Raw genomic sequence first — 58,898 nt, forward strand, 5'->3', positions numbered from 1 at the left:
CAAATTTTACCACACTTACAAAGAAGAACTAGTATCTATCTTGCAGAAACTATTCCACAACATCGAGAAGAACGGAAACCTCCCCGACACCTTTTATGAAGCGAATATTACTCTGATACCAAAACCAGGAAAGGATGCAACAAAAAAAGAAAACTACAGACCAATATCCCTAATGAATATAGATGCAAAAATTTTCAACAAAATCTTAGCTAACCAAATCCAGACACTTATCAAAAAAATAATCCATCACGACCAAGTGGGCTTCATCCCAGGGATGCAGGGATGGTTCAACATACGCAAATCTATAAATGCAATTCACCACATAAACAGAAGCAAAAACAAAGACCACATGATTCTTTCAATAGATGCAGAAAAAGATTTTGACAAAATTCAACACCCTTTCATGATACGAACACTTTATAAAATAGGCATAGAAGGGACATACCTAAAAAATGATACAAGCCATATATGATAGACCCATAGCCAACAGCATACTGAATGGGGAAAAATTGAAAGCATTCCCACTTAGAACTGGAACCAGACAAGGCTGCCCACTATCTCCACTTCTGTTCAACATAGTGCTGGAAGTCCTGGATACAGCAATCAGACAGGAAAGTGGAATTAAAGGTATCCAAATAGGGGCAGAAGAGATCAAACATTCACTGTTTGCTGATGATATGTTATTATATTTAGAAAACCCCAAAGATTCAACCAAGAAACTCCTGGAACTGATCAATGAATTTGGTAAAGTCTCAGGATACAAAATCAATACACAGAAATCAGAGGCATTCATATACGCCAACAACAATCAAATTAAGAACCAAATCAAAGACTCAATTCCCTTCACAATAACAACAAAGAAATTAAAGTACCTAGGAATATACTTAACCAAGGAGGTAAAAGACCTCTACTAGGAGAACTATGAAACACTGAGGAAGGAAATAGCAGAGGATGTAAACAGATGGAAATCCATACCATGCTCATAGATTGGCAGACTCAACATCATTAAAAAGTCTATACTACCCAAACTGATCTACAGATTCAATGCAATACCTATTAAAATCCCATCAGCATTCTTCACAGATATAGAAAAAATAATTGTACGCTTCGTATGGAACCAAAGAAGACCCTGAATATCAAGAGCAATTCTAGGCAACAAAAACAAAATGGGAGGTATTAATATGCCAGATATCAAACTATATTACAAAGCTGTAGTAATTTAATCAATCTTGGATAGGCACAAAAATAGGAGTATTGACCAGTGGAACAGATCTGAAAATCCTGATATAAAACCATCCTCATATAGCCATCTAATCTTTGACAAAGTAGACAAAAACATACGCTGGGAAAAAGAATCCCTTTTCAATAAATGGTGCTGGGAAAACTGGATAGCCACTTGTAGAAGGCTAAAGCAGGACCCACACCTTTCACCTCTCACAAATATCAACTCACGCTGGATAACAGACTTAAACCTAAGGTATGAAACTATTAGAATTCTAGAGGAAAATGTTGGAAACACTCTCCTAGATATCGGCCTAGGCAAAGAGTTTATGAAGAAGTCCCCAAAGGCAATCACAGCAGCAACAAAAATAAATAAATGGGACATGATCAAACTAAAAAGCTTCTGCACAGCCAAAGAAATAGTCATGAAAGTAAACAGACAACCTACAGAATGGGAGAAAATGTTTGCATCCTATACATCCGATAAGGGACTGATAACTAGAATATACTTAGAACTCACGAAAATCAGCAAGAAAAAATCAAATAACCCTACTAAAAAGTGGGCAAAGGACTTGAACACAAACTTTTATAAAGAAGATAGGAGAATGGCCAACAAACATATGAAAAAATGCTCAACATCTCTAATCATCAGGGAAATGCAAATCAAAACCACAATGAGATATCACTTAACTCCAGTGAGAATGGCCTTTATCAAAGTCTCCAAACAATAAATGTTGGCGTGGATGTGGAGAGAGAGGAACACTCCTACACTGCTGGTGGGACTGCAAACTAGTTCAACCTCTGTGGAAAGCAATATGGAGATACCTTAAAGAGATATAAGTGGATCTACCATTTGATCCAGCAATCCCATTACTGGGCATCTACCCAAAAGATCCAATGACACTCTACAAAAAAGGCACCTGCACTCGAATGTTTATAGCAGCACAATTCATAATTACAAGGCTGTGGAAACAGCCCATGTGCCCATCAATCCAAGAATGGATTAATAAAATGTGGCATATGTATACCATGGAGTACTATTCAGCTCTAAGAAATAACAGTGATATAGCACATCTTATATTTTCCTGGTTAGAGCTGGAACCCTAACTACTAAGTGAAGTATCCCAAGAATGGAAAAACAAGCACCACATAGACTCACCAGCAAACTGGTATTAACTGAGCATCACCTAAGTGGACACATAGGAACTACAGTAATAGGGTATTGGGCAGGTGGGAGGCGGGAGGGGGACGGGTATATACATACATAATGAGTGAGACGTGCACCATCTGGGGGATGGTCATGCTGGAAACTCAGACTTTTGGGGGTAGGGGGGAAAGGGCATTTATTGAAACCTTAAAATCTGTACCCCCATAATATGCCGAAATAAAAAAAAAATCTTAGCAAACCAAATCCAGTGGTGTATAAAGGAAAATAACCAATTATGACCAAGTTCAGCAAATGTCAGTAATGCAAGGATGATTTATTATTAGAATGTATATAAATGTCTTTCAACACAGTAACTGATTAAAGGAGAAACACAATGGTCATCTCATTTGGTGCAAAAAAAGCATTTGATAAAATTCAATGCTTATTCATAACAAAGACTCTTAATAAGCTGGGATTAAAAGAGAACTTCCTAGACTTGATAAAATACATACATAATTGTATTAACAGGGAAATGTTAGAAGCATCTTCTTGGACATCAAGAACAAAGCACTCATCATCAGGGAAATGCAAATCAAAACCACAATGAGATATCACTTAACCCCAGTGAGAATGGCCTTTATCAAAAAATCTCCAAACAATAAATGCTGGCGTGGTTGCGGAGAGAGAGGAACACTCCTACACTGCTGGTGGGACTGCAAACTAGTTCAACCTCTGTGGAAAGCAATATGGAGATACCTTAAAGCGATACAAGTGAATCTACCATTTGATCCAGCAATCCCATTGCTGGGCATCTACCCAAATGATCCAGTGACACTCTACAAAAAAGACACCTGCACTCGAATGTTTATAGCAGCACAATTCATAATTGCAAGGCTGTGGAAACAGCCCAAGTGCCCATCAATCCAAGAATGGATTAATAAAATGTGGTATATGTACACCATGGAGTACTATTCAGCTCTAAGAAACAATGGTGATATAGCACACCTTATATTTTCCTGGTTAGAGCTGGAACCCATACTACTAAGTGAAGTATCCCAAGAATGGAAAAACAAGCACCAGATATATTCTCCAGCAAACTGGTATTAACTGAGTAGCACCTAAGTGGACACATAGGTGCTACAGTAATAGGGTATTGGGCAGGTGGGAGGGGGGAGGGGGGCGGGTATATACATACATAGTGAGTGAGATGTGCACCATCTGGGGGATGGTCATGATGGAGACTCAGACTTTTGGGGGGAGGGGGGGATATGGGCATTTATTGAAACCTTAAAATCTGTACCCCCATAATATGCCAAAATAAAAAAAAAAAAAAAAAAAAGAACAAAGCACTCTTCTGGGGCTTGGACCCTGGCTAGCCAGAAAATAAACCTCCCCTTGAGTGATTGCAAAAAAAAGAAAAAGAAAAAAAAAGAACAAAGCACTCAAGCCCATTTGCACCACCTCAATTGCCCTGGCAGCTCTAGCCAGGGCAGTATGGCAAGAAAAGAAATTGAAGCCACAAAGATTAGAAAGGTGGAAATAAATTTGTCATTATTTCAGATGAAGTGATCTGCGAAAAAAAATCCAAAAGGGATATAAAGACAAATTTATTAGAATAAGAGAGTTTAGCAAGGTTATTAGACATAATCACGAACACAAGAAAACCATTTGTATGCCTATATATGCCACCCGCAAAAATTTAGGAAATGTACTTTTATAAAAAGACCTCATTTTCAATAGCAACAAAAAGTTTAAAATACTCAAAAATAAGTAAAATGAAAGGTGTGCAGAAAATCATAAATATATTTTTAAAGACCTAAATAGATGAAGAGATATCCTATAGTAGTTGATAGGACAGTGTTGATTGTCCCCAGATTGAGCTACAGACTCAACGCTATTCCAGTCAAAATCCCACAAGACTTATTTGAAATTGAAAAGTTAATTCTAAAATGTACGTGGCAGAGCAGAGGTCAAGACTTAGTCATGCACCCAGGAAGAAAATTCGTGAGGGGCTTGCCCAGCAAATAAGGCGAATCACGGAAGTAACAAAGCCTGCCAGTGGACAAGATAGAGAGCTCGAAGAAGAGACCCCAGAGAGATGGACCTTGAATATGTGACAAGGTGGCAGTGCAGATTAGTGAGGAAAGGAATTACTAAATGAATGGAGAAGGAAATGGAGGTGATTCATAAGGAGGAAAATGAAACCCAGCCCTCCATCACATCTTACACAAAAATAATTTCCAGACAGATTAAGGATTTAAATGTCAAAAAGGAAACTTAAAATTCTTAAAAGAAAATGTACAGGAGTAGCTTTTTGACCTTGGAGTAGGAAAGGATTTTTTTAAACCAGATATAAAAAGCATTAATCCTTTAAAAAAAAAGAGGTGAATTTAACACTAGAATTAGGACCTTCTTTTTACCAAAGACTCCTTAAAGAAAGTAAAAAGGCAAGCTACAAATGAGAGAGACAAAAAAACCATTTTGATACACATAACTGGCAAAGGATTAGCACCCAGAATATGTAAAGAATTCCTACAAATCAACAATCAAAAGGAGAAAGAAAATAATATAAAAATGGGCAAAAGACAATGTCAGGCAAAACATAGAAGAGAAAACACATACGGTCAAGAAAACACTGAAGAAAAGATCAGGCTTGGTAGTACTCAGGGAGATGCGAGACCACATCGGGATACCACTTCACACCCGTCACTCGGCCAGAAATGAAGAAGTCTGAAAACACCAAGGGTTGAAGAAGATGTAGATCAAAAGGACCTTTCATACACTGATCGTGGGAGTGTAATTGGTAGAACCACTTTGGAAAACAATTAGGCCTTTCTTGTAGAGTTGAACACTTGCTGTTCTTATGCCCAGAAGTCCTACTTTTGGGCATATACACAAGACAGACTTGTATATGTTGCGCTAGCAGACATGGACACAAATGTTCACAGCAATGCTATTTAGTAACGGCAACAACAAAAACCTGGACACAACCCAAGTACCCTTCAACAAGAAAATGGGTAAATGGGCTGGGTGCGGTGGCTCACGCCTGTAATCCTAGCACTCTGGGAGGCCGAGGCGGGAGGATTGTTTGAGCTCAGGAGTTTGAGACCAGCCTGAGCAAGAGTGAGACCCCGTCTACTAAAAATAGAAAGAAATTAATTGCCCAACTGAAAATATATATAGGAAAAATTAGCTGGGCATGGTGGCGCATGCCTGTAGTCCCAGCTACTTGGGAGGCTGAGGCAGTAGGATTGCTTGAGCCCAGGAGTTTGAGGTTGCTGTGAGCTAGGCTGACAGCATGGCACTCTAGCCTGGGTAACAGAGTGAGACTCTGACTCAAAAATAAATAAAAAATAAAAACCAGTACAGTATGACAACATAGCATTTCCATTGCATTAGACATGATGAGTAATCTAGAGTGATTTAAAGTATACAGGAGGATGTGTGCAGGTTATACGTAATACCACACCATTTTATAGGAGGGACTGGAGCATCGCAGGATTCTGGTATCTGTGGTGGGTGGGGGATGATCCTGGAACTAATCCCTGGGGACACAGAGGGACGCCTGTAGTCAGAAGAGTGGACTCTTATGTGTGCCCTGCTTGTAAGCATACTATGGCCTCTTTGCAGCTCTCCAGGGTGGGTTAGAGGGGAACCCTTCCATGTGGTATCATGGTGTCCTCAGCAGTCCAAGCTTCAGGGCCTGCAGGGACTTCATCAATATAGACTCAAGATAGGACCCTTCCAGATAAGAATATGGGCCAGACTCACCTGGGTATGCTTTCTTCGGGTTAAAGAATGCTACGATGGCTCTGGGGATCATGGTGGTGACAGCCTTTGCCATGTCTGTTTCATGAGCACAATGTTCTGCTTCAGCCTGGCTGCACCATCCTCTCCTCATTGCCAAGTTCAGATCAAAGTAACTGCCCTTGGATCAGCTGACTGTCTCTGATGTCCTTCTTCTCCCACACCCTCCCACGGCTTTGTAATTGTCAGGATTTTCTGATTGCAAGAAGAAACTTACTCTGACTTTAGCAAGAAAAGGGACTTATTTGACGTAATGCTGGGTAGGTCACCAAATTGGTAGAGTGTCTAATCAAGCAGGCCTTGGGATGCACAGGCAAGATCAGTCTTGAGCAGAAGGGCCAGGCTGCGGTGCAAGCTGCTCTGCTACTAGAGCCATAAGAGCCAGCCAACCTCATGGCGCTGGAGGGACCTGTCTGTGGTAAGTCAGGATGCTATGTGGAGCCATTGGGAAACCCCGGCAGAAAGGTCCCAGCACAGGGCCATCAAGGGCTGGAGCAAGGCTGTACTTTCTGAGGCAGAGCCACTCACCACTCAAAGAACATCTGCTGCCATGCTGCTGGACCTTGGCAGGGCCTTAAAACCTGACCATAGGACATGAAGCGCCTGTGTGACCAGAGCTGCCTATCATGAGCTGAGTATTGTCAGACCCACCAAGTCATGAGGCCAGGTAGGCACAGCAGCAATTCCATGCAATGATGCATTCAGGACCTGGTGGGCAGTGGGGCTCCCTGTGACTGACTGACAGAGGACAACACTCAGACCCAATTCCTCCATGGGTCATCTCATTAAGTTGGTGCTAGGAAAAATGCAGCCTCACTCAGGATGGCCCTAGGGACAGTGATGAGGGGAAATCCTCCCAGTGAGCAGTATGCTAGGTTGTCTACTTTGCAGAGGGAGAAATAGCCTGAGATACAGGTGTTCAAGGAGTCCTGGGCAGTGGTAAATGGCTTGGCTAATTGGTCAGGGACTCTGGCAGAGTATGATTGGAAAGTGAGACACGAAGTATGGAGAAGAGGTACCTAAGGGAGTGCCTGGGAAGTGTGTGGAGCCCTGTGCCTCATGTCCACACCACCAGGGCACTGCACAGGGGGAGTGCAACCACGTGGCAGAGGTCAGCCAACTTCTCTCCATGGTGCAATGGACCCATGATGGCACCAGCCACTGCGGAAGGGCTGGAGTTTCTCTGTAAGCCCAACAGCAGGGCTGCCTCTCACAACGGCTGATCTAGAGAGTGCCCCTAATCATTGTCCCACAACCAGCAGCAGAGACCGAGACTGAGCCCTCAATGTGCCGCCATTCCTTAAGGAGACCAGCCGGCCATTTGGTGGCAGGTTGCAACTCGCTTTCTGGGTGAAACTCGGGATAAGAAACTCACATTCCTTCTCCAGATTCTAGGCAGGTGCACCGTTCCTGATTTCTGTCCTCTACACCAGGAGCCAGGGAGGAAAGGAAGGGCTTTGGAGGAGCCTTCCCCAACCGCCGCTGTCTAATTAAACAGCCCTGTGTGGTTAAGGATCCCCTCACTTGCCAGAGCCTGGACATGAAGAGCGCTGCAATTTAATCAAGTGATCTTCTGCATCCAGGGTCAGGGGCTCAGCAGCTCTCCCAGGCACCCCTGGAAGACCAACTCTTAATCTGCTGCTGCTTTCCAGGCAAAGGCCTTCTCCCTCCAGGCTTGCCCAGGACAAGAGGACAGGTTGTGGGAGAGGAGAGGAAGGGATGGAGAGACTGTTAAAGCGCTGGGCCCAGGCGGGAGCTGGGGCTGAGGGGCAGGTAAGAGGCACACCCAGGCTGGTCGTCCTGCGTGAGTGCCCCAAGGCAAACGAAGCCGCTTGGACAACTCTTCCCATGACCCACCCACCCGTGCTTTGCTTTTCCTTTTCTCGTTTTCATTCTCTTTTCCTCTTTTAAACAAAGGTGTCCATTGCAAAGGTAGCAAGGGAATGGCTGGGTTGAAGGAGGGAAGTACTTATTGAAGAGAAGCCAGAGTGAGGTATTAGGGCTGCTGCGTCCACGACCTAGGAAAGGGGCTGAAACCGCGTCCCTTCCCAAGGCGCCAACTCTCTCTGGGGAATGCAGACAGGCGGCTGCTCCTCACAGGACACTCTCTCCCGCAGGGGCACCACGCAGACAACACGCCCGGTGCCAAGCGCCTCGGGACGGGAGACCAGGGTCGCTGGGTGCCGTCCTCCCCTTCCGTCCAGCCCCCGCCCCAGCTTCCCGCGTCAGCTCTAGCCGCCACACACCCCCGCTCCCCTCCTCGCCCCCGCGCGCGTGCGCCCCGTCCCCGTGTCCCTCCCCCGTTGCCGCGGGCGCGCGCGCGTGCCCGTCGTCCCAGGCGGGAGCTGCAGACTGCTGGCCGGCTGCGGGCCAGAGAGCAGGCGCCGGGAACGCCGAGAGCGCGGCCCGGGCGAGGCGGGAGCCACCGCCGCCCTGTTGGTGGGCCGGGCCGCGGCCCCGAGCGCGAGGGCCAGGCTCTCGGGCCGGCGGCCATGGGCGGGAGCCAGAGGCGGCAGCGGCGGCGGCAGCGGCGGTGGCAGGGGCGGACCCCGCGGGCGGGGATGCGCGCGGTCCAAGGCCCTTGACTGCCCCTGGCTGCCCGGGCGACCCCGCGCCTCTTGGGGGGCCGTAGCCAGGCAACGCCCGGCGCGCCCGCCCATACCCCGCTGCCCTTTTTTTCCTGGCCGGGTGCGAGGGAGCATGCCCGTGCCTGGCCGCGGCCAGCCAAGAGTTAACCCGAGGGGCGTGGAGCTGCCTCCCCTTCGGAGGCGTGCCCCCCTACCCTGCTAGGCGGCCAGCAACCCCCCCCCCGCCCCCGCGCTGAGGTATGGCCCCCGGCCCAGGCCGGGGACCTGAGGTCCCGCATTCCGGCTAGTGAAAGGCGTCTTCCCGTTCCCGCCCTCCTCCTCCCCTCGCAGGCCAGCACCATGGGATGTAATATGTGCGTGGTCCAGAAACCGGAGGAGCAGTACAAAGTGATGCTTCAGGTAGGGCGGCCGTGCTGCTGGGGCGGGGACGCGGCCCTCTGTGGGACGGAGAAGGCCCCGCGGGGAGGGCCGGTGGAGTCGGGGCAGCAGGCGTAGGAGAGCAGGAGGGCTCAAGGAGGAAAAGGTAGGAAGCCATCCTCACTCTCATTCTGAGATTGCTGGGTGTTGGCTCTCCGTGGGAACCAGCTACGAACAGAGAGAACTGGGTGGGGGCGGGGAGCGGAGCGCATGACTTGGGCGCCCGGAGTACATTGGGACATGAGCCCTGGGTCTAGATTAGCCTGGGGTGAGAAGTTGGAGTTGGCCAGGGTGGGGTGCGCTTCGGTCCCAGGCGCGGGAGCCGGGAGGCGCGGTGCGGCCAGCGCGGGATGGAGGTTGCATAGCATCGGGCTCAGTTCCCCGCACACGGTGTCCCCACAGGACCCAGGGCTGGAGAGAGAGCCAGGCACCCACGCTGCGGGGGGCGGCTGTATCCCAGTCCCAGCGGGCCTTGGGCGCTGGAGCGCGCGGGTATCCCGGGGCGCTGTCGAAGACAGGTTGAGGGCTGGATGCCCACTTTGGCACTCACTCCCGGGTCTGGCCCTACCCGAACGGTGGGCTCCCAGGCCTTGGGCATCTCGGGTGAGTGGGCGCCGCCAGGATCAGCGAGGAGGGCCGTCTGCGGGTGGCGGTGCCTGGCCCACGCTCTGCCTGGCGGCTGGCTGTCTCGGCCTGTCCCTGCCTGTCTCGGCCTGTCCCAGGCCTGGGGGGTGTGGGCCTGTGGTGAGCTGCTGGGAGGCGGGAGACGCCGGGCAGTGCGCTCTGACGGGAGCCCAGCCCCATGGCCCGGAGAGGGACTTCTTGCCTGTGCGTGGCGTGACTACGTGAGTGCGTGCCTGTGCACCGTCTGCCTGTGCGCGGAGGCTCCTTCGGCCCCGCACGTGTGTAGTTTCTGTGTGCACCCTGTGAGGCGTCCAGAGAAATGTCCTGAGGGTGTGGCCTGAGACCTGGGGCTAAGTGGAGGGAGGTGAAGATCAGAGAACTCTGGAGCAGACTGGCGCAGACAGGTATGCGTTTAGTGGGTCGGGCTTGAACTTCCCGGTTTACTGGCCACGATTGGGAGCGGAGCAAGTGCTTGCAGGAAGGATGTAGGCTGGGGAGAAGTTGGGGAGGGGGCTCCTAGACGAATGAGAGGAAACCCCTGAGACGCGGCAGGGGGGGGCAAAGAATTCGAGTGCATCTCCAGGTAGACATTCCTGCTGTGAGCCAAGTTTCTTTGGTCACAGTGGGTGGGAGGTGAGGGACGGGACAGAGGGGTAGCACATCTTTCCCCAGACTGGCGGCGCTCCTGGCCCCCTCTCTCTGGCCCTTCTGGGGGGGGGCCTCCGCTTCTTCCTCTCACTACCCTCTGCCTTCTTCCCTCTCAATTCTCACCTCCCAGCTGCTGCTTCTCATCTCTTCCCGCTGTTTGGAAACCTTGCCTAGCTATTGCCATTGCCCTAGTGGGATAGGGATCTGAAATAACCCAGGCTGTGACCAAGAGGACGTCCTGTGCGATCTCGGTGTTGGATTCCCGGGCAGCGGGAGATAGGTGGACTGCTATGGTTGCTGCTTGATGGGGACTGTGGAATCATTCCATCAAGTGGTCAGGCGATTCCAACAGGGCTGTCTTGACTTTCTCTAAGAAGGATTCGTTTAAGGGGATGTCTGGCTGGGGCTGCCAGGAGGTTCCCTGTGGGAAGAAGGCCTCAGGCAAGCTTTGGTGAGAGTGGCTGAGCTGCGCCTTCCTCCTTAAAAGAGTCCAAAGCTCTCCCTCACAGAAGGGACTTGCCCTTGGCAAGGCGGCCTGCCAGGAGGAGGGCCACTGTAGGGCAGCTGCCCTCTGCTCTTTTCCCTAGTGGGCTGCAGCCATCACCTATCAGCTCCCAGGAGATGCTGTTCCCATGGAAAGCTCCAGTGGAAGTTTGGACACAAACTTTTACTATCTACATTCATGAAGCTTCAAAAGCAGAACCAGCCTTTAAAATTAAGGAAAAACATAGGAGTTTGAGGTTGTAGTAAGCTGTGATTGAGCCACTGCACTCCAGCATGGGTGACAGAGCAAGATCCTATCTCTAAAAAACAAATTAATTAATTAATTAAGGGAAAACAAAAGGGAATTGAAAATGTATAGAAAGCAGTGAAAACCATTAGATATCTCAGGTGACTGCACAGCTGGGGAATGGATGCCCAGGACAGCAGGAAGAACTTCACCAGGCACCAGCCTCTTCTCAGAGAAGGAAGCTTTTGTCTCAAAAGACCAGTCAGCTTCCAAGACCCCTGGCTTGGCTTCCCAAAGCTCCCTTAACATGGGTGCTGCCCCATCTTCAGAGGGCACTTCTTCCTGTCTCTCCCTGGGCAACCTCATCCGCACCCACTGGAGGCCTCTGCACCTTGTCCGAGTGAGGGACCTCCCTGAGACACAATGTAATGTGATTTTCAGAAAAATGGACGTGTCCACCTGCAGCACTTTCTTTTCTTTTCTTTTCTTTTCTTTTTTTTTTTTTTTTTTTGAGACAGAGTCTCACTTTGTTGCCCAGACTAGAGTGAGTGCCGTGGCATCAGCCTAGCTCACAGCAACCTCACACTCCTGGGCTCAAGCGATCCTGCTGCCTCAGCCTCCCAAGTAGCTGGGACTACAGGCATGGGCCACCATGCCCGGCTAATTTTTTCTATACATATTAGTTGGCCAATTAATTTCTTTCTATTTATAGTAGAGACGGGGGTCTCACTCTTGCTCAGGTTGGTTTCGAACTCCTGAACTCAAACTATTCGCCCACCTCAGCCTCCCAGAGAGCTAGGATTACAGGCGTGAGCTACCATGCCCAGTCAGCACTTTCCATATAACTTCCTTGTACCAGAGTTCCCAGGAGCCTGTTCCTAGATCCACAGAGGGCTGTGACCCCCAGGTTAAGAACTCCCAGAGTATCTATCCTAGCCTTGCATTCAAGGCCATTTTCTCCCAATGACTCACACACATTTAACAAAATTATAGCTTTATTGAGACATAATTCAAATACCATATAATTTCCCTTCCAAAATGTACAATTCAGCGGGTTTCAGTATATTTGTAAAATTGTGCAGCCATAACCACTAATTCCAGAACATTTTCCTCATCTTAAAAAGAAAACCCATACTCATGAGCAGTCACTTCCCCATTTCTCCCCAACACCTGCAGCCCCTGGCAAGCACTAAGCTACTGTCTGTCTCTATGGATTTGCCTGTTCTGGACATGTCATATAAATGGAACCATATAATCTATGACCTGCTGTGTCTGACTTCTTGCATTTATCATGTTTTCAAGGTTCATCCATGTTGTAGCATGTATCAGTACTAAATTTCTTTTTATCACCAAATAATATTTCATTGTATGATAAACAACATGATATTTATCTGCTTATCAGTTGATGAGCATTTGGGTCACTTCCACCCTTGGACTATTGTGAATAACGCTGCCATGAACATTGGTGTATGATACAAGTATCTGTTTGAGTCCCTGCTTTCAATTGTTTTGAGTGTATACCTAGATATGGAATTGCAGAATCATATGTTAAATTCTGTTTAACTTTTTGAGGCGCCATCGAACTGTTTCCCACAGTTAAACTGTTTTCCACAGTGGATATACCATTTAAAATTCCCACCAGCAATGTATAAGGGTTTCAGTTTCTCTACATCCTTGCAGATATTCTTATTTTCTGTTTTGTCATTAGAGCTAGCCCATTAGGTGTGAAGTGGTATCTCACTGTGGTTTTGATTTGCATTTCCTGTTGGCTAAATGATAAGCATTTTTTCATGTGCTTATTGGCCATTTTTGTGTCTTTGGAGAAATGTCTGTCCTTTTGCCAGTACCACACTGCTTTGATTAATGCAGCTTTATAATAAGTTTTGAAATCAGGAAGTGTGAGTCCTCCAACTTTGTACTTTTTTTTCAAAATTATTTTGTCTATTCTGGGACCCTTGAGTTTCCACATGCAATTTAAGATCAGCTTGTTAGTATCTGAAAAGAAGCCAGCTGGGATTTTGATAGAGGTTGCATTGAATCTGTGGGTCAGTTTGGGGAGTATTGCCCTTGAGCATGGGGTGTCTTTTTCCACTTATTTTAAGTTTTCTTTAATTTGTTTCAACAATGTCTTGCACTTCCTAGGTTGAGTTTATTTCTGAATATTTTATTCTTTATGATGCTATTATAAATGGAATTGTTTTCTTAATTTCATTTTTGGCTTTATCATTGCCACTGTATAGAAATATAATTGATTTTTGTACATCGATCCTGTATCCTGCAAGCTTACTGAACTTGTTTATTAGCTCTAATTGTTTTTTAGTGGGTTCCTCAGGATTTTCCATATGTTAAGATCATGTCAATCAATAGTTTTTTTCTTCTTCCTTTCCAATCTGGATGCCTTTTATTTCTTTTTCTTGACAGTTTGCTCTGGCTAGAACCTCCAAGTACAATGTTGAATAGAAGTGGTGAGAGCAGGAATCCTTCCCTTGTTCCTGATCTAAGAGGGGGGGAAAGCTTCTAGTCTTTCACCAGTATGGAGTTACCTGTGGGTTTTTCATAGATGCCCTTTATCAGGTTGAGGAAGTTCCATTCTATTCCTAGTTTGAGTGTTTTTATCATGGAGGGTAGTTGGATTTTGTCAAATGCTTTCTCTGTGGCTACTGAGAGGATCACGTGATTTAGTTACTTTATTCTACAGATGGGGCCTATTGCATGTGGCATGGCAGGACTTCAACCCATTTCCATTATTCCAGGCATGTCCTCCTAGCATACTTAACCAAGCAAGGGAGGGGTGAACTCGGAAAATCCGGGACTGTCCCCAAAAAGGGTGGATGACTGTGTGTTAAGCAAGGAAGAGGAAGTAGTTGGGTGACCGAGAGTGGAAAGGCAGGAAGGAGCATATACCTAGCACTGAGCCTGTGTCCCTCTTGTCTGCCACCTGACCCCCATGTCCTATATTTAATCATGTTTCATACGCTACTGAGCTGTCTCTTTGGCTCGTTGTGGCTACCCTGTCGTACCAGTCTTCCTAGTACGTAGGAGATGCTCAGTAAATAAGTCCATTTATGCTTTATGCTGCCTGGCAGGGCCTCGAGGAGGAGTGATTCAGGACCACCTGTCCTCTTCCCTCTGGCCACATCAGGGGAGGCCAAAGGACACCTTTCCAGCCCTTCTGGTTGGCTCCCAGGCATTCTTTCCTTCAGCATGGACTTGCTGAGCCTCTACTGTGCCAGCCACCATCCTTCCTGGCTGCTGGGGATCCAGCAGGGAGATGCTGCTGACATGGCCTTCCCCTTCCCCAGGATCTGCTTTTCATTACGGAGGAGACCACCATGTGTTCAAGTGGGGGCTTCCTGTTAGCAGGTATTTGGGTCTGTCATATGCACTGCTGCATCCCACAGTACGCCTGGGTGAGTCATTGTGAAGTGGATGAACAGAGGGAGGGGCACTCAATTCCAACAGCCATCATCTGGATGGGGTCATCCTGCTTTGTATCACTGTCCCAACATTTTAAAATGCCCTTCCCTTCCTTACCTCAGAGTCCCTGAGGACTGGCTGGTCCACTGAAATAAATTCTATAGTGCCAGAAAGCAGATCAGTGGTTGCAGGGGCGGGCAGAAGGGGCATGAGGACCCTTTTGGAAATGGTAGAAAGAGCTACTGTCTTTCCCAGGCAAGGTGGCTCATGCCTGTAATCCCAGCACTTTAGGAAGGTGAAGCGAGAGGATCCCTTGAGGCCAGGAGTTTGAGACCAGCCTGGGCAACATAGCAAGACCCGTCTCTACAAAAATAAAAAAAAAAAATTAGCCGGGCATGGTGGTGTGTGCCTGTAGTCCCAGCTACTCAGGAGGCTGAGGCAGAAGGATCGCTTGAGCCCAGGAATTCAAGGCTGCAGTGAACTATAATTGCACCACTGCACTCCAGCCTGGGTGAAAGAATGAGACCCTGTCTCTAAAAGGAAAAAAAAAGGGGGTCACTCTCTTGTCGGTGGTGATGGTGTCACAGGTGTACATATATAAGACATGGAAACCTTCACACTATGAGTATGTGCAGTTTATCATATGGCAGTTATACTGCAGTAAAGCTTTGAAAACAACAACTACATGTTCAGTTCACACGCACACCCCAAGGGGAACAAGGTGTGCAAGTGCCAGCTCTGTACGGGGACCTGGTGTGGCCGAGCTGGTGTTCTTTCCTTCCTTCTACTTCAAGGTCCCTGCTAGGTAAGGCAGTGTGTTGTGGTGCTAGGAATAGAGGCAGCCTGGGTTCAAACTGCCCCTCTGCCACCAACTGACAGCTGGTGACTAGGGGCAAGTCACTTAGTGCCTCAGTTTCCTCACCTGTTAAATGGGCATGAAAAGAGTTTTGCCACCCAGGGCCATCATGATGGCAAAAGTAGACTGCATGTGCCTTGGGATCCCATGGGGTGGAGGGTGGAGTTACAGGCCATTCTGTTGGTCATTAAGGGGTGGAATTTGGAAGGAGAAGGCCTTAGATATGGACATGGCACAGTTAATGCCCAATGACGGAGAATGTCCAGTATTATTCTGAGAATGTCTTTAACATTAAAGAAGAGGGAGGAGAAAAGAACAGGATTAGGACCCCTGAGTGGTGAAGAAGTGTGACACAGCGTCGGATGGGGCAGGAGTAGAGGCCAGCAGGAGCAAGACCTAGTGGTCTGGCACTTAGAGGCTGGCTTTGGGGCTAAAGATATCTTCTTTTTCGTAGTTCCTTCTGCCTCTTCCTCCTGTCTGCTTGGAGCCTTGGGAGTGAAAAGCACTCCACAGAGTGGCCTGTGCCCTTGGCCGGCTGATTAGCCTGGGGCCGGTGGGAGAATGTGTTTTTGGTTGCTGGGCCATGTGCCTGGGAAGCTGTGAACGTATACCCAGAGGTTGATCTTGACGGTGACTTCAGAAATCTATTGGCTTTGTCATGTGTGAGTTGTGGGTCATCCTCTTTACTGTGTGCTTCAGAGGCAGGACTATAGAAGTTCTGAGAATCCAGGTTTCTTCTGGCAAGGCAGGGCCAGGATGGATTTGTCAGATTTCAGCAGATCCTGAGCCAGTACCACCCACCCAGCAGCTTTGGGGTAGGAAGGGGAAGTAGGGGGAGGAGAGATGCTTTTGCCTGGTGGACGTCCTCCTTTTTGGAAGTCCTCCCTGGTTCCTCTAGGGGGCACTCTAGACCAGAGCAACCCACCCTCCACCCTGAGGCCCTTGTTAAAATGCATATTGTGACTGAGCAGTCTGGGGAGGGGCCTGGTTGTCAGCATTTTCTCACAAGCTCCCAGGTGATGTTGATGCTGCTGATCCAAGGACCACACTCTGAGTAGGAGGGACCTCAGGTAGTAACATGGGGTACATTGATAGAAGCCCCAAATCACATCAACATCAATAGAGAAGCAAGATTTTTACAAACAAGGGGTAAGTCATCATCCCATCAGACCTTCCAGGGGTCATTGCCTAAGTGGGGCTTCAAGGGATATAGCTGTTCTTTCACACCATGTACAGCTAACTGACCCTTCTTTCCCACCACCTACACCCCATCAAGATACACCTGGCTCTCCTGGGCACCCAGACACCTCTTCCCCCACCAAACTACTGAAAAGGCCTTTGAGATGAAGCCCTCCCATGCTTCTTTCTCTCTTCTGTCCCTAGGCAGAAAGGGTGGAGGGTGGACACAGAATTAAGGAGGTGGGGTGGGGTGGCTTGTCCAGGTAGCCACAGTTGGGGACAGTGAGCAGCCAGGCCATTTGCTGGACCACTCAGGTGTTGGTGGAGGATACTGCTATGTCCCTGCTAGAATTCTTACACATTAATTAAGACATGTGCAGCCGCTAATGCAGTAATGCAGGCAAGGATCATTACTGGATGGCAAAACTATCAGATGAAAGATTGTTGGGGGACAGGATAGTCACAAAGTCTGCAAGTACTATCTGGAATTACTCATGAATAAGGAGGGGGAAATGCATCTGTACAAGCGAGAGATCTGGCAACCACTACCTTGACCAGTTGAACACCCCCACTGGTAGGACAGCCTGACCCTGCCTGCTTCCTCATGCAGTTTCGGGGACAGGTGGGGTGTACAGCATCACCCAGGTGGTGCTCTTGTCAAAACGCTTACCCTGAATCTCAGCACAGGAAATGAACTGGGCAAATTCAGACTCTTAGACATTCTACAAGGACTGAACTCTTCCAAGAGGTTAATGTCATGAAAGTTTTTTTTGAAAAAAAGGATTAATCATTCTAGATTAAAGAAGCCATATTAACTAGGGAGATAACAACCAAACGTAATATGTGTGCCTCTTGATTGCATCCTGGATTAAAAAAAAAAAGCTATAAGGGTGTTAGTGTACAACTGGAGTTATCTGAGGGTGACTAGGCTCTGTGATGGTGTGGTAGTTTCATGGAGAATGGGAGTAATGGCATCTTGCTTTCAAATGCCTCTGCAAATTGCATGTGTGTGGAAAGCCAGAGAGCAGGTGCTCAAGATGTACACTCTGGGGAGATCTGGGGGAAAGGAATATACAGATGTTGACAATTTTCAAGATCCAGAGTTGGGAACACATGAATGGGGACTTCTGCCAGCCCATTGAAAATACACTAGTGTGGAGAGCCTGCAGCTTCGGCTTCGCTGGGGTTCTCCTCTCTCCTCCGATGCTCCACCCATTGAGAGGTCCCCATGACATCTGTCTGGGCCTGGGAAGCTAGAGTCACAGCTGCTTCCAAGGTGTCCCTTGGATAGTGGAGACAGCAGAGTTGAGGGCCAGCAGGTGGATCAGAACTCAGGGCCCCGGGGCAGAGGGTAACTTCCGGTTTCTGTTTCTCAGCCTCACTCAGTTTCCTAATCTGCAGAGGTGTGGGGTAACGAGATTCCAGATGTGGTGCAGCCATGGAGGTACCTAGCTTCACCCCCAGCCCCTTGCGTTGCCAGTGAGAATGAAAGGGGTCTCAGGCCCCCTGGGACAGGGACTCAGAGATTCCGGATCTGTAAGAGGGCAGCCTGTCCCACCAGTTGGCTGCAGGGAGGGTCCCTGGGGAGGCAGAGCCCAGCCCAGGGCGGAGGTGGGCTGGGAAGCAGGACTCATGCCTGCCCAGCAGGTCACCAGCACAGCAGCTCAGGGACAGAGGAGTGCAGCACTAGCCCAGCTCTTGCTGCCACCACCATCACCCCCACAGCCACCACGCTCTTTGTCTGCGGCTTGGCTTGGGGGCTCAAGGCAGGGCAAGTGCACTTCGGGCTCCACCCTCCGCCGCCAGCAGCGCCTTGTTGGGCCCCAGCCCTGGCCTGACAGTCCCCCGCCCTGTCGCCCTGTAGGATCCTGGCCCCACAGCGACTGCTGGTCTGCCTGTGAGGCCTGTCCCAGTGTCCCCCTCCGCTGTCCCTGGTGTCCCCTTCACCTTCTCAAGGCGGGGCATTGGTGCCCACACTTTCTCTGACCATAGGGATTTGTTCCTTTACTGAACCTCTTCCATCAGCATTCAGACACGCCCTGATGTCTCTGCAGGTCGACACAAACAGAGACCTCCCATCGAGCTGCGTCTACATAAGCTGAGCTTCCCCACCCGCCTTCTCCCCATCCTAGACAGCTGGGGGTGCCCCCTCCAACCCTTGACAAACCCGGAGGTCCATTTCCCAGACCCGCCCTCGCCTCTCCTTGATGCTGTCTCCGTGCTCTTCACTTTCCTTCCCTCTGGATGTCTGACTGCAAGCTCTCAGCCTCTCCCCAGGTGGTCTCCGGTTTTTAAATCAAGAACAATCCTAGTTGAATTCAACAATGGTCACATGACACCTGGTTTGGTGGCTTGGGTTTTGGGACTAGGTAGGTGGAGTGGAACATGGGGAGATGTCTACAGGTCTGGGGAAGTTTAAGCTGGAGGTAAAACGTGACCATTTCCCATCCCCACAACACCCCCTGAGTCCTCCCTCCATCAGTCTTCTTCACCTCTGTAAGGACACCTGGTCCCCAGGTCTCAGTTGGCAGTTTGGGTTTTCTTATTGTAGTAACATATGAATAACATAAAATTTACCATTAGTGACTTTTAGTCCATCCTTAGTGTTGTGCAACCATCACCATTCCTAGTTCCAGAATATGTTCGTCACCCCAAAAGGGCACCCATACTCACTAAGCAGTCACTCCCCAGTCCCTCCTTCCTGCAGCCCCTGGAAACCATTACTCTGTTGTCTGTGTGCTTGGATTCGCCTCTTGTGGACATTTCATACATGGAATCACACAGCATGTGGCCTTTAGTGTCTGGCTTCGTTTGTGTCTGTGTTCTTTCACTAGAGTAGACTGTTCCATGTGCTGCTTCATTCCTTTTTATGGTTGAATAATATTCCTCTGTCGGGACAGACCACGTTACATCTATCCATTCATCTGTCGCTGGGCATTTGGCTTGCTTCCAAGTCTTGCTTGCGGTGAACAGTGTTGCCATGCACGTCTGTGTGTAAGCATGTCTCAGTGCCTATTTTTGGTTCTTTGGAGCTGTTTTCCACAGCGGCTGCATTAGTTTCCATTCCCGACAGCACATCCTCTCCAACGCTTTCGTCGTCCATCCTTTTGGTACTAGCCATCCTGGCAGGTGTAAAGTGGTGTCTCCCTGTGGGTTGGACTTACATGTCCTTAATGATTAGTGCTATTGAGCTGCTTTTCATGTGCTTATTGGATGTCATTTTTTAGCCCACCCTGTCCCTTGTCCCCAACCCAGCAGCAGGTCCTGGTAGCCTACCTCTGACACACAAGCTGACTCTGACCCTATCCTGCCATCTCCACTGCCACCCCAGGGGCCAAGCGACTATCATCTGGGGCCTGTTCTCTGCAGTCTGTCCCCCTCATGGAGGCCTGTGCTGTGGCCTGCCCTGCATAGGTGCTCACCGGGGGCCTTAGCTCTGCCTGCTCCCCCTGCTGGGTATGTTCTTCTCCTTGTCACCATTTAGGTCTCAGTTCAAGTGTCACTTCCCCAGAGAGGCTGCCCTTAATCACTCTTTCTGCCCCGACGTTTGTGGTTCCATTACTGTGCACTGAATGCTACTGGAGATGGTCCGGTTGGCTTGTTTCCAGTTAGGGTTCTGCTCCCAAACACTAGCTTCCCCCAGCATAGGGATCATATCTATCTTGTCCAAGGCTGCACCCCTAATTTGGCTAGTATTCAGATGAGCTTCCACTCTGAGAGGACAGCAGCCTTGCCACATTTTGGGGGGGGGCATGTGCCCTCTTCTTTCTGGTGATTCCTGGTTGACTGGGAACTTGAAGGGTCACTGTGAACCTCATCTCCTGGGCTTTTTGCCATGGACTGTCTGAAATGACAGCTTTGTTTCTGACCCCTCTAACCTTCCAACCAAGCCTCTTGCTGTGGGCAGAGGGCTTGAGTGTCAGAAGCAGTCTCCCATCTCCTTTCTTCAGACTCTTTCAACTCCTTTCCTAAAGGGCAACCAGTGCAGGGTGGGTGAGGACTGGACTTAGCCCCCCTCTCCAGTCTCCACTGCTTCCTGGGCCCACCCCCCACTGTCCCTTTTCTACCCCTTGGAGATAGCATAGCACGGGCCTGTTCCAGGAGTCACTTGTCCATGGCTGCACAAGATTCTACACAGGATTGGTTACCCCAGAGCAGGTGAGCTCGGTCCCTGCCCTGAGCTGTCCGCTCCCCCAGCTTCCAGGCTGCCCACTGAGCCTGACAGCTCTGGCAGCCCCACTGGTGGGAAGGGGACACACTAGCCGGGGCCTTGCTCACCCAAGGGGCTGGGGGCTGATGATGGCTCTCCCTGGCACCCTGCATGGGCCGTGGGCTGTGGGCCATGGGGTGTGAGCAGGCAGTGGCTCCCTCCTAAGGCAGGCCGGCATGGGATCCTGCTGGCTCTGTCCCCACCCTGCTGGCCGGGGCCTGGGGCAGTCTAGTATCCCCCTTCTTGTCCTCTTCTGCTCAGACACTGGGCTGGGGGAGAACAGGGGGCCACACCTTGGCTGCCCACACAGCCCTTTCTGCAAATCTTAGTGGGACCTGCGGGCGGGTGGGGGCATGCAGAGGGGAGCTGCGCCTGGGGGTGGGGGTGGCTCAATCCTGCTTCTGGCTTGAAGCCTGCCAATGGTCCCCCCTTCCCATCCCATATCTAGAGGGCACCCCCCACTTCACGACCTGTGGGACTCCAGACGCCTGGAGCTGCCCCTTTTTTTTCATACATTCAAGTAATGTGGAATAGCAGGCTCAGCCCATCGCGCCCTGTTCATACCGGGCCCAGGTTGCCCCAGGTCAGCTCCCAAAATGGGGATCACAGCACACTAAGCAGGCCTTTTTGCTTACTAGCTAGAGGGCATCCCTAGCTAATTGTCATGAGAATTTTCCTGTGATGCTATTCTTTTTTGAAGTTTGTAAACATTTTTCAAAAAACAATGTAGCCATATTATATAAAGTTTATAAAATGGAAAAAAATCTCTGAGATTTCCATTTCCCTTGCATGTATAAAAATGATTTTATATATTCTTTCCCAGACTCTTTCCATATATATATATGTATTTTACATGGTGATCATCATAGGTCACTCACATGTCATTTTATATCTGAGAAATCAGCTTGTTTGTGAAAGACTCTGTGCACTGCAATTAGGTAGACATATCTGGTTAAGATTGTTGCAAAGTTTTTGGCATTAAATATAATGCTGGCTCCTTAATATTTTGAAATTTAAAAACATAAAACACACACAAAAAATATAATGCTGATATCTCAATAAGCTAAATATGGGATTAGCACATGGCCCAGCAATTCTACTTCTAGGGCTATACCCAAAAGAATTGAAAACAGGGGCTCAAGCGCAAAATTGTATGGGAATATTCAGAGCAGCACTGTTCACAGCAGCCAAAAGAGGGAAACAGCCCAGGTGTCTGTGGACTGGTGGCTGGACAGGCAGAATGCAGATGTGCCTTAGCCGTACAGCAGAATGTTATTCAGCCATAAAAAGGAGTGAAGTATGGGCCGAGCTGCAACATGGGGAGACCTTGAAAATGCCCAGTGAAAGCAGCCAGACACAAAAGGCCACATGGTGTGCGATTCTATTTACATGAAATGTTCAGGTAGATTGGCAAATCCACAGAGGCAGAAAGCAGATTGGTAGCCAGGAACTGGGAGCCTGGGGCAATGGGGAGTGACTGCCTTATGGGTAGGGGATCTCCTTTGGGGGTGATGAAAATGTTCTGGAATTAGTGGGAATAGTTGCACAGCATTGTGAATGCACTAACTGCCACTGAATTGTACATTTTAAATTGGTTAATTTTCTGTTAGGTGTATTTTAAGACAATAAAAAAATGCTCATGTGAACATCCTTATAATTAAATTTGTGCAATATCCATTATTGTTATTATTTTAGGCTAAATTACTCTAGGCAGATTTACTGGGGCAAAGGGTATGGTGAACATTTTCAAGGGTCTTATAGGTATTGACAAATTATTCTCCTGAAAGTTGACCATTTTACACCTTGGGGTAAGATTCAGACTGAGTGTATCTAGAAAGGGCGATGGCATTGGCTAGGAAGAGGAATGCTCAGTGCCTTGGGTTCTGGAGGTGGCCACTGCTATTAGGACCCATGGAGACTGGGCTTACAGGGGACCCAGGGCAATGAGTGCTCCCAGAGTGCAAATGGGAACTGGGCTGTCCCCAAGCAGAGTGCGAGGGCCACTTGGGCCACATTCAGACAGAAGGACCCTGCTAAGGCTTGAGTCCCTGTCCAGAGCAGAGGCTTGTGGTGGGAGTTAACTAGGGTTGGGATCAGAGCTGCAGTCCTAGAGTCACCTGGGTTGGGTCACCTTGGCAACAAATCAGGAAGGAAACAGACCTGTCCTTGGCCAGGATGGCAGTATGCTAGCAGGCTGCTTTGCCCACCCTGGGCAGTGCATTGCCAGAGACTGTCGTTTGGATCAGTGTAGTGCTTTGAGCACTTGCATTATTTGAAAGGAAATGCCATAAATGCATACACAATCCATACTACTAGTATAGGAGCAGTCTTTGTGAACAATTTCTGTGAATTTTGCTTGACTGCTAGCTCACTACAAAGTCATCAGAGTTGGCTGCCAAAAAGGTATTTCCCAGCTAAGGGGAAGATTACTGCCCAGCACGCACCCTCCCACCCCGCTGAGCACAAGAGAGGAGAGTCATTGGGAACTGGGGTGAGGGGGGACGAGGGCATTTGAGTGGGCTTCAGGAGTGTGAAGTGTTGGAAGATAAAGTAGATTTCTTCTAGATTGTTCCAAAGGAGGTAGGTTGCTCTTGAAGAAAGAATCATTTTTTAATAGTGAGAGTTTTCTAACAATGGGCTCAGTCAGCAAGTCCCACTCTCCCTATACTAGAAGCAAAGTGGATTTCTTCTGGATTGTTTCAAAGGAGGTAGGTTTGCATTTGATGAAGGAAACATTTTTTTCAAAACAAATGTATCAAACTCGATTTATTGGAATGAAATTATTTTTTCACACTAGTAAATCAAAAACCAAGACCCAGATTTTATTTATATATATATATATAAATATATATAAAGCAATGCAAACAATTATTGAGCTTCATCTCCTGGACAAGAATGCCAAGTTAGTCTCTCCATAAAAAGTGATTACAATTTGAGGACTTCATATTTGCCTCTTTTGCCAGCACAAATCTGCCTCATGTGTATCTTTCCGTTCCATGAGAAACAGGGACGCTGCGCTGCTGTCCGTATTATTCTCTCAGGACCGGGACCTCTGGCCAAGCCTCTGGGTTTGGCTGCAGACTCTCTTTCCTTCTGTGTTTCATACCATCTTTGTATTCGCCAGCTGGTTGGGGATTAAGAGAGGCTCAGGTTCCCGTGCTGTGGACATCTGTAAACCCTCCAATTCAGGAAATGCTGCACCTGTGCATTTACTATAGTCGGGCTGGACTTTCCGCAAAGTCTCCAGCCCCTTTCTGGCCCGTGCGGTTTCGCTGCTGCAGACCTGAACAGTGTCGTTCATCGCCTCCGAGCTGCTCTGTCCTGGTCTGGCGGGGAATGTTTTGAACAGAGGTTTTTGACCATGGCCGTGCTCCAGGGCAAGCTGCCGGCCACATGTCCACACCACCATGGTTCTGACTGGATTGTTTCTGGATATAAAAGCTGCAAGGTCTGCTGGGGAGACCAGTGCAGAAGCAGAGCTGAGGGACACGAGGAGAACCACCCTCAAAGAGCTACCTTCAGGCAGCTTCAGCACAGGGGCGATGACCTCTCCTTAGCACGAGATTGGAAAACTTAGTGTGGTGTGAATGTAGTTGGCCGAGGTGTTGGATTATTTATCTTGCAGGCAGCTTCCAGAGCCTGATGGAGTCAAATCATCGTGGCTATTAAACCACACCCACGTGTGAAGTCCACCAAACTCCTGTTTGTGCCATGCACACAGTATTCTCCCTGGATGTTTGCTGTGGCTCCCACCAGTGGCCATGGCTTGGGGGTGTACATGTGCCTGCGCGAGCACGAGTCTTCAGCCTGGATAGACATGGCTGGGTGCCCGGCCAATAGCAAGCGTAGCTGCTGCTTGTGTAGATGAGTCTTCTATTTGGCATGCCAAGTAGGCCTTTGTCCCCCTAAGTCTTGGGCTGGCTCTTCACTGTGCACATGTCTCTGCATAGTCTACTCATTTGCTTTAGTGGTCCTGGGACAACACACAGATCCTGCAGCTCTTCAGGTGACAGACAGGTTACCTGCAGATAACAATGAGACAGACACTGCATGATGTGACACAAGGAGGGGCAAGAAGCAAATAGCAGGCTCAGGGGAAGTCCACTCAGCTCAGATCCTGGAAAGATGTGTATGGGTAGCTCTGCTGAGGGAGAGAGAAACAGGGAGAGAGTGGCAGGCAGGGAGAGATGGAGGGACAGAAGACAGTCATGCCAGAGGGGCAGTGGGCATAGCACTGAGAGGGAGGAGAGGGAGGAGGAGAAATGCACTGGCCGATGCTTGGTGGAGAGGGCAGATCCACCCCCACCCACATGATCCACCCAGACCCCAGACCCCACTCACACCCTACACCAAGGCCCTCAAACCCTACTCACCACCTACCTCTGGAGCCCCACAGCTCACCCAACTCATACCCTACCTGCTACCCACACTCCCACATGAGTAGCCTCAGCTGGAGTGCCTGCAGCCCTTACTAACAGTGAGGAGGGAGCTTCCCTCAGCTGATCAGCGCCAGCCCCTCCAGGTTAGGCCTGAGATGCTGGGTGCTTCAGGGTTCCATCCAGCTGCTCTGTGAGACCCCTCCCGACACAGACAGGAAAAGCAACTGAACTCTGGCTTGAGTATTTGAGACCCCTACACTTGCTCCAGTGCACAAAGCGTAGGGCATCATTTCAGCATCATTTAGTGCGTGTGCTGCCACCCATCCTGGATCAGGGCCCTTTGGCCTCAGAGTTTTTCCTTTTAAGAAGGTCTTAAAGGCAATTCCCTGACCCCTTCCTGTCCCTCCCTCCCTGGGCGACTCAGTGTTTGTTATTTGGATGCCTCTTTTCTACTCTGTATGCTACTGATAAGCACACATGCCTGCGTAAATCTTGTGTACCAGTCCAGTACACCAGGAGGTTTTTATCCATGCATTCCACCATTGCCAGGCCCATGTGGCTGCACACATCCTCTTGGTCCTCTGAGTTGCCTGGTGTCAACCATTCTCATTCTCTCACATCTGAGGGTCCTCAGGGCATCTCATCTGGTTGCATCACTCCAAGCATGCATTGGTCAGTGTGGGCTTCCTTTGCCATGAATGCCTGTTCATATCCTTTGCCCATTTTCTTTCTTGAGCTATTTGTGTTTTTTTAGTGTTTTGTAGGAATTCTTTGCATAGTCTAGATAATCTGTTATTAGTTCTATGCATGGTAGGGCCCTGCTCTTAGCCTATCTTTTTACTGTTGTCCAGAAGGTTTACATCTTTTCCATTATTATTTGCCCAGTTTTTATCTTAAGAATTTCTTCTTTATCCCAACACCATAAAGATACTGTTCTCTTGTATTACTTTGTCCCTTTAGGTCTTTGATCCATTTAGAACTGCTTGGCCAGGCCTTGGACCGGGTCATTGGTATCTTTATCGGGTGAGCCCCCAGGGTGTGAAGCCATTTGCAGGAGCGGCTGGAGTGGAATGTGGGGGGAGGCAGGTCTGGGTTTGCAAGTGTTGAGTGCGATGTGACAGCTGGGGGCATTTTGGTGGTGGCTTTGCCAGTGTACTTCCTTGTGCTGGCTGGGCTCCGGGGCTCATTCCTTCCTTATCTTAGCTTGTCTCTGCCCCACCCTCATGAGCTCTTGGGGCCTACCATGATCTGCACAGGCCCGCTTCTGCCTGTGCTCACAGCCTGCCTGGGCCAAAGGGCAGCCTGCCCGGGTGTCACAGGCAATCACTCTGATGTGATCTGAGGGGGTGAGGCTGTGTGTGTGCCCATCCTCCTCTTGACATCTCAGCCTCCACCAGCTCGCCTAACACACTCTTCCCAGTTTCCATAGCAACGCTGCTGCTGGGTAATGATTCCAGGGAGAAAAACATTCCTGTATTCTCAGTGTCACCTGAGTGTCCCGTTGCCTGCTTGTTGTCCTGCCCTGGGGAAACCCTAAGGACAGATTCTGTGTTTGCTTCCACTGAAGGATGGTGGTAGCTGGTAAATGTTCCAAAACAAAAAACCCTGATTTGGAGCATTTGCTGATTTCCTTGGTGCAAATACTCCCACTATAGCCAATTTCATGCCAATGCTATGATGTCACTGGATTTGGAGTTAGGAAGAGATACATCTTAGAGTATTGCCACCTTCCAGACATATGACATGTCAATAATCCCAAGAGCATAGATGACAGTAAAGTGGAGTAAAATAATTAGAAAGGGATCAGTTTTGAGTATTTATCACCTTTGTTACTATCATTCAGTTAGTTGTACATGTCTATAGTTAAAATATTGATGCTGGCTGTGTTTAACAGCTGACTCCCAAACTCCCAGCTCAAGCCAGCTCCAGCAACCAATGCTGAGGGTTTCGAGGCCATTCTTCATGTCTCTTTGTCTACAGCCTTCCCAAAGCCACACTCAGCTGTCTCTCTCCCTCGTTTCCATCCTGCCTTTCGAACTGCAGCCTCTCTGGCGAGCACAGCCCAGCCTGTCCCAATTGCCATTCCTGTGCTCTTCCAACAAATGCCTTCTTGCCTGAAAGCTGTTACCACTTTTCTCCACCATGACAACCACAGGTTACACAAAGATTTACATATGAAAAATGTACAAAATGTACCCAAGAATGTTTCTTTGCTACATTCTTTATAATAACAAAAAATCGAAAACACCTTTAGTGATGTGGTGTACAGTAGGAAGCAGGCAGTGGTCCTCCTATGCGCTGGTGCGGATGGGCCATTGGGACCGCCACTGTGAGATGGAAGACGCAGAGAAGGACAGGAAGGAAACATGCCCACACATTCATGGCGCCTCCACCCCCAAGACATGGGCAATTCTGGTTTGCGTCCTTCTGTTGTTCTGTATTTTTCCAGACATTCTACAATAAACCTGTGTTTCTTTTACAATCAGATAAAATTCATTTTAAGAAAAATCTGTTTTCAGAACGTGAAAATGTGGGGGAGGGGGAGACATAGAAAAATTATCTACAAAGACATAATGGAATAGAAGAAAGATAATTGTTTGGGTTACATGGGCTCAGAGAAATCAGCTGGTCTGTTGTGTCGCAGACACCAAAACAGGGTTCTGCAGTCCAGTGGGGCATCTGCGTGAGAAACCCAGGCAGGGAGGTGCCACTGTGAGGATGCCAGACAGAGGGGTTTTTGTAAACTTGCTAATATTGGGACAACTCAGCAAAGCAGAGAGCTTGTGCCCATGCCTCAGCAGGGCCCTTCTCTCTGTGTCCCACAGGGGCTCCCAGTCTGCTCCATCCCCAGGCACACTCTGCGTTTCCTCCATGCCAACTGGGGGCTTCCCTCCCACCTGCAAACTAGCCCCAACCTCTTTTCTTGGCCCATTGCTGGCCAGCAATAATAATTTAAGTAGATAATAATTTAAGTTTTCTATATCTTCCCCTCCCCCAAATTTTCACGTTCTGAAAACAGATTTTTCTTAAAATGAATTTTATCTGATTATAAAAGAAACACAGGTTCATTGTAGAATGTCTGGAAAAATACAGAACAGAAGGAAGCAAACCAGAATTGCCCATGTCTTGGGGGTGGAGGCGCCATGAATGGTGCTTGAGGCGGGCCAACTGCCACCTGCTCAGGGAGCCTTCCCTACCTCCCTCTTAGGTGGGTGTGGCTGGCCCTGTGCTACGTTAGCAGTGAGTAAGGTCTGTTCCAGCACTTTCCAGGCAGGCATAGCTATTTGGGTACACTCTTCCAGCGGCTGCTGAGCGAATGAGGAGACCCTGCAAGCTCCTCCGGAAAGTGCTTCCTGCTTCTCCCTTGCTGGCCCCAGGACATGTGCCCTGAATTCCAGTGGTGTTTGTTTGGTTCTACTCAGTCCTCAGTTGTTTGTCCCATCTCTATTTGTCTCCTCTCCCCAAGGAGGACTTCAAGGTCGCAACATGCCATCCTGGGGCCCAGCACACACTGGGTGCTGCAGAAACCAGTGGCTGGTATGGGGCCAGCCTTCTACCAATGGGTGCCACAAGGGCACTCCCTGCTATACCCAGCTGGGGCAATGTTCCACCCTGCCCTGGCCTGGGAGACCCTCCATCCTCCTTCCTCCACACCCTCCACGCAGGTAGCATCCTGCAAAGCTGCTCCCTTGGGCCGTAGCCCATGAGGGCCTCCTGGCCCCCTGCCCCTCATTCTGACCACTTTGCATCTGGTCCTGGCTCATGACCTTGACTTGGTGCCTTCGCCTTGCTGAGCCTCAGTCTCCACATCTGCAAAGTGAGGGCAATAACGGCATCTCCCTCAAGGTTGCTGGGGATTAGGATTTGATGGGGACCCACATCTGGTGACTTTCCAGGAACCTGGCACATAGCAGGTGCCCAAGAAGCTGTGGTGGCTTTATAAGGGTCACTCTCTTGGCACCTCTCTTAGGCCACCTTGCAATTCCAAGAGGCTTCTTGTGTCTCAAGGCCTTTTCTCATCAAGAAGTCAGTTGACAGCCATGAGCACACAGGACTGTGTTCTGATTCCTTATGCATCTCCATACTTGTCCCCCAGTGACCCCTGGCCTCCCTAGTGAGAAGACATTTATTGATGGATTGGCCCACCAGGACAGGAGTCAAGGTCATCCTACTGCCTTGATGTTGGATGAGCACAACATAGATGCTCACTGAGGGTTGGCTAGTATTGTTCAGTCATTGCCAAGGAACTCTCTGGGATCTTCTAGATGCTAGCTCTGGCCTCAGTGCTGCCTGAAGAAGAAGCAGGTCCTGGTGGGAGGGAGGATAGAATTGTTGTGGATGTCTCTTACTGCAGGAGAGACTAGAGGATGTTCTAGGGTGAGGGCACAGCCTCTGGACCCAATGCACAGACACCAGCTCTCCCAGGCCCTTGGCATGGCCCAGCTATCGTCAGACAGCACTCCATGGGGTGGAGCAGTGGGGTTCACCTGGGAAGTGAGGGACACCAAGGGTAGCCAGGGCCGTAGGTGGAGAGTAGACAGGGGTGCTGGCTATCGGCCCTCCAGAAGGTTCTCACGGAGGCGTGTCTCTGCCGCAGGTGAACGGGAAGGAGCTCTCCAAGCTGTCTCAGGAGCAAACTCTGGAGGCCCTGCGCTCCTCCAAGGAGCCCCTGGTGATCCAGGTGCTGAGACGCAGCCCCCGCCTCCGGGGGGACAGCTCCTGCCACGACCTGCAGCTGGTGGACAGTGGCACTCAGACCGACATCACCTTCGAGCATATCATGGCATTGGGCAAGCTACGCCCGCCCACTCCGCCCATGGCCATCCTGGAGCCGTACGTCCTCTCTGAGCTGTGAGTCGCCCTCAGGAGGGCCCCGGGCCCTGCCTCCAGAGAGGGCATGTCACCTGGGGCAGCCATGCCCATGCCACACACAGGGAGCACTGATGCAGCTCTGGGCGTGGCAGGGAGACCCCAACTCAGTCTGCCCTTCGGGCAAGGAACAGGCTCCTTGGCCTCCAGAAGTGACTGTGGCACCTGAGGGCTCAGAAAGTTCCAGGCCTGTAGCCTCAGGCTGGCACCTGCCGGTAAAGGGGCCAAGAGGAGGCTTCCAGGCAGGCTCTGGCTTTATCTACCCTCAGGGCCATCGCTGCTAGAAATGTGGCTTCTCTCGCCACCCAGCTGGCCAGGGCTGAGGCCCTCAGCTCCTCCTCCTCCTCCATGCTCTGTCTTCTGCGTCCATCATCTTCTGCCTTATGAGCATCACTCCTTGAATCTTCTTGCACTCTTTGTCTATCCCATTCCCCTACTTGCTCTGAATTTCTTCCATCTCTCTGGCTTCTTTCTTTGGCCTGCTCGGAAGAAGGGCCTTTTATCCAGGCTGGTGGCTCATGACTGCGTGAGCGCTGCCTCATTCTGCTAATCTTAGCCCGGCTGCAGGAACGTGGCCCTGGGATGCCCCTCCTCTGCAGAGAGGTAGGCCACAGGCCTTGAGCAGCCAACCTTAGCTTTGGGGCCAAGAGGGCAGTGCCTGGAGGTAGAGTGGGTCTCCCTCTGCTCTGCAGAAGTCCTCTGGGGCCTGGCTAACTCCTGGGGGCGTTGCATGAGTGGGGCCAGTGCTGGGCGGGCGGGGCACCAGCTGTTGTGGTTAGAGGGGTCTGGTCTGGGGGATGGGGCAGGGAGAGGTAGGCATGCCTGGGTCCTCAGTGCAGACCTGGCACACTCCCATTTGGGAAACATTACTGGTCTGTACATGGCTGCATGTAGCTCAGGACAGGGTTCTGGAGGAGGCAGCTGGGCCACCTACCCTAGACAGCACACCCAGATAGTGGCTCCAGGCTGGGTGCACTGAGACCAGCCATCCCAGGAGCCAGGGCTAGGGTGTGAGAGGAGAGGATGGCTGGCCTGACCCCCACCTTCTCCTGGGCAGCCCCCCCATCAGCCATGAGTATTATGACCCGGCGGAGTTCATGGAGGGCGGCCCACAGGAGGCAGACCGTATCGACGAGCTGGAGTATGAGGTGAGCCGGGCGGCTGGGCCAGGGCCTGTGGGCAGCCTCAAGAGCCCACCCAGGGCAGCTGTGTGCAGCCCTGCTTGGGCCTGGCTCCTGCTGTCCCCAGGTGGCTGTCTGGCTGAGTTAGGGAGGGCATGGGTGAGGTTGTGCGTTCTGTCCATGTTGGTGAGTCCACATCCCATACATGTCTGTGTTCTGTCTCCTGTGCATCTCTATGTGTCTTGGGCACTTCCTGGTAGGGGAGACCATGGAACACATGTGCTATTTGGGATGGTAAGAGAAGCCCTCAAAGCCAGGGACTGGAAGCCTAGTTCAGGTGACTGTAGAAGGTGAGGTGCTGTGGGGCTTCCTTGCTCACATGTTTCCTGGGCTTTCTGCCTCTGCTTCCTCCCATCCTCCTTGCGGCAGGAGGTGGAGCTGTATAAAAGCAGCCACCGAGACAAGCTGGGCCTGATGGTGTGTTACCGCACAGATGACGAAGAGGACCTGGGCATCTACGTTGGAGAGGTATGGAGGTGGTGCCAATGCAGGGCTGTGCCCAGGAAGAGCCCCCATGCCACCCTAGCCCCGTGGCCTTTCCACATGGCCCGCACAGGGCTCAGAGGCTGCCGATAAGGTCCTAGCCACCAAAGACAGGGCATCACAGGTTGGCTTCCAGGTGTCAAGGCCAGGGCAGCTGATAGCTTCAACATGTGTCTGCAGAAGGAGACCTGAGCCCAAACCAGGACCAGGTCCTGGCCAGGCTTTCTTCTTTCCTCCCCTGTGTGTCTTGGGCATATGTCTATGTATCTGCAGGAGGGGATGGCCCCCAGCTGCCCTGCACACTAGCAGCACACCAATGAAGTCAACCTTCCAGATGGAAAATATACTACTGCCACTGAACCCCAGGGCTGACAAAAGCAACAGGCTTCTGTGCAAGAGAGCTCAGGAGTGCTGGGGGTGGAGCCCGGGGTGTTGGGCAGGGGCGGGGATAGGCACTAGCCCGCTGCTTTCTGCTCCTGCTTCCTGGGCGCTGAAGCTGGAGTAGGAATGAGAGAGAGCCTTCAGCATGCTTTGGGGGCCCTGAGGTGAGGCTGCCCCTTACTACTGAAAGGACACCTTAGGCACCAAGTCCCCAAGGTGTGTGTGTCTTGCAGGTAAATCCCAATAGCATTGCAGCCAAAGACGGCCGGATCCGCGAGGGAGACCGCATCATCCAGGTAAGGGCTCATAGGTGGCCCTGTGACCTCTCCTTAGCTGCCCCTTAGTGTTCTTCCACTAGGAGCCTCGCCCCATACCATGACCTCGGCTGATCTCATCTCTCTCCTGCTCAACCACCCCAAGGGCTCCCATGTGCTTGCAGGATCTGCTAAGACCTAGGATCTGTGCCACTCTGGCCCCTCCCCAGCTCCCTTGGTCTCCACTCCATGCTGTCCTCCGAGCACACAAGTCCTCTTGCAAGGCCGAGGCCGTCCTTTCGCTGGCACCCTCCACTTAGTTACATCCTTCCAGAGCCCATCCCAGTCCAGTGTGCCTGGACTTCCTGCAGCCACCCAGGGCCTGCCCCAGGGCCATCCCTAGCATCCTTGTTTTGACTGTCCCCTGGCCTGCCACAGATTAATGGCATGGATGTCCAGAACCGGGAAGAGGCAGTGGCCATCCTGAGCCAGGAAGAGAACACCAACATCTCCCTGCTGGTGGCCCGGCCTGAGAGCCAGGTGCGTGTGCCTGGGAGGGTAACCTGGGGTCCCTGTCATCAGGCTTTCTGTCTTGGAAGCTGCTAAGCTGAGACTAGGGCAAAGACATGGCAGGGGTGTCCCAGGGCCCATTTCCCCTTCTAGCCTCTGATGGCTGAGTGGACCGGGACCTCCTTCCCTTGGACTGTTCAACTTCACTGAAACTGGGGGGCCAAGCATGGAGCCCAGAGAGGACCAGAGGGTCCCTAGGGAGGTCCTTGAAGCTGTGTGGACAGCGAGAGCGTGTCTCTGTAGCTGGCGAGACGGTGGAAGGACAGTGACCGGGATGACTTCCTGGATGACTTTGGCTCTGAGCATGAGGGGGATCTGCGTGCCCGGAAGCTGAATCTACCCCCTGCACAACAGGTGAGGAAGGAGGGTGGCTGGTGGGGAGGGCACAAGGGAAGGAAAAAGGTGGAAAGGGCTGAGATGTGCAGGGTCTCCCAGCCTTGGTGAGGAAGTGAACCAGACCTCCTGCAACATCCCTGTCTGTGGGACCTATCTGAGTGGTGATTGTCTCTCTGCTCCAGCTTGGAAACGAAGAGGAGAAGGCAGCTCCTGACGCAGGCCCAGGCCTGAGCAACAGTCAGGAGCTGGACAGTGGGGTAGGCAGGACGGATGAGAGCACCCGCAACGAAGAGAGCTCTGAGCACGACCTGCTAGGGGATGAGCCCCCGAGCACCACCAACACCCCGGGGAGTCTGCGCAAGTTTGGCCTGCAAGGGGACATCCTGCAGAGCTGCGACTTCCATTTCAGCATGGACTCATTGCTGGCCGAGGGGGCGGGGCTGGGAGGGGGCGATATCCCGGGTCTCACGGATGAGGAGTACGAGCGCTATCGTGAGCTTCTGGAGATCAAGTGCCACCTGGAGAATGGCAACCAGCTGGGCCTCCTCTTCCCTCGGGCCTCTGGTGGCAACAGCGCCCTGGATGTCAACCGCAATGAGAGCCTGGGCCACGAGATGGCCATGCTGGAGGAGGAGCTTCGGCACCTGGAATTCAAATGCCGCAACATCCTGCGGGCACAGAAGATGCAGCAGCTGCGGGAGCGCTGCATGAAGGCCTGGCTGCTGGAGGAGGAGAGCCTCTATGACCTGGCACCCAGTGAGCCCAAGAAGCACGAGCTGTCCGACATCTCCGAGCTGCCCGAGAAGTCGGACAAGGACAGCACCAGTGCCTACAACACAGGGGAGAGCTGCCGCAGCACCCCACTGCTCATGGAGCCCCTGCCTGAGAGCCCCCTGCAGCGGGCCGCTGCTGGCAACTCCAACTTGAACCGGACCCATCCTGGCCCTGCTGCTGCTACCCCGCCGAAGGCAGCTCCTCCGCAGGGCAGCCCGGCCAAATTCCGATCTCTGTCCCGGGATCCTGAGGCAAGCCGGAGACAGCACACAGAGGAGCGTGTCCGCCGCAACCCCAAGGCTGGGGTGGCCCTGGAGCGCGTGGGCCCTGAAGGCAGCCCTTACCTTTCGAGGCGCCACCATGGCCAGGGTCAGGAGAGCCAGCACTACCACAGCTGCGTCCAGCTGGCCCCAACGCGAGGCCTGGAGGAGCTAGGCCATGGCCCCCTGAGTTTGGCCAGCGGTCCTCGGGTGGGTGGGGTGGCGGCCAATGAGGTGCCCCGCATGGAGTGGAAAGTGAAGGTGCGCAGCGACGGGACCCGCTATGTGGCCAAGCGGCCCGTGCGAGATCGGCTGCTGAAAGCCCGGGCCTTGAAGATCCGGGAAGAGCGCAGTGGCATGACCACTGACGATGATGCGGTGAGCGAGATGAAAATGGGCCGCTACTGGAGCAAGGAGGAGCGGAAGCAGCACCTGATCCGGGCCCGGGAGCAGCGGAAGCGGCGTGAATTCATGATGCAGAGCCGGCTGGAGTGCCTGAGGGAGCAGCAGAACAGTGACAGCAAGCCTGAGCTCAACATCATAGCCTTGAGCCACCGCAAGACCATGAAGAAACGGAACAAGAAGATCCTGGACAACTGGATCACCATCCAGGAGATGCTGGCCCACGGTGCTCGCTCGGCTGACGGCAAGCGGGTCTACAACCCTCTGCTCTCAGTCACCACCGTGTGAGCCACCCTGGCGGAGCTGGCCCAGGCCCAGGGAGCCTCCTGGGTCCTGGCCCTCACTCCTTAGAATCGAGTGTGCTTCTGTGTGCATGCACGCCGTGTCTGTGTGTATGCACAGGGCTCTGTTAGTATCACCTGCTTCCTTCTCCCCAAGCAAAGTGACCGTGTTGGCAGCCATCACCAGGGGCACACCTGTAACAGGCACTCCTTCAGCTGTGTGTCCATGTGCATACATCTCACACACACACACGCACACATAGACAGCTGTCCCAACCTGTGTACTTGGAGATAAGGAAATCGAGCTGCAAAAGAGAGGTGAGGAAGACTGTCCTAAGCACAAGAGAACTTCCAGCTTCGCTGCTGAGCACAGCCTCTCCCCACTGCTGTGAGCTGCAGTGAGTTGTAGACAAAGGCAACCCTGATTGTTGTGGTTTTTCTCCCCTTCTGTGCTTGCTAATAGTCATTTTTCTGTTTTGTGGACCTGCTCTGGGCTCCTTCAGGCAGCCTATCAAAGGTGGAACCCTCCCCTCCAGTGATAGCTGGGAAGGAGGTGGGGGGAGGAGAGGGAGGGCTGGGGTGGGAGGGAAGGGAGGGAAAGGTGGGAGGAATGGGAAGCAGCTGTCCTGGTGGCTACTATGCTGAGGTCTGTCTCCAGTGACCGAGGGAGAGTGAGACTGCAGGGACTGAGGGGCAGTGTCCATCCAAGAAGAAATCGTGGAGTCCGGGTCTGTGTCTGACGCCCTCCGGAGCAGGGGCTTGAGTGCCCTGAGGTGGGTGCTTCAACAGCAAGAGTACAGAAGCCAAGCCCCATGAGCACTGGTGGAAGAGCTCAGATCGTCTGGCCTGGGAGGACTTGCTGGCCATCTGTGGCCTGGGCCTGAGTGAGGTGGTGGACTGACTGGGGGGATGCCCCGACATCCTCAAGTTCCAAATGGGTGAACTGGGCTGCCCCTCAGGCTTGGAGCCCCAGCTGGAGGCAGACAGGCTTTGCCACCCCTGCCCCTGCCTGCATCTCGAGAATAAAGCAAGCTCCCTTTTTTACTTGGTTGAATCGAGGCCTCCCTGTGTTCCTTCTCACTGTGCTACTGCTGCCCGGGTGGTGGTGGGGGACAGAGGTGGGGCAGGGCCAGGGCCAGTTTAAAGCCATGCTCCAGCTCACCTCAGTTTGTCACTGAGGAACAGTGAGGTCCTCTGAAGTCAGTGAGCTCCCGTGGGCAATCGTGTGGGAGGTGTGGCATAGTCACGGGGGTGGTGACCAGATACGGGATGGCCACGGTCACCTCCACGGACAGAACTGAAGGTGGCCTGCTGCCGGCATGTGGATGAGGGAGGCTGTACTCGACCTCCTATTGCCTGTGGGAAGTGGGTTCCACCCCTACCCCCACCCCCTCAGTCCAGGAGGAGGCCTGGTAGGGCAAGGAGCTGCAAGCTTCTGGAAGGCAGAAGCTGCCTCTCCCATTTGGGGATACCATAGTGCCCAGCAAGGTGCCAGGTATGTAGAAGGCACCGAGTGAATGTCTTTTGGCCAGACAGACAAACATGAGGTGGCTGCAAGTACCCTTCTGTCTCAAGAACTCTCAGGGACTGCCAAATGCCCACAGTACCATTCAGCACAGCCATTGGGCATTTGCCAAGCGTCAGAGCCATGCTAAGCACTGAGTGAGGGCGGCAAAGACAACTCCAGGAGCGATATGGGTGCTGCCTGCTGCATGAGTGGTACCCCCTGGAGAGGCAGTGTTGCTGTAAAGGAGCTTGGTCTCCTGGACAGACAGGAGCTGGAGTGGGCGAGGGTGCATTACAATTCTTTAGAAAGAAAACGATATAAACAGGCCTCTCCCAAGATCCCGGCAGCAAGTCAGTGACAGATGAAATGCTGAGAAGGGCATGAGTGATAATGCCCTGGAGTTCCTGGAAGCCTGGAGTTTTGCTGCCCACAAGGCTACAGGCCAATCTGTCTATGCAGCGTGGGAGGGATGGTCCAGCAGGTCACACCCAGTGAGCTGGGAAGGGAGGCAGGGGAGCAGAGGGTGGGGCCTGGAGATGCTGGCTCTGCCACCCCTCTCAGGGTCTCCCTAGCAGAGGGCTTGACACACCCAACTCTAGTGACCAGCCCCCAGCCCTTGCCCCTTGGGAGAAGGCTCCAAGGACCTGGCCCATGTCACAGAGAACTGGCTGGAGTTGATCAAAGTCTGAGGCAAACTCCCTCCCCAAACACCCCTCTCTAGTTGCTGAGGGGCTCACTTCGATGGCTCTACAGAGACACTTCATTCTCCTCTGGTGGGGTGCCCTCCAGTGCTTATAGGATATGGGCCAAGACAGGACCAGAGCTTGGAGTGCCTTGGCTGGCTCAGGAAGAAGTGGCACCAGGCGGGCTGGCAGCCCTTGGCTACTTCTGCCCAGGAACAGCAACTTCACATTCAGATCCATTGGGCTGGGTGGTGGAGCCAGACCAAAATAAGCAACTTGGCAGTTGACAGCTGCCACTGTGTCCACTCCACCCTGCCTAAGCCTCCCACCTGGTGGGTACCTGCCTGCTAGCCCTGCACAGGCTGTTGGCAGAATACTGGGAACGGTCCTCATTTGCTACTTGGCCAGTGAGGGGAGTAGCTATTGTTCCCAGTGCTGGTCTCCATCTCTGGAATCCAAAAACTCCATCAGCTGGCAAAGCTAGTGTGGCCAGGGCCTCAGTGGCCTTCCAGCCCCAACTCTCCTGTTGTACTGTTATGGGGTGAGCACCCAGCTCTTCCTAGGAGCCTTCCCACTGCCCCGCATACTACTTGGCAGACAGACCTGGGGCTGCAAGTTGCCCCCATACCCCCAGCCCCTCCAACTGCTTCGCTGGCAGAGCCCAGGCAGGGGAGTGAGCTAGGTACTGAGGAGCCCCTGCCTTCCTTTTCAAGTACAGCCTCTCTGGAGTGTTCTGTTTCTCTCCAGTAACAGCCATGATAAGCGGTCACCCAGGTGCCTGAACTTTGCCAGCTGGTCCCAATGACCCTTCACTGACACCTTAAAGTAGGTGTTACCATGTCACAACTGGGAAGGGCTCACCTGGGATTTGTACCTGGCCCTTTGTACCCCAGGGCCCTCACTACCTCACGAGGTGTTGGTGGCACTAAGAAACATGATTCAACTGGCCAGTGCCTAGCATGCACTAGGCCTGTAAAGTGGGCCGGTAGGAGGGCTGCCTGCTGGCATCCTGAGAGCATTGGTACTCTATGGAGAGGGAGTGATGGGCCCCTCAGAAGTGTGGGAGTGTTTCCTAACCTGCCATCTGGAAGGAAAAGCACACTGGGAAGTGGCACTGAGCAGCCAGGGCGCAGGGACTACAGGGACTAGCCCCTGGGACAGCTGTGTGCTGCAGGCAGCTGGTTCACATGCCAGCTTTGACCACATCAGCAAGATGGGGGTGCTCACTGTGCTCACCAAGCAAAGAACAGAAAGTGCCTCAGTGTGTGGCTTGTGCCCAGGCTCAAACACAGGAGCCAGTATAAAGACAAGGCTGGCTGTGTCTCCATTTGTGACTGCAGTGCTGACTACTGGATTTGGGGGAAGCTGGGAAGGGCCTCTGCCTTCTCTGACCAAGCCAGATGCCACTCCCACTGGCAGGTGTGGCAGAGCAGCCCTCCTCCCCGATCTCCACTCAGCCAGGCCAGGAAGGTCAAAGGGCCCTTCCAAAGGCTGCCACAGGAAGACTCGCCCCAGACAGGTGGTAAGCTGGAGACACTGCTGTGCCACAGGGACTGGGACAAGAGAGAACAAGCAGAGTCTTCTTTGCTAGATGAGGTCATATGCTGGGAAGGAGGGGGACAACCCCCATACCATGCAGGCAATCAGGAAGGAGACAAAGGGAAGGCAGACACATGGCACCATGGGGACCAGACGGGAAGGCTTCGCCTGAGGAGAAAGGGGAGTCCCGGATCGAAGGCAGCCCCCTACCCACTCAGTGCTTCTGCTATCCAGGCAGACAAGGGGATGCTGGGCCCCAGCAAGCAAGCCAGGATCCCTGTGTTCCAAATGTGTTCGTGATGGCCAGTGACTGTTTATTGAAAGAAGCAAGGGAGGGCTGAGGATGCAGCCCTCAGGCCTGGATGTGGCTCTTTGCACTGAAGGCCAGGTAGTAGATCACTAAGCCAATTGCTGCGGCCAGCACCTCAGTGGAGACCCAGGGCCCATTCCAGGTGCCCTGCAAGAAAGGAAATCAAAAGCCAGCTCAGGGAGGGACAGGCGAATGGACCAGCTAGCCCCAGTCACCCTCCATCAGGGGGACGAAGACATGCTGGCCAATCATGGCCAAACAGGTAGGGCTGGGGTTGCAGAGACGACGAGAAATGAGAACCTTCACTCAGCCCTGACCCCCCAAAAAAGAAAAGGAGTGCCATGAGCTCCTTGTTCCCCTAGGACCAGGCCACTCACCCGATGGTCCACACTGACTGTGAATAGGGGCGGGATGATTGAAATGTCCTCGTTATTTCTCTGAGCCTGGAAGGGAGGTGCTGGGGTCAGGCAGTGCCAGATGGGCTGCCCAAGACCCAGAAGAGGAGAGAAATGGGCAAGAGACATGCGAGGAAGGGCCAGGTGGACCAGCAGCACAGGAAGGTGCCTACCTGGCTCAGAACTTGCTGCCAACACCTTCCCCATTTACCCCATCCTGCCCTGCATAAGCAAGGCCCCCAGTGGGCCAAAGCTCCAGGGAGAAGGGACCACAGGGAGAGCAGGCTAGACATCACTGCAGAAATGGGATGTGCCCTCCCTCCCTCGGGCCTCAGAGGGCTCCAGGCCATACCCACCTTCCTTAGGAGGCTGTAGGACTCCTCATCGAAGAATCTGACCTCATAGGTACCTGCATGTGCGCTCTTGTGGTCCAGGCTCCAGGACACCTGGGTTGGGTGTGTTGGTAGGGGGTGGGCAGAGTGGACACATGAAGGGCTTCCCTGCCAGTGCTGACACAGCACTGTCCCTGAGTCCACGACCCCTAACCCTGCTCAACTGAGCCAACTCAGGGCTTCAAGTCAAGCCCATGAGCAGGCAGCCTCCCTCAACAATCTCAAACTCAGCACCCCTTACCTGATAACGCCCCACATCCTGGCCCCGGGTGACAGGGAATTGTTTTCCACCGACGTCAGCATAAAGAGCCATGTTCTGGGTGAGGAGACAAAGGGAGAATCACCTTCTCCCCTCTCGGTATGAGCAGAGGCCCCACTGTGCTGCCTGGACCAGTGCCACGGCCTGTGGGCAGGGAGGCCAGGCCCAGCGGGGGGCTGCAGCATGTCCGGCAGGAGGCACCATGCAAGAACCACAGAGGTAGGCCTGGCACAACCCAGAGCCATCTAGAAAACCAACTGTCACTATCTGTGTCTGTCTTCCCTGACAGGGGACAGGGTTAGATCCCCCCTATGGCCTGATCTAACTTGACTCACAGCAAGCCTATTAACTGTGAACAGGGGTGGGATGTTTAAAATGTCTGTGTTAGTTCTCTGAACCTGCAAGGGAGGTACAAGGGTCAAGGATTACCAAATGGCTGTTCAATGGGTATTTCACCAAGAAATATTGTTATTTTTATTTATTTATTTTTTTGAGACAGAGTCTTGCTTTGTTGCCCAGGCTAGAGTGAGTGCCGTGGCATCAGCCTAGCTCACAGCAACCTCAAAACTCCTGGGCTCAAGCAATCCTACTGCCTCAGCCTCTCGAGTAGCTGGGACTACAGGCACATACCACCATGCCCGGCTAACTTTTTCTATATATATTAGTTGGCCAATTAATTTCTTTCTATTTATAGTAGAGACGGGGTCTCGCTCTTGCTCAGGCTGGTTTCGAACTCCTGACCTCAAGCAATCCACCGGCTTCAGCCTCCCAGAGTGCTAGGATTACAGGTGTGAGCCACCTCGCCTGGCCCTGTTATTTTTATATATTTATTTTGATACAGAGTCTCATTCTGTGGCCTGGGCTAGAGTGCCATGGTGTCAGCCTGGCTCACAGCAACCTAACTCCTGGGCTCAAGCAATCCTCCTGCCTTAGCCTCCCGAGTAGCTGGGACTACAGGCGCGTGCCACCTCATCTGGCTAATTTTTTCAATTTTTGTAGAGACAGGGTCTTGCTCTTGCTCAGACTGGTCTTAAACTCCTGAGCTCAAGCGATCCTCTTGCCTCAGCCTCCTAGAGTGCTGGGATTACAGATGTGAGCCACCGCACCTGGCCACCCAAGGAGTATTGTACCAGAAAAAGGCCCAACTTCCTTCTCTGGACTTTTGCAAATGCACGTTAGGGGCCAAAGCCAAGGTTCCTCAATCTTGACACAGCACTGTCCCTGAGTCCACAAACCCTGACCCTGCTCAACTGAGCCAACTCAGGGCTTCAACTCATGCCCATGAGCAGGCAGCCTCCCTCAACAATCTCAAACTCAGCACCCCTTACCTGATAATGCCCCACATCCTGACCCTGGATGACAGGGAATTGTTTTTCACCGACGTCATACACGTTAAAAACACCCAAACAGATGCACTAGCAAACAGTAACCAGAAAAGGGACAGAGGGGCCTAGGAACCAACCCTGGCCCTTTCTCATGTTCCAGACATTCATTCTGGAAACAGTTGGGTATCCAGTCCATGTTACTGTGTGTAGGCAAAGCATACAAAGGAGGTCAGGAAAATGATCAGTAAACACTCGCTAGGGTTAGGCCTTGCTGTGTCCTGATCTCTCCCACACCCTGTGGATTGGAATTATTCTCCCTCTGTAAATATGGGCCCTCAGGTTGGACACTGTCAACTGGCAGTGAGGAGCACCTCACACCCCTACACCCACCTCTCACCCCTGCATCCTCCTGGCTGAACCCCCACTGCCTCACCTGGACCCTGTTCTTGCACGTCAGGGAGATCTCCACAATGAAGACTGTTTCTGTGGAAATGACAGCATCTGAAGTGGTATAGTAAGAAGGGGTGATCTGGGGTTCCATGCAGGCCTCTGCTGTGGGGAGGAGGCAGAGAAACACCTGGGTTAAGGCCAGCTTTAGTGTGCTATGCTGAAGGCAGGAGGGACTGCAAGGCCTCACCACCCAGGCCCAGGCAGCTGAGGACACACAGGACCCTTCTGTCCCTTCCAGGGAGGATATGGGACTCAGTCCAAGTACTCGGTTGGAAATGCAGTGGCAAAGTGGGATGGCCATGACGGAAGGCAGGGGAGGCCTTGTAGAGGTGGGAGTTCCTTGCAACAGTGAAGGAAGAACATGTGTGTGTTGGGGGTGGGTGGAGGATGATTCACTGTACTACTCATGGCAGTGCCCACACCTACAATGGGCAGGCCATGTAATAGCCTGCCTGGGCCCTGAAATACCCTGGAAGCCCAGGGGGCCAGGCCAGCATCAATTCAGAGCCATGCATAGCCCAGTTTAGTGAAGGTGTCCTCGGCAGAGACACCAAGTGGGGTGCAGGCAGTACACAGGGCTTTCAAGATAAGGGAAAAGGTCTCTGCTTCCAGCCAGTTGACAGAAGGACAAGAGTGGTCCTAGTGTTTCCCAAGGGAAGCAAATGGAAAAGACTCTGGATCTGAAGGCACAACTTGTCCCCTCCAACTGGGCAGCTCTAACAGAAAGGTCCCTGGCTTAGCCATCTCCATAACCACAGAGGGCCACAGCACAGGAAGGGTGCCACCTACACAAGGGGGTGTGAAACAAATGCTACCCCAAGTGGGCAAGTTCTCAGCCAACTGCTCTCCGAATGTGATGCCCTGGCAGAGTGATGGCTTAAGCTGAGGAAATCAGAGGAGGTTTTGGGTGGGTCTAGACAGTAGGAGGCAGATGCCTGGGAATGAGTCCCACAGCCCTTCTGTGTCCTGCTGAGTTGGGTCTTTTTCCTGTGGACACTGTGGAGCCCCTGAAGGGTTTCACAGCCAGGTCTGTCCTTTGGAGATATCCCTGGCTACACAGAAGGGAATTCCTGAGGGGTGGGTGAGAAGGGTACAGGGAGGGAGGCCAGTGAGGCTGGTGAAACACTCCAGGCACCAAAGGCGCTGGCATGAAGTACAGCAGAAGAGTGAGCATGCAGAAAGCAGCCCCACCCAGCCCAGGACCCAGGCCAGGTGCTGGCTGCTACAACCACCTCCTAACCACCTTTCTGGACTCCAGTCAAAGCTCAAACCCACCACCAGGTGTTAAGAATCACTCAGGAATGTCACCCAAGGGGACAGCAGTTTAGCTCTGCAGAAAACCCTGGTAAGGGGCTTGGCACTCAAGGCCCACTCATCCCTCTCTTGCTCTCTGCCGCTCCGCTCTGCCTGGAACGTCCTTGCTCCCTGTACTCACTTAGCTTTCACTTCCTGGGGAAGCCTGGCCCGAACAGCACTGGCCCATGTGGCTCCCTGCTGCGATCACTCTGCGCTCTAGAGCTTTGCTTCTGGCCGACCCTCCTTTAGGAGCAGGAGCAGGAACACGTGTCACCCTGCTAGAGCTGGGGGCCGGAAAACGGTGGAGTCTCTGGGACTTTTCTTCGCATGAGCAGACAAGGAAAAGATATGGCTGTTTCTCCTGGCAGCCTGGCTGCTGGGTAAACGTGTGTGTGGTGCTTTGGTTGCCGCGCCCTGAGGTCACCTGCCTCTCGTTGGAAGGCCAGGACCGCAGCGACGGGCACCCAAAAGAGCCAGACCCTTGCTTCGCCCGCACCCTTCCGCCCCCCCCAGCACCACCTGCGTGGGACAGAGGCTCGCCAGAAAGAAGCTCTGGCCAGGCCGCTACCTGAGCAGCAGGAGAGGCCGGACAGCAGGAGTAGTGCCAGGCCGCCGAGAGATGCCATCGTCGCCATCGCCTCTTCTCTGCCGAGAGTAAAAGAGAGCGAACTCCCCTGAACACGAGGGCAGACGAGGAAGCGCGACGCGTAAGCAGTAGTGGCAGCCAATCACGCGCCGGCTAGCCTCGTGACGTTGCTGGCGGCACTGACGTGTCCCCTCCCCAAGCGGAGGCCAGCTAGTCCCGCCCCCCCACCAAGATGGCGACGGCAGCGGCGGAGCTGTAGGCGCCTGAAGGGAGCAAGGGAATCGGCGCGGCCGCGCGCGTGCGCAGTGTGGGGCCCGAGCCTGCCTCGAGGACTTCTCGCCCTAACGAACTCTCGCGAAGTCGGTGTCTGCACGTTGGGACGTGAGGTGGCTCTCACTTTCCATCATGGCGCTGAAGGTGGTGATGACCGCTGGCGGCGCTGCGAAGGCAGTACTCAGGCCGGCCCTTCTCTGTCGTCCTTGGGAGGTGAGCGGGGAGCAGGCCACGGGACAGTCACAGCGCTCGCTGGGGGTGGGGATTGGGGGCAGCTGCTCTCGGAGCAGCCTGGAGTCCGATTGGCTGTGGGCCCCACGCGGGGCGGGGAGAGGGCTGCACGCCAGGGTTGATTGGCTGCCTCCGCTGTCTGTGAGGAGATTGGCCGAAGTTGGCCCTGGCCACCCGTGGGGTCTGCACTTGGTGGCGGGGGTCTCTGGGCAGGCCGGGAGAGTGTGCCGCGGCGGCTGGGTGTCACTTCCTTAGTGTCCTTGTCGGAGCCCTCTGAGACAGTCACGTGTCCCGGCCCGCCTTTCTCGTACCGCTTTGAGAATCCCGTTCCTGGACTCAGATCCTTTACGGGTTTCCCTCACTTGGACAGCTTTTCCACCTGTTTTGGTGGCAAAGAATCAGACTTTGCTAGTCACCCATGATCCCTCTCACATTCTTATAGCCTCAGATGCGCTTCCCTTTGAGGCTCTTGGGAATGGGAGGGAGCCAGTGTTTCTAAGGCTGGCGGGGGCGGGAAGCTGTGAGGGAAGAGGGCATTTCTTCCGAAGTTCTGTGTCTGGGATCTTGCTTATTCAGATTCAATTCCTGTTTCCTTACACACACTTAAAATGAGGATAATTTAGGTCCCGGGTGGGTTAGAAACCATCTGAAGCAGCAGCAAGCCAGCTGGCCCCAGCATATAAGAGTTAGGGCCTCCAGGCCTTGCTCCTCCACTAACCCATTGTGTGGCCCTTGGCCAGTCCTCTCCTCTCTTTGGGTTCCAGTTTCCCCTCTGTCCAGTGAGGGGAGGGGTCTCAAAAGATCCTGCCAATACTGACCTTCCAGAACTTTGTGTCTTTGCTGACACTCTCCATGGACACTTCTGCTTGCTATGTTTCCTCCCTCTGATCCCTGCGGAAGCTTGTGCCTTAGGGAGTTGTCTTTAAAATGCTGACATCCAACTTGCTGATGGAAGAACTACAGTATATAGAGGCTTTTCAGAGGCATTGATGGCTCTAGCAGCTAGGTTCCTGTAGGCTCTTGGTGAAGATATTTGTCTCCTCTCTGACCTCCCCTGTGTGAGTGTGCTTGTGTTTGTTGGGGTGGGAGTGGAGCACAGTGAATGATTGGTAGCTGGGCAGTGCCTTGCCCTGAGACTGCTTTTCCTGGGTATGAGAACCTTTAGAGAGGAGCCCCAGATCTTGGGTCCCACTAACTGGGACCTCCTGGGAAAACATTCAGCTACCCTTGACACTTGATCCAGCAGAAACATGCCAAAGAGCAGAGCCTCAGTAAGCTTAAGATGTGGCATGTGGGAACCCTTCAGCAAAAGCACATACTACCCTGGACCTCTTTCTTTCTGTGTACCTATCAAAGGATGATAGAAGAGCAGGAGGCATGTGCATATATCCCATCCTGCCTCATACTGGGCTCCTTTGATTGGAAACTATACTAGGCATCCTGGGCACAGTGACCCCCTGAAGGAAAGTGCCTGCATCTGTAAAGTAATGTCAGGGAAGTCTCTATCTGGGGAGCTCTCTGGGTCATTTGCCAAAGCCCAAAGGAGTGTCTGGTGTAGGGACCAAGTGCAGGAGAGGTTCAGCCCTGGTGGTGACATTGCCATCCTTGGAAGGTGCACAGGCTTTCAGCCATGCCCAGTGGGGGTCCTCCAGAGGCTGGCTCACCCACAGCCACAGTTAAAGCCCAGGAGGAATTACTGTTGGGAGAAGCGGGAGTCAGCCCTACCTTCCCCACCAGAGACACCAGCCTTGAACTCTGATTGGAGGGACTGGTGGGTGAAGGGGCAGGCTGCTTTAGCACAGCTGGAGTCCCTGCTAGGGACTGAACAGCTCACATAGTTCCTCTTGTGGAATCTTTCCAACAGTCACCTAAAGTAGGCACCTTTGTTCTGTGGATTTCAGATGAAGACACAAAGCCATCTCAAGAGTAGCAGATGATAGATTTGAAGTGAGGTCTCCTAGTCTCCATTTCTTTTTTCTTTTTCTTTTTTTTTTTTTTTTTTGAGACAGAGTCTCACTCTATTGCCTGGGCTAGAGTGCCGTGGCATCAACTTAGCTCACAGCAACCTCAAACTCCTGGGCTCAAGCAGTCCTTCTGCCTCAGCCTCCCAAGTAACTGGGACTACAGGCACATGCCACCATGCCCGGCTAATTTTTTTCTATATATTTTTAGTTGGCCAATTAATTTGTTTCTATTTATAGTAGAGACGGGGGTCTCACTCTTGCTCAGGCTGGTTTCGAACTCCTGGACCTTGAGCGATCCTCCTGCCTCAGCCTCCCAGAGTGCTAGGATTACAGGCGTGAGCTACCGCGCCCAGCCATCTTTCTTCATTTTCTGATGTGCTTGTTCACTCAGCAGATGTTCCTTGTGTTCCAGCTCTGGGTCAGGCACTGTGCTGTATACCTGGAGTGGCAGTAGGAGACCAGACAGACATGGCTCCTGCTCTCAGTGGCTTAGGGGTTAGGGAGGAGGCAAGGCAGCCATAACCTGGAGAGATGTTCCCAGATGGTGCCCAACTTAACAGCCGTGGGGCATCAGGGAAGGCTCCCTGGAGGAAGGGCTGTCTTAGCCACCTTCTCCAGGGGTCCTCAGACTTTTTAAACAGGGAGCCAGTTCACTGTTCCTCAGACCGTTGGAGGGCCTTTGGACAATGCGGCACACATTCCACACATGTGCACTGTGGGCCCGGGACGAGTCGGCTGTTAAGCAGGACAGGCAGCACCGGCAAAAACATCTGGCAGGCCAGATAAATGTCCTTGGTGGGCCGCATATGGCCTGTGGGCCGTAGTTTGAGGACCCCTGTTCTAGGCACTTATATTGAGAACGTATAAATAAGATGATTCCAGACCTTGACAAGTGCTAGAAAGGACACAGAAAAGTCCCAAGTGTGCCTGTGGCTGTAGATCCAGGTGCTGCACAGATCAGCTGAAGTACCTCGGGGCTCTGGTCCTAGTAGTCACCACCTCCTAACCCCAGGCTTGGGGCCAGTGAGTGGCACACCTGCACTGCCAGAGCTCGTGCAAGTGGGCCACTTGGGAATGCTGCCCAGGTGGACCCAGACAGGGAACGGTCAGACTCTACCTGAGCCTTCTAGACTTCTAGTGGGAAGGCACAGCTCTTGGAAGAATGGCCATGGTGCCTCTCCCATTGGCTAGAACACTCACCTGCCTCGTATGCATGTTGTAGGGTGTCTCCAAGTGACAAGGAGGACCTTGGCTCTGCCACTATCTCGAATGTATTCCTAGGTGGGTGGGGCATAGTAGGGAGGAGAGGAAAGCCCTCCTGCAGTGGGACCTGGGACATGGGCACCTTTTCTCCTTCCAGGACAGTGGGTCACTTCTTAGCACGTGGCCCGCTTGGCTTAGCTTTTACTCTGAAACTGTCAGGTGTTTCCCACTCAGAGGGTTGGGGACATTTGTCATCTGGCTAGACCATGAAGCAGCTTTGCAGTCCTTTCTGAAAGCCTTCCTAGAGATTGAATCTGTTTTTAATCTTCTAGAAATGGCTCAATTTCCATTTGCTTTCAGTTTCTACTCTAAGGGGCCTTTACCCAGGGGGCTGGCAGTGCTTGTCTCAGGGACGCTTGTTATCTCATCTCCCTGTTCTGCTTTTTCTATAGTGACCGTGTGCTGCTTTTGTAATATGGAAAAATGATAAAAGAAGTGATAACATTATTGTTGTTATGGACCTGTGGTTTATTGTAATGATTTCCCTATGGTACCAGGTTTAGTTTGCCAATTTTCCCATGTTACAAACGTCACCGAGCAGGAATAATTGGCCAAAACAGAATCAGAAGCGAAAAAGTGGGGGAGATGTATGTTTTTAAGTAAATTGACCAAAGAGCTGAAGGATGCAGGAAGGGGTGAAACCACTTTGCATGGTGCTTCAGTGGGCCAGTCCTTGGAAAATAGAGGCTTTGGAGCCATCTGTCTTGGGGGCATATTGTGTGCTATTGTTCACGGGATGGTGGCACACAAGTGGGTGTGTATCTGGGCACAGCCAGCCCTGGCCAACTTTACTTTCTGAGCTGGACGACAAACATTGGTATTTGGGTTCTTTTTGCCAGGTTCTAGGTGCCTATGAGGCCCCCTGGAGGAGCATTTCCTCAGTAAGTACCTGCCTGTGTGTGTGTGTGTGTGTGTGTGTGTGCGCTTACACATGTGTGTTTGTGTGCATGTATGTGTTTGTGTGCACATGTGCCTGTGCCTCTTTGCCTTCTGGTCTTCTGAGTCCTTCCCTGTGAGGTGCCGTCTCCAGAGGTTACCAACTTCTCCCCTTCCCTGAATTGTGCTAGACAGCATCCCCAGGGAAAAGACCCTAGTTCCTTGGTCACAGCCTTGTTCTTCCAACCTTGGCTGATTATGTCTTCTTCCTTTCTGTTTTCCCTCTAGCAACAAACAATTGTGAGTATTCTTCTTCTCCTCTGCCTGTTTGATTTGGGGGCTCTTAGATGCCTTGGACCAAAGTCCAGGTAGGGGTGGGGACTGCTGCTGACCAGGAAGTCCCAGATGAGCAGCCCTGTCTGGGATGGGGGTACCCCAGATTGGCACTTTGAAGTTAGCCAGCCTTTGGGATCAGTGCTGGTGGGCAGAAGGGAACTGGCTTGAGCTCTTGGGCACTGAGCTGGGGAGCATGTGGGAGTACCTGAAGGCCTACTTTCGCCATCCCCTTCCTTCCAGCCTCCGTCGGCTAAGTATGGTGGGCGGCACACAGTGACTATGATCCCGGGCGATGGCATTGGGCCAGAGCTCATGTTGCATGTCAAGTCTGTGTTCAGGTACAGAATCCCTGGGCCCACCTCCCCTTGCCTTGTTCCCCAGGGAGGGTTGTGTCCTGGGCCCAGCTGGGGGTCCTTGAAAGCTTTGTGCCAAGAGGATATGGGAAACACCTGGTGAGGTGGTGGCAGAAGGGCCTGTGAGACCAGGCCTTGCATCCCAGTGCCTCTGATCCTGCCAGGCTGGCCTGGACATGGGGAAGTTCACACCGGTCCTGGTAACAGTGTGTGTTGGGGAGTTCAGGTGTGTTCCCATCATTCAGTGCAAGTGGGCCCAGTCTCTCCCCAGCTAGAGCCAGGTCAGGGCAGGCAGCAATAGGGGAGGGGCCTCTGTACCCTGCAGCCTGGCAGGCTTCCTGGAGGAGGTGTGGGGGAGGTCCTGGGCCAGCCTCCCTGACCCTGCTCTGCCCCAGGCACGCATGTGTGCCTGTGGACTTTGAGGAGGTACACGTGAGTTCCAGTGCTGATGAAGAGGACATCCGCAATGCCATCATGGCCATCCGTCGGAACCGCGTGGCTCTAAAGGGTGAGCTCTGGGGCCAGAGGCCAGGATGGGGCCCTACACATGATTCCTTATACCTCCAGGCTGACCGTCTTGGGACTCCATGGCTCTGATTTCAGGTCTTCTCTGGCTAGAGAGGACCCTTGTGCTCGGAGACTGGGTGGAAGCTTCTGTGGGCCTGTTCATGCTGTGGCCCTGAGATCTTGGTAGAAATAGCTGCGTGTGAGCCTATCCAGTGACAGACTCCTTCCCACTCCCTCCTTCCCTTCTCAGATAGCTCTCTCTGCTAGGGTCAGCTTTGACCCTCAGAGTCTTTCTTCACAGAGCAGATGTTACAGAGATGCAGTTCTGACCCTCTGCCTGCTGCCTTGGCTCTAGCCAGCAAAGCTGTGGATGGCACAGATGGGATTCTAGTAGCCTTTCCTGAGTTTGCCTTGGTTTGGTCCAGGTCCTTAAACTTTTTCTGTCACTCATTCTGCAAACTTAAGCTCATTACCTGCTCTATGTGAGGAGCATGTGAGCAATGATGCACACAGGTAGAGCCCCAGGCCCTGGCAGTCAAGTGGAAGGGCCTGCATGCCAACCACAGGGTACCCTAGGCACTCTGGGTGAAGTTAGTGTGGGCAGGGTGCAGTTTGGAGGGATAGGTGGCCCTTGTGGGCTGCCGAGAAAGGTCTCTTTGCTTGGTACCCTCTCATTGCCTGCTCCCAGCGGCTACTGGTCCCCTGCTTCCCTGGGCCAGTCTGGCCTTATCCAAGCAGCTCCTGCCTGCCCCTGAGCGGGGGCTTGTGTGGTACCTTGATGTGGGGCCTGACAGTAACCATAGCCAAGGTTACCTTGCTGGCATCAGACTGACCAGCCAGCCTGTTAGTAAACAGGAGTGGTCACTTTCTATTGAGCCAGACCCTGGATGGGAAATGGCATGGCCTGCTGGCCAGCTGCCTACCCTTCTTCATTCATTTATATATTCACATAGTAAATAGGGTGCCTTCTATGTGCCAGGTGCCATCTAGTTCTTTGGAACCCATCAATGAACAGAACACACACACATGCTCCTTTGCCCTCGTGGGGCTTACGTTGGAAGTTGCATTCTAGTGTACTACAAGGTATTTTTGCTGCCAAAATCTCTGATTTAAGCAGCCTTTGGCATACATTCTCTGGGTCAAGAAGAGGGAGTGTGACAGCGAAGCTGAGCCTGGGGGGCCCTCTCCAGCTTGCCTGTCTTGTTTTGTGTTCTGTAGGCAACATTGAAACAAACCATAACCTGCCACCATCCCACAAATCCCGAAACAACATCCTTCGGTGAGAGCCAAGTACATGAGGCTGTGGCTTGGTGGGGGCCAGGGTAAGGTGTGTCAGCAGAGTCTGGCCCTGGCCAGCTGTCAATCAGGCCTAGCTTGCCTCTTTCTCTGTCTGCTCCTAGCACCAGCCTGGACCTCTACGCCAATGTCATCCACTGTAAGAGCCTGCCAGGAGTGGTGACCCGGCACAAGGACATAGACATCCTCATCATCCGGGAAAACACAGAGGGCGAGTACAGCAGCCTGGAGCATGAGGTGGGCAAGGCCTGGGTTACCCTCTCGAGTCATGGGGGCTGGGGATGAGCATGGCCATGGTCCATGTTGAGGGGAGACTTAAACAACCAGAAACAGGCATACCCTCAAAGCGTCGGGGCCTGTGCTTAAGGGAGAAGCCAGAATACTGAGAGACAAGGCTGCTTCCCACTGTGCCCTTATTGCACCAGCCCACTTGGCCAGCTCAGCTCTCCTATGGGCTCCCTGAGGCAGGCCCCAATAGGACACAGGTCCCTTCTCCCCTGTCCCCTTCTCAGAGTGTGGCAGGAGTAGTGGAGAGCCTGAAGATCATCACCAAAGCCAAGTCCCTGCGCATTGCTGAGTACGCCTTCAAGCTGGCCCAGGAGAGTGGGCGCAAGAAAGTGACGGCTGTGCACAAGGCCAACATCATGTATGTCCGTCCTGTCCTGCCCCCTTTGTAAGCAGCCCTGAAGCAGCTACAGCAGCACACTTGGGCCTGCTCTCGGGGCCTTAGCATCCAAGACCTTGGCCACCTACCAGGGGGGCCACACCACACCCAGGTGTGTGCCCTATTGCCCCAAGACCTTGCCACAGCCCACACTTAGGGAAGGTGGAACAGGATTATGCCCCTGCTGCAGGCGAGGAGCAGGTTAGAAATTAGACCTCAGTCTGCCATGGCCCTCTGCACACTCTGGCCCTCTGGCTGATTGTTGTAATGGACCAAGCTAGTGTCCTGTTCCTTCCGCCTTCCAGGAAACTGGGTGACGGGCTCTTCCTCCAGTGTTGCAGGGAGGTGGCAGCCCGCTACCCCCAGATCACCTTCGAGAACATGATTGTGGACAACACCACCATGCAGGTAGGTAGCCTACACAGCTCTGTCACTTCCTGCCCTGGGTGTCCTGGGCTTCTTGTACTCGTGCTCCTAAATCTGTTCCTTAGCCCCTTCCTTGCCCCACAGCTGGTATCCCGGCCCCAGCAGTTCGATGTCATGGTGATGCCCAATCTCTACGGCAACATTGTCAACAACGTCTGTGCAGGGCTGGTCGGGGGCCCAGGCCTGGTGGCTGGGGCCAACTACGGCCACGTGTACGCGGTGTTTGAGACGGTGAGTGCTGCCAAAAGTGCCAAGGGTCAGATGCAGCCCCACGGTCTTTTCCTTACAGCCTTGTTGTGGTATGATTCCCACAGCATGCTGTTTGACCATTACAAGTGCACAATTCAGTGGTTTTTAGAATGTCCAGAGTCGGGCAACCATCACCACTATCTCATTCTAGAATGTTTTCATCACCCCAGAAGGAAACCCTGTCCCCATTGGCAGACTCTCCCCTTCCCTCCCCAGCACCCACTCATCTGCTTCCTATCTCTGGATGCTTCACGTGAGTAGAATCATCTGCTCCATGTTGTTATGTTCTCCACCCACTCTCCTCCATCTTGCCTCTTTCAGGCTACAAGGAACACAGGCAAGAGTATCGCCAATAAGAACATTGCCAACCCCACAGCTACTCTGCTGGCGAGTTGCATGATGCTAGACCACCTCAAGTAAGTGGCTTCCCAATGCCTGGCCATGACCTGCTGGTCAGCCTCTAAGCCCTGAGGACCGAAGCTGGCTCTCCCCTATTCTAGGCTCCACTCCTACGCCACCTCCATCCGCAAGGCTGTCTTGGCGTCCATGGACAATGAAAACGTGAGGTTCCTCTTGTTCCCTCCCCTGCCCCTTAGCCTCCCTCCTCTAATCTGCGTTGACTGGGGCCTGGGGCCCCAAAGCAAGGATAGTACCAGATAGGTAGGGTTTCTGGGCCTTAGCTGGTACCACTGCCCTCTTGGTGGCAGTTCCAGCCCCTGCAAGCCATGGAAGACAGTGGGTAGCCATGGGCCACCTGTGGGATGGAGGGTGCTGGCGGGGCTTGGTGTGTGCCCCAGCTAGCCCCTCTCTTACAGATGCACACTCCAGACATCGGGGGCCAAGGCACCACATCTGAAGCCATCCAGGACATCCTACGCCACATCCGTATCATCAATGGCAGGGCCGTGGAGGCCTAGGTTGTCCCTGGGACCATCCTGGCCCACTCCTCAGATCCCCTCCTTACCACAGCACCCTCAGCCAGCTTGGTTGGCAGACCCCAGAATAAACTAGCTTCTGCCCCAGCTTTTGGCCATATGCTTCCCTCACTCTAGGACGCAGCTGTTTCAGTTCACACTTTATTAAGAAAGAGACACACACACTTTTTTCCCCATCTGAGGACTCTGTAGGAGGACCATGAGCAGAACACATTCTGAAAGATGGGCCTGGTCCTTAGCCCTGAATCTGTCTGCCCTGCCATGGGGGTGGGGGCAGAGGAAAGCTCCCGCAACACAGTGGGAGCTGGCTTGCTTCCCTCAAGGCACTGAAAGCTGGGAGGCAGGGCTTAGGGGTTGAGCCAGGGGTGCTGGAGGCAGTCGGCTGCACTGGCCCGCTTTTCGGGGATGTACTCCATCATGGGCAGCAGGAAGGCGCTGAACTGCATGGCCTGCTCCAGGGGCCACTCGTACTTCTCCATGAGCACCTCGTACAAGCCCCAGTGCTTAAGGTTGTGGATGTGTCGCAGCTCTCCTGAGGGTGGGCCAGATGGGCATCAGGCTCCGTCCCCAGGCCTGCCTGGTACTTAGGCTCTGCCAGGAAGGCCTCTGGTTTCTGGGTTCCCTCTATTTCAGAACACAAGATCCCTGCCCCACCCTCCCCACAGCCAGGTGGCCTGAGCTTGTGCAGGTACCCACCTCTCCGGTTGAAGAACTCCCGGGAGTAGCGGCCTGAGAGGGCAAAGGCTGGGGGGATGTCTCCCAGAAGCTCCACAATGTGAGCGATGTGGTCTGTGGATAGAGAAGAGGTTGGGGTACAGGTGGGGAGTTGGGAGGCCCCGAGGCTGAGCCCAGGGTCTGCCTGCCCTACCCTCATCGCGACTGTAGTCTTCTCCAGAGTGAGGTTCAAACAGGTAGTCGCCAGTGGCCAGCTCAAAGGCCTGGAAGTGGGGAAGAAGGTGAGGCTGCTGGCAGGAGAGTTAGCGGCCCTGGGTGCGGGGCAGCCAGGTGGGTGTACCATGCATGCCGTGCTCCAGATGTCCGCGGGGGGGCCATACTCAGCTCCAATCAGCACCTCCACGGCCCGGTACTGCCGCGTCTGGATGTCCTCAGTGAAGTGCTTGTGCTGGAGGCAAGGGGAGCCCTGGGAACAGGAGCTGGGGGCCAAGGCTAGCCTGCCCCAATGAACTCCACGCCCACCTCTGGTCCGTGCACCCAAGGAGCTCTGGTGGGACTTGCTCTGGGCTTCAGGGTCCCCACATCTCCCTGGAGGGGGACTGGCCCCTTCCTAGTGGGCCCCTGCCCCTTGCCATGGCCCAGTTCTGCTGACTGGGCAGGACTGATGCTGGCTCATGTCCCCAGATGAACCAGTGGGTCATGTACACCACAGGCCTATAGTGGGGGGCTCCCCAAGTGGGCCTGTGCCTCCACCCTCAGACCAAGGCCCCCAGTGCTGCACTGCAGGGCTCGGTCATACCACCCAGCAGGCATTGCCCAGGTCCGCGATCTTGATCTTGATCTTGTCTGCGTTCTGGGGCTCCAGGGGGTTCACCAGGAGGTTTGAGGCACCAAACCGTGCTGGGGAAGGAAGAGAAGGGAGAGAGACTGAGCTGGTCTGACTCCTCATGGCCCTGCCACCCAGTGCCCGCCACTCAACTTACTGCTGGGTGACAGGAGGCCCCCGATCTCATGCTGAGTGGACGAACCGGAGGAGAGGATGGAACCCGAAGCAAGAGAGAAGAGGGAGCCCGAGAAGCCAGAACTCTGCGAACAGGGGCTGAGGCTGCGGTCGCCCCCTGGGGTCGGGGGGGAGGAAGCTGGGGAGGGGCCTGCCCCGGCCCCCCCGGGGTGGCAGCCTGAAGAGGAGGTAGAGCTGCTGCCCCCCTCTAGTCTTGAGCTGGAGTCTGGGGAGATGGGGTGGAGGTAGCACGTGAGTGGGTACCCTGTGGACCATGCTGTGCTGGGGCCCAGCACCCCTCCGGTGCCTCACCCTCAGCCTGGGCCGCCACCTCCATGGCCTGCCTGTGCAGGTCCCGCAGCCGCTCCTCCAGCAGTCGCTTCTGCAGTTTCTGTTTGCGCCTCATCTTCTTCCTCTTGTTTTTGGACAGCTTACCCGTCTGCCGTCAAAGCCAGGGTCACCCCAGGGATCCTGGCACCCACCCCCAGTCAGCCTGACAGTAGGAGTCTCCCTGCACACCCCACAAGGGACAAGGCCTCCAGGCGCCAGAGCTCCCATGGATGCCAGAATGTGGCACCACCACCCTCTGGCTTACCCTTGGCACCAGTTCCTTACCCGTCTCCCTGCCTGTCCTACCCCCTAAAGCTCTATAGGAGGGGGGACCTGCTTCCTGGCCCCACCTAAGGTGGCCTGAAGTGACCATTAGGGGAAGACAGTATCCTTCCACTGAAGCAGTTGGGACATGTGACCTACCCTGTGCACCACTCATCTGGGTAGGAGTGCCATGGAGGTGGGGTGGAGCCAGTGTGGCTGAGGGCTGAGCTTGGGGGAATTGGCCCCAGCTCACTCAGATGGGGAGAGGAGGCACGGGCAAAGGGGTATCCCGACTTACCAAGACTTCCTGGGGGGCGGTGCTGACTGAGGGTGCAGGTGGGGCATGGGGAGAAGAGGAACAGAGGTTCAGGCAAGAGCCGAGGCCCAGAGGCCCCTGCCCCATCCTGTACAGGCTCTTAGTACCTATGGAGCGGGATGGGGGCGGTGCCCCTGACTGCTGCCACTCCGCAGCCTCGGCTGCTAGGCGCCTGATGTATGCATCACCCACGCACAGCAGGATGTTCTCAGGCTTGATGTCCGTGTGGATGATCTTGCATTTGGTGTGGAGGTAATCCAGGCCATGCAGCACCTAAGGAGGGACACACCTGAGCACCAGCCCACCTGGGCTGGACTGGGCAGCCCAGTGGGCAGCACTCACCTGCCTCACAATGCTCTTCACACAGGGCACAGGCAGGCCCTGGTAGTTGGACTTGATGATCCACTTAAGCAGCTGGTGGCCCAGGACCTCCAGCACCATGCACACATCTGCAGCCGGGAGTGAAGGTGGCCAGTGGGCACACAGCTGGGGCATAGGCCCCTTCCACCCTCAGTCCCAGGCAGTCCTAGGGGTCACCATTATCCCAGCATTATTTATAGTGTCCCTGTCACTCCAAGGTGTGGCAACATTTTGTGATCATACTTAGAGAGGGAACACTGGAGGGGCAGAGATGGAGGTCTTTCAGGCCTGCCTCACTTCTATGCCCAGTTATGCCAAAGGGCATCTTGGTAGTCCCCCAAAAGGAAGGCACTGCTGCAGAGGCAGCCCCTACCACTTGGGGGTAACTCAGCAACATCTGTGGATCACCAGTAACAACCTGGTCTCCCCGCATGTAGGCACAATTATCCAAAGGGGTGGGGTTATTTTATAGACTAGTGTCACTGGGAGGTGTAAAGCCCCATCGTGCAGATCAGCAAACTGAAGTTCAAGTAGCTGGGAAGGCATTAGCTGGTCCCTTTGCTGCCACACTGCTCATCTGGCAAAGGATACGGACTCCATTAACGCCTGAGATCCTGAAGTCATCAATGAGCTGGACAATGGTCTCTCTTTTGGGATCACTAGGGTCGCTGTCCCGGACCTGAAGCAAAAGCCAAGGGACCACAGGTGGTTCCAACCTGCTCCTCACCAGCTGCTCCCCTCGGTGTCCCTTGAAGCACCTCTCCACCCCTCCCCAATTCCTGCTCCAGCTGGGTCCTACTGGAAGAAAAGCCACTGGTCCCTCCCGTCCCTCTGCCAGGTCCTCCCACTCCGGCAGAGCCAGCTGGAATCTGCCCCTCATAGCCCCGCCCTGCCCTGCCAAGCCCCAGCAGGCCCTGCACCCACATCGCCAGGCCCCAGACAGCTCCAGGGGAGCTAGGAGAGGGTAGGGGAGGCGCCTCACACATTTCAGGAGCTTGATCTCATCCACAGCTGTCTCTGTGTAATGCCCTGCGCTCTTCACCACTTTTAGGGCCACGAAGCGCTTGCGCCTGCAATACCGACACCCTTGTAGGCTGCGGCCCTGGCCATACCCACAGGGGTACATTGTGGTGGCCATGGGGGAGGCCAGGAGCAGGATCCCAGCCAGCACTGGGCCCTGAAGGCAAAAGGGGGCACTCACTGGATGTCCCAGCACAGCCAGACAGTGGAGAAGTGGCCCCAGCCCAGCTTGCGCACCACGTGGTACCGCCCATTGAACAGGTCACCGATCTTCACGGGATAGTAGCCGCCTGCCAAAGGGAGCTGATAGATCGTGGGGGGGCCTCTTCCCGCCCCCCAGGACAGCTCAGCCCAGCTGGCCATGGGGCCCACTTAGGCATGCTCCGTCCAGGGCCCCTTCAGTGGTACATGGCCGCATGCGTCCAAGGCCAAGCCTCACCCTTGCAGTAGTCCTTGGGGTCCTCCTGTTCCTCGTCATCAGAGCCCAGGAGCCCCTGCAGCATTTGGGGTGCTGGTGTGGCCGGGGCTAGTTCGGAGCCCGAGGACTCAGGCCCGCAGGAGGCCTGCGAGCTGCGGTTGGGGTGGGCGGGCAGTGAGCGCGTGAGGCGCCAGGAGCCCCAGGTGCCCGGCCGAGCCCTACCTGCTGCTGCTGCTGCTGCCGCCGCTGTCTCCACCACCGCCACTCCCGCCCGCACTGGCGCTCATCCCGGCCGGCCAGCGGTGGCCTCGCAGCCCGCAGCTCCGATGCCCCAGGCGGCTGCTCAAGTGGGGCCAGCCACAGCCAGTGCATTTATAGCCTCCGGCTGCTGATCTCACCCGCCTTTATAAATAGCCTACCAGCTGCTCGGCTGTGGGCAAGGTATGTGGCACAGGGAGGGGGTGGTGCAGCGACAGCCCCAGCCCGGCCCCCAGGCCGAGCTGCCTTCCTGCTCTGCAGCCACCCCAGAGGGAGATGGGGCTACTGCTTGGGGGCAAGGTGGTGGTGACTTCATCCCCAGGATCAGCCCCCACAACCCACCTACACAGGGAGGAAGTAACCATACCACAGGCCAAGCCCCTGCATTCCAGGGCTGACTGCAGGGTCCACCGTTGAAAGGACATGGTCCACATGGTGACCTGGTCCCTTACCCTGTGCCCAGGGCACTGGTGGAGCTTTTAGAATGTTCTCAGACTTCCCACTTAGCCCCTGTGGTGTCTTCCTGGAGGAGACCCCTCCCATTCCTGTTGGAGCCCCATTTCCACCCACTCATACTACTTTTCCTGTGGCTTGTCACACCTAAGACAGGTGGGAGCCAGTGCTTTCTCCAAATGTGGTATCACTGGGGACACCTGGCAGAGCAGGGGTCAGAGCATGAGCTGAGGGCACCTCACCCACCTCTGGTGAACAAGCCAGCCCATAGCCACTGTCCCCCGTGGGCCACCTGGGTCCCCATGCGGGGGCATTTGGGGCCTCCATGTGCTGGCCACTGCTGCAGCATGGTTGAGGGGTGAGCGAGGGGCCCCACCTGGAGTCTGGGGGTACCAGCATGGGGTTTCAGCAGAGACTGACAAGCACCTCTGCTCTTAGATCACTCTGGCTGCTTCAAGAAGGGGACAGAGGGGTAAATGTGGAGCTGGGAGGCCAGCTGGGGACCACTGAGGGTCAAATGAGGCAGAGGTGGCTTGGTAGTAATAGTGGTGGTCCCAAGATGGGAGACACCCGTGCCAGGAAAGAACTGGTAGGGGTGGGACAGGCATAGATGGAGGGGGGCAGCTTTCCTGGGGAAACAGGGGAGATATGGGTGGGGAGGAGGCAGAGACAGAG

The 58,898-nt window shown here is 53.3% G+C and overlaps 4 protein-coding genes across 11 annotated transcripts; 2 read left to right on the forward strand and 2 right to left on the reverse strand.

Annotated features, from left to right (window-relative positions):
* Positions 1–8,541: 8,541 nt before the first annotated feature.
* PDZD4 (PDZ domain containing 4) lies at positions 8,542–36,068 on the forward strand. 3 transcript variants are annotated; one of them, XM_012757193.2, is made up of 8 exons: positions 8,542–9,162; positions 29,821–30,074; positions 31,150–31,240; positions 31,643–31,741; positions 32,371–32,433; positions 32,830–32,931; positions 33,205–33,315; positions 33,480–36,068. In XM_012757193.2, exons 1-8 carry the CDS (start codon positions 9,103–9,105, stop codon positions 35,019–35,021), a joined length of 2,322 nt encoding a protein of 773 aa, XP_012612647.1. In that variant the 5' UTR covers positions 8,542–9,102; the 3' UTR covers positions 35,022–36,068. The 3 variants fall into 3 exon arrangements, with proteins under 3 accessions (XP_012612647.1, XP_012612648.1, XP_012612649.1); XM_012757194.3 differs by having other exon boundaries at positions 29,821–30,056; XM_012757195.3 differs by lacking the exons at positions 29,821–30,074; positions 31,150–31,240 and having other exon boundaries at positions 8,544–9,162.
* A 2,968-nt stretch (positions 36,069–39,036) lies between these two features.
* Positions 39,037–43,901, reverse strand: SSR4 (signal sequence receptor subunit 4). Of its 3 annotated transcripts, none has more exons than XM_012757203.3 (6): positions 43,739–43,897; positions 41,858–41,973; positions 40,082–40,156; positions 39,805–39,894; positions 39,431–39,496; positions 39,037–39,200 (listed from the first exon to the last, which is right to left on the reverse strand). In XM_012757203.3, the coding sequence occupies exons 1-6, from the start codon at positions 43,803–43,805 to the stop codon at positions 39,096–39,098; spliced, it is 519 nt and encodes a 172-aa protein (XP_012612657.1). In that variant the 5' UTR covers positions 43,806–43,897; the 3' UTR covers positions 39,037–39,095. The 3 variants fall into 3 exon arrangements, with proteins under 3 accessions (XP_012612657.1, XP_012612656.1, XP_075855837.1); XM_012757202.3 differs by having other exon boundaries at positions 41,858–41,976; positions 43,739–43,896; XM_075999722.1 differs by lacking the exon at positions 39,431–39,496 and having other exon boundaries at positions 41,858–41,976; positions 43,739–43,901.
* A 109-nt stretch (positions 43,902–44,010) lies between these two features.
* On the forward strand, positions 44,011–53,216 carry IDH3G (isocitrate dehydrogenase (NAD(+)) 3 non-catalytic subunit gamma). Of its 2 annotated transcripts, XM_012757199.3 has the most exons (13): positions 44,011–44,242; positions 48,327–48,368; positions 48,652–48,663; positions 48,940–49,037; positions 49,448–49,560; positions 50,778–50,838; positions 50,960–51,092; positions 51,368–51,501; positions 51,825–51,927; positions 52,030–52,176; positions 52,516–52,610; positions 52,695–52,755; positions 53,010–53,216. In XM_012757199.3, the coding sequence occupies exons 1-13, from the start codon at positions 44,162–44,164 to the stop codon at positions 53,109–53,111; spliced, it is 1,182 nt and encodes a 393-aa protein (XP_012612653.1). In that variant the 5' UTR covers positions 44,011–44,161; the 3' UTR covers positions 53,112–53,216. The 2 variants fall into 2 exon arrangements, with proteins under 2 accessions (XP_012612653.1, XP_012612654.1); XM_012757200.3 differs by lacking the exon at positions 48,652–48,663.
* Positions 53,212–57,897, reverse strand: SRPK3 (SRSF protein kinase 3). Of its 3 annotated transcripts, XM_012757198.3 has the most exons (15): positions 57,735–57,897; positions 57,534–57,664; positions 57,276–57,384; positions 57,057–57,144; positions 56,666–56,753; positions 56,057–56,163; positions 55,822–55,987; positions 55,697–55,722; positions 55,117–55,243; positions 54,788–55,030; positions 54,604–54,704; positions 54,145–54,252; positions 53,998–54,067; positions 53,826–53,918; positions 53,212–53,661 (listed from the first exon to the last, which is right to left on the reverse strand). In XM_012757198.3, the coding sequence occupies exons 1-15, from the start codon at positions 57,797–57,799 to the stop codon at positions 53,477–53,479; spliced, it is 1,707 nt and encodes a 568-aa protein (XP_012612652.1). In that variant the 5' UTR covers positions 57,800–57,897; the 3' UTR covers positions 53,212–53,476. The 3 variants fall into 3 exon arrangements, with proteins under 3 accessions (XP_012612652.1, XP_075855834.1, XP_075855833.1); XM_075999719.1 differs by having other exon boundaries at positions 53,237–53,661; positions 57,534–57,778; XM_075999718.1 differs by lacking the exon at positions 57,735–57,897 and having other exon boundaries at positions 53,237–53,661; positions 57,276–57,625.
* Positions 57,898–58,898: the final 1,001 nt, after the last annotated feature.

Source organism: Microcebus murinus, unplaced genomic scaffold (assembly GCF_040939455.1).
Source record: "Microcebus murinus isolate Inina unplaced genomic scaffold, M.murinus_Inina_mat1.0 scaf003_hap2_Mmur4.0, whole genome shotgun sequence".
Classification (NCBI taxonomy): Eukaryota; Metazoa; Chordata; class Mammalia; order Primates; family Cheirogaleidae; genus Microcebus; species Microcebus murinus.

Bases quoted from the DNA above. Each gene is read 5' to 3' on its own strand.
- PDZD4 (XM_012757193.2), top strand. From the start codon at position 9,103: ATGGGATGTAATATGTGCGTGGTCCAGAAACCGGAGGAGCAGTACAAA. The intron at 30,075-31,149 runs GTGAGTCGCCCT...TCTCCTGGGCAG, and splicing joins CCGTACGTCCTCTCTGAGCT to CCCCCCCATCAGCCATGAGT. The intron at 32,434-32,829 runs GTAAGGGCTCAT...GGCCTGCCACAG, and splicing joins AGGGAGACCGCATCATCCAG to ATTAATGGCATGGATGTCCA.
- SSR4 (XM_012757202.3), bottom strand. From the start codon at position 43,805: ATGGCGACGATGGCATCTCTCGGCGGCCTGGCACTACTCCTGCTGTCC. The intron at 41,977-43,738 runs GTAGCGGCCTGG...TCCTCCCCACAG, and splicing joins CGGCCTCTCCTGCTGCTCAG to CAGAGGCCTGCATGGAACCC. The intron at 39,497-39,804 runs GTGGGTATGGCC...CCTCCCTTCCAG, and splicing joins CCTACAGCCTCCTAAGGAAG to GCTCAGAGAAATAACGAGGA.
- IDH3G (XM_012757199.3), top strand. From the start codon at position 44,162: ATGGCGCTGAAGGTGGTGATGACCGCTGGCGGCGCTGCGAAGGCAGTA. The intron at 50,839-50,959 runs GTGAGAGCCAAG...GTCTGCTCCTAG, and splicing joins TCCCGAAACAACATCCTTCG to CACCAGCCTGGACCTCTACG. The intron at 51,928-52,029 runs GTAGGTAGCCTA...CTTGCCCCACAG, and splicing joins TGGACAACACCACCATGCAG to CTGGTATCCCGGCCCCAGCA.
- SRPK3 (XM_012757198.3), bottom strand. From the start codon at position 57,799: ATGAGCGCCAGTGCGGGCGGGAGTGGCGGTGGTGGAGACAGCGGCGGC. The intron at 56,164-56,665 runs GTATCCTTTGCC...TCCCGGCTGCAG, and splicing joins CTCAGGCGTTAATGGAGTCC to ATGTGTGCATGGTGCTGGAG. The intron at 55,988-56,056 runs GTGAGTGCTGCC...GTCCCTCCTTAG, and splicing joins TGAAGAGCATTGTGAGGCAG to GTGCTGCATGGCCTGGATTA.